This window comes from Larus michahellis, chromosome 8 (assembly GCF_964199755.1).
Source record: "Larus michahellis chromosome 8, bLarMic1.1, whole genome shotgun sequence".
Classification (NCBI taxonomy): domain Eukaryota; kingdom Metazoa; phylum Chordata; class Aves; order Charadriiformes; family Laridae; genus Larus; species Larus michahellis.
The window spans coordinates 47,533,213-47,602,364 of record NC_133903.1 but is presented as its reverse complement, the minus strand read 5'-3'; the positions used below and the strand labels follow the sequence as shown (position 1 = coordinate 47,602,364).

The window sequence follows — 69,152 nt, the reverse complement described above, 5'->3', positions numbered from 1 at the left end:
GGGCATGGCCAAAATAACCTTGTGCCACGGAGACCAAGGAGGATGCCAGGAAGGAGCTGCTGAGGCAGAGCAGTTCCCAGGGGAGCTGGCATGGGAAATAGAGAAAGGCTTCCTGAGACTCCCACGGTTGCTTCCTTGGGTTGTTTTTGGACACTTACCAAACCTCCTGACATGTCACTCTAGTAAAACCTGTCTTTTTGCACTTACTGTTTCTTTTCTCTCCCGCTTCAATGCAGAAAGAAATGACAGAGCGAATTTGCCACTGAAGCATTTTGGCAGGCGAACTCAACTGGCTCATTCGGAGCCCGACAGGCCAAGACACCCTGTGGTGGGAGACCTCTTTCCAAGGACTTGCTCTGGGCATTTCAACTCAATGAACTATGAAGACTGCAGAAGAGCCTCTTCAGGCCAGGGCTGAATCCTAAGCTTGCCAAACATCTCTGGACAGATTTTTTTTTCAATAGATCCCAGTCTCTGTTGTGTGGCTTCTGTCTTAGAAAGCCACTGACTTACTGGAGAATGAGACAAGTTTGGTTGACTTTTGCACACTCTGGCTTCTAAGACTCCACCCCATGTCTGATAACATCCCTTCAGCTACCTTTCCTCTTGTTTTGTCCTCAGCTACACCCATCTCCAAATGTTTTATTAGTGATTCCAGCCCTGTGAGCAGGTGTGACCCTGCCTACCAAGTAATGCCTGTTACCTTTCCCACACACAGTGGGTTTGTGATAACGTCTGAGATCAACTCTGCAAAGCTGGTGACATTTGATCCCAACTGTCTCCAGGTGGTTAGTTGCCCATGTACCACTTTTAACCATGGCCTATGAATGTCTCTCCTTCTGCCCTAATTCATGCTTTACCAAAGAGACCATTTTTCCCCGCAAGGGATTTTTTTATGCTTGGCAGAGGGGACTTCATGATGTTCTAAGATGCATCCAGCATTGCTTGGACTAATGGCAAGGTGGCCTCATGAGAGAGAAGGAGAACTAGGCCACCATTTAGTGTGATCAGCACTGTCTACCTGAGAAAAAATCAGAAAGCGGTGGAAAGAAACTGTGGCCAGAAAACAACTTTTTCAACATTTCAGCATTTCCTGACATGTTGTCTTGGCTCAAGATCAGCAGATGCTGGCTGTAGAAATTGTTTTTCCATTATCCAACCCTACAGCATAGTAAATCAGGTAGAGAAGGACTTTAAGAAGCATGTAATCTACCTGTTCTTCCAAAAAGGCAAGATCAGTTCTTAAATCTTCTTGACTTTTTGAAAGCATACCATTGCTACCTGGTCTGTGCCATTATTCCCCTGAAAGGTATTACATCTCAAAATTTCTTCCCCTCCTGCTTGCAATGCCTCGTAACTAGTGTTGTGTGCCCTGTGCCATTTTTCTTTTGACAAGAGTTGACGTCTTTTTTTTTTTGACTCTTTTTGGGGAGTTAAAATCAAATCGTCTGAGCCACAGCAGTGTTAGGTTTGTGTTTCCTGCCCTTTTTCTGGGAAAGTTTTGTATACCAGACACAGCTGATATTTATAATCTGGGGTTTGCCCATTTTTGCGGTAGGGAGGGGATGTGGCCAGAAAATGTAAATATTTAGGCCAACACTGAAGTGCACAAGTGAATTTTTAGTGCTTGAAGCACTTGTTTTGTTGTGAAAATCTATTTTTTTTAATCTTGTGTACCAGATGTATATTTTTACATGGAAATAAAACAGAGCAAAATGGACGCAAAACCACCTGATACATCATTCCAATATTTTCTGTGTAAATAATAGGTAGAAGTCCAAACATTTTTGTTCTGTTCCTAATTAAAGAAACGTTAATAAGCCTGGTGTACTTCATTCTTCCCTGATTCATTTGTAGTAAGACAGGCATCACGGAAAAGCACCCAGGATAACTTGAAGAGTGGATTTCCCCTGAGAGTTGTAGCACTGATGGATCTCAATGCCATGCTGAGACCTCAGCTTGCATCTTGGAAACCAGGTCTGCATCCTCCCTTTGCAGACTCTTCACCAGCATCCCACCCGAAGGTATTTGTCCAGCGATACGTGGTGGTGAATTTTACTCACTACTTTTTGCAGACTGTGTGTGGTTCCTGGGTCTTGGGATCCATGTTCCAGCCTTTTCATAGAAACCAGAACCGCAGGCACAAATTGCTGTGTGGTGCAGAGGCAGGAGATGACGACAGCTCTATTGGGAAGCTTCTGCCTTCCTGAGGAGTGAGGCTTGCTTGGACTCAATACACGGGACCCTCTGGAAGCTGGTAAGGCTGGGACTTAGGGAGAAGCTGTCTCAACAGTGGGGTCTAAGGGATGAACTGATAGCAGCCTACAGCTACTTCAAGGTGAGGTACAAAGACAACAGAGTAAAACTCTTCCCAACAGTGGAAGACAGTGAGATAGTGACCAACAGCCACAATTTGCAGCTTGGGAGGTTTAAACTAGACAACAAAAAAAAACAGTCCAAGAGGGTGGTATGACCAGTGAACAGATACCCAGAGAAGCAGCACTAGCCATCCTCAGTTTAACAAGACTTGGTGTAAATAATCCCCATGCACAGAAGCCTACTTCTATTTTTGTCTTCCACGTTGTCCTGCGGCAATGAGTTCCACCAGGTAATTATGCACTATGCATTACAAAAGGGGAGTGTACTTTGTTTATTTTTTAACCCATCCCTGAGGATTTCAGACCTCCTGCTTTGGGAGTGTTTCCTGTTTACCTCCTCCACACCATGGAGCTCCTATAGATTGCTGTGGAACAGAAAGCACTATTTCCGAAAGACCAAGCCACAGGCTCATCTCAAGCAGCAATTTAAAAAAGCATTTCAAAGGTCTTCTTTTTTTTTCTTCTTTTCTTTTCCCCCCTTTTCTTTTCAATCTGGTTTACCCAAGGAAACAAAGCTCATGGTAGTGCTGCAACAACTGCATCTTAAGTAACTCTGGAAGCAGTATAGGAAGGGGAGACGGGGAGGTCATTCACTGCCAGAAAGGTCTTTCTGTCTCTCTCCAAGACATGGAGCTATTCCCCTGGTCATCTTCCAGCTGAGCGCCTCCCAGCCTGAAGTGTTTAATGCCGGAGCACAGCAGAGATGTTTATGAAACAGAAAGCACTAAGTATCTACGGCAACCTTCTCCTCCCTTCAGGAGGCTGAAGTGCGCCTATGAAGCTCCAACATCCCCACAGCTTCAACAAAAATCCCTGCGCAATTTGAAAGCAGGCAGGAACCCTGAGATGCATTAAATACGCACAGAGCTCTTGTTAGCCCCGGCCCCCCAAATGACTCATCTGCTGGGCTGGCTGCCAGGTGCCTGGGACTCATTCGTCTCTTTGCAAAATCCCTGGGTTCTCCCGATGAAGGGGAGATGTGCTACTGCTGGCATTTTATTTTCTTTCTCTGCAGCCAGAAGAGAATTAAGAAATAGCCTTGGATGGGGAAAAAAAAGGAGCTTTGTGAAGCATAATGGCTCCTATCGCAGTGCTACAGGGATGGGATGTGGAAAGGGTTTGGGCTTTCTGTCTTCAGCCACGCATAGGCAGGGGTCAAGGCTGACCTACCCTGGCAGCAGCCCCACTGGGGGTTTGCTGGTCTGAGTGGTGGCTCCTGCGTTTAAGCCTGCCCATGATAAGGCTGGATGGTCCTGGATAAATGGTCACAATAACCATGACATGATCTGGTCTGAGATATTCCTCCTCTCTTGGTGAAAGCTCGTAAGATGTAAGAGAAGACTTGGAAAAAGAGAAAAAGAAGCCAAGGAGAATCTGTTGTTCCCAAGGGTTAAAAATCTGTCCGCACTGGGAAAGGATCATGAAGCCACTCTGGATCAGAAAGGGATGAGATGGGTTAATAACACTAGATCCATTCCTTGATAGCTTATTTGGAGGTGGGGTAAGATGCTGATTCTAGCAGAGTTTCACAACCAGAGGCAAGTGTGTCTCTTGAATGTGTGCAGCTTTTACTTTCTGGAGGCTGATGGCTTTGCTAGTGCAGCCCGGTCCACCAGATTCCCTCATGCAGGTCAGGGAAGGACAAATGACTCATAAATGTCAAGAAAACCTCGAAGCAAGAGTGTGGCATTCAGGTCCCTGCTGAAAAGAGACCCTGAGTCAGACAGAGCTGAAATGCCAGCGGTGCGTGGGGGAATGCTGCATGTCTGCACAGATGCAGAACGGAGCAACAGCAAACGAGGTCTCTTACACGAGAGAGACTCTTTCTGTAGAGGTGGCTGTGGGGGAAACAAAATTTCTGCTTGCAAATTTCTTGAAGATCTCGGTGGAACACAAGCCATTCAGCTCTGATGAGGCACCTTACTTTGAGGTATCAGGTGATGGCATCTGCTACTGACATCCACAGGGCAGGACTCACTGCCTGTGCAGTCACGCAATGCTGGCCAAACTTTGACTGCCTCAGGGTCTCCAGTCTCTTCCAATGTCTGAGCTCACCCAACCTCATCCAAGCTGCCTCACCGCTGGGGCCAGCCAGAGGTTCCTCAGCAGCAACAAGGATAACTGGGATAGATCAGATGATACCTATTGGCTCCTGAGTCCAGCAGCTCCATCACTACTGCTTCTTAAAAGTATCTGGCACTTGTTCTCCCAGATCATGTGTTTTGGTGCAAAACTTGCAGGAAGTTTGGGACTTTGCAGGAACCCTGGATTGTAAGGGTTCTCTTGCAGAACAGTTGGGTTCAGGTGCTGGCTGCTGGGATACAAGGTTGCTTCATACTCAGAAAGCGGTGGTATGCATTTAACAGCCTCCTGCTGGGAACAATAATCATGAGGGAGAGGAAGAGGATCCATATTTTCAGGATTCTTCAATTTGCATGACTCTTTAGCCTGTGTCAGAAGGAGAAGCTTCACCGACCGCCATTTGGGTAATCCTCCAGCAGCTATTTTATTATTAACTTTAATGAAGCACTACCACCTGGGAGTTGCCATACTGGGACAGACTTCTCCTTTGTCATTTAATATTTTATATCCACTGGGCCAGTTACCAATCGCTTTGGGCTATGCCCTAATGACGGACTGAGGTAAGCATTTTGCCATCCGCTCATGTGGCTGTCAGGTGAGCATATGTAAGAGCTGGCAGTCTCGGGCCAACTTGCTGTAGGCATCCTGGGCTGGAGGCCAGGACCAGCCTGCACTCACGGTCTTCTTCCCTTGGGTCTTCCCCATCTTCCAGTTTTCCAGTAGTGCCAGGATTCTCCACCCTTATGTGCACTGGAGGCAATAAGAGCTGCGATGTACACAAGGTCTCAGTCACAGCCTAAACTAGCAGGGTGGATGTGCTGGTTTTGGTAGCTACATATAGGTGGAGACAATGTTATGGAAGGCCTTGATTGTGGCAAAATGTTCTGCTGTTTTGGTGACTGTGCTCATTTTCTGAGGATTTGTTTTCTTTCAGTCCTTGGATTGCTTCTGTAACCCCTAACTGGCCGTGTTAGGAACTCAGCTAACATCTTTGTGCCGGAAGCAGAAACTCCAGCATCTTGTCTAAGTCCTTCTTGCTTGACTTTGCAATCTGTTCAATATTACTGCTCTTTCATGCAAAAATAAATACCAAAGTAGAAGAGGACTGCGGTGAAATGAAACTGGGATGCTACATTTGAAAATGTCACCACTCAGAAGGAAGATCGTCTTTTCACTTCTGTTCCTAGCAGTTACAACAATTTCCTCCCCGAGATACCCTTTTTGTGCTATGACTTCCAAATTCATTAAAACTCACAGACATTCTTATATTACACTATCTTGTAATAAGCCGATAGCAACAGTAGGATTAAAAAAGCCCCTTCTCCTGCACAAGCACGTAACAGAAGACTCTGAGAGCTCCCTTCTTTGGTGCAGATCACTCACACAACCGCTCCTTTCATGTCTGAGGAACCGGTTGTGTAGGATGAGGATATCAACCCTTGCTTGTCAAATGGACTTCCTGAGAGCTTTGCTCATGCCTGGCCCCAAGACTTTTGTTTTACCCATGTACAAATACTGCCTAAACCTCTAGACAGTGCAGATGGATGTAGCATGCAGTGTCACAGGATGAAACTGGGGCGTCCAGAATTTTGGCCAAAGGGGCTGTTACTCATCTGGGTAATATCCTGAGCAACACAAGGGCATGAGACAGCTTAGCGCTGTTCATTTTAATGAGAATATACTATCAAAACACCATGTGTAATATCACCCCTCTTGTCCATATTGTGTCGACAATGATGGCATAGGCATCACCTAAATAATCAATACCAAGTTCTAACACTTCAGTCAGATTACTTGGACACAGCCCCATGTGTCTCCAGGGGCTGTCCAGGGCCTTCGAATTCAGGATAGCACATGGTCTGCGTTTCGTCTTGCTCTCCTAAGCAGGACACCGTAGCAAATGGACTGGAAGGAATTGTAACGGGTCCTGCTGAGTCCAGCAGAAAAGTGAGGAGCTGTTGAGGATGAAAAGCAATCTGGACTGACTCCGCCAGGCTGGGCGGAGAATGGATTGAGAACAGCCCTGAGGAGAAGGACTTGGGGGTGTTGGTGTGTGAGAAGCTCAACGTGAGCTGACAATGTGCTCTCGCAGCCCAGAAAGCCAACCACATTCTGGGCTGCATCAAAAGAAGCGTGGCCAGCAGGTCGAGTAAGGTGATTCTGCCCCTCTGCTCCGCTCTGGTGAGACCCCAGCTGGAGTACTGCATCCAGCTGTGGAGCCCCCAACATAAGAAGGACATGGACCTGATGAAGTGGGGCCAGAGGAGGGCCACAAAGATGATCAGAGGGCTGAAGGACCTCTGCTGTGAAAACAGGCTGAGAGAGTTGGGGTTGTTCAGCCTGGAGAAGAGAAGGCTCCAGGGAGATCTTATAGCCCCTTCCAGTCCCTGAAGGGGGCTACAGGAAAGCTGGGGAGGGACTCTTTATCAGGGAGTGCAGTGATAGGACGAGGGGTAATGGTTTTAAACTGAAAGAGATTTAGATTAGATATTAGGAAGAAATTCTTTACTGTGAGGGTGGTGAGACACTGGAACAGGTTGCCCAGAGAAGCTGTGGATGCCCCATCCCTGGAAGTGTCCAAGGCCAGGCTGGATGGGGCTTTGAGCAGCCTGGTCTAGTGGGAGGTGTCCCTGCCCATGGCAAGGGTGGTTGGAACTGGATGATCTTTAAGGTCCCTTCTGACTCTAACCATTCTATGATTCTATGATTCTATGAAGTCACTGTGCTGCTGCTGAACAGCTGTTTGGGGTAGATGGGTGGTTCAGGGGTATGCAGTAACAGCCTCTAATGATCAGCTTGTACAGCAGACATAAGCACTCTTCTGCTTGTTTCCAGCAGGTTTGGTTTGCTGGCCTCCAGCAGAGCACAGGTTTTCCAGGTCCCACGTTACTTGGGCTTTCCATTGAATAGAGTCAGTTCAGGCTCTTCGTCCCAACAGGCAGTGGGGTGTCACTGTGGGATGACGTGAGTGCTCCTCAAGGGTCTGGCTATAGGAACAGCAGGTTTCAGCCTGGCATTCACATCCATACGGGCACTTTTAAGGTCCATTTTGAGAACTTTTCCTTGTCCCCTGCTGTGAACAGCTTTGCCAGATGGGACACTGAAACATGGTCTCTAGGGGTAGAGATATCTCACGCCACCCATAACGCTACACATGAATCATAAGGTTTCCTGAAAGAAACAGCACTTTCTCTTTTTTTTTTTTTTTTTTTTTTTTTTGTGGGGGGGAGGAGGTTGTGGTGGAAAAGGGACAGTCATGACAAAAGAATGACACAGAAGCTTGATCCTGGCAAATGTGATTGCATAAGCCTGTCTCTGGGTTTAATCGCCTAAATGAGAAGTATAATTTTCAGAGAAACTGAGCCTGTACAAATTCCCTGAACAGCAGAGGGAACGGTACATGCTCTGTGTCCTGAAAATCAGACTAGACTAGATTGCAGGTGCTTAAATATAGATTTAGGTGCTTGGCTGCGGGCAGATAAGGGAGGAATAATTCTAGTCAAGGCTTGAAATAATTTTAGTAGTAAAACATAGGCCAAAGTACTGTGATCCAATTGTAACACTGCTAAATCAAAACTAGCTTTGATAATTACTTCTTATTTGCCTAACGGCCAGCATAGATGGCTCCTTATCTTCTCTGCTGTGTGCTGCACTGGTAAAAAGCAGATATGTACTTGAAAAGCTATTGAAAAATAAAAGTAATGTGAAAGAACTACTTATTTTACTGTAGTTAATAAACCAATTACACTGTTTGAGGAGGTGCTTTCTTCTTCACTTTTCACGGGACTTAGCCCTGAAATATTAGCATAGCAATTTCCTAGAAATACCATGCCTATTCTATTAAAAACAACAAAATGAAAATAAAAATACTTTCCCACGCCCCCCCCCCCCCTTTTTCCCCCCCTCCTGCTTTATAACAGACTAGATTGAAACTTAAGATTCGCCCTCTGGTTAGGTGTGTTGTGCAGCCACGCTATCTTGCAAGTAAGAAATGGGGACAGAAAACCAAAAAGGCTTCAAGTATATTCATCTTGCTTTGAGAATGGACGCCTACTTTCACAGGCAGAAGATGCTGTGTTGTGTAACAGCCTTCATTACACAGCGAAGAAAGGTGTGACAAGAAGAAACGGATGCAAACTAAAAACTGTGATGAATTCAATTTGAAAACATGCTACAAAAGTTTGAGAAAAAGTTCATCTCCCCTGAACTGATACAGTCCTAGATGTTGAGAATCTGAATGTGCTTGCATGGATTTGCGCTGCTCTCGCAGACTACCCTTTACTTCTGTTCAACTGGAGGTATACATGGGAAGACGTTCAGACATAAGTCCTGAGCCCTTCAAGGATAAGAGGTTTCACTGTGTTGTGGAAATAGGTGGGCAGCCTGTGGAGAGCAAAGACTCCTAACGCCCTCCCCGAGGGGAGAGGGAAAGAAGAGTGTCCTCAACCTGGATGGGCCACCAGGGATTCACATGGGGAAGAGCTGCTGGGAGTGGCTTTGCTGTGGAGAAATCTTCACCTGGGCTTGCACCTTGTTAGACATCAGAGCACTGCACCAACATACACACACGAGCGCGTCCCTAGAAAACCAGGCTTCAACGCTTCTGCTGTTTATAGGAGATGCTCTTCCATGCCAGCTTGGTGGAAAGAACAAAGCATGCTTTCATCCTGGGAGAGGATACCACAAAGATACCATTGATGTTCAGTAACCCTATCCTGCCCCAGGACCTGAGACAGGATTCAGCTGTCTCAGGCACTGCTCTGCTTCTGGGCTGTTTCCTTTGAACCCAGGTGAGGAATTGGCAGCTCTCTCCAACTGTTGTGCATCTTCCTGGCCCCTTCACAGAGCCACTCATCCATGTGGCTGCCAACACTAGCAGAATTGAATAGCTTTGGGTGAAAAATACTGTTGTCAACAACAAGCTATTGACCCCATACGTCTCAGCAGAGTTGAAAGTTTTGGGCCAGTATAACTAAAAGAGGTTGCTCTCCCTCCACGGCAACTCGGAGATGGTTTCTGGTGCTCTGGGGCTGGGAAGGACTATGTCTCTTTGCCATCCACAGTCCTACAGGCTCTTTGCCATGAGGCAGTTACCATCTTCCAGTTGAAATGTGGCAACGAACTGTGTGCAAATTCCCAGATCTTGGCAAATGCAAAATAAAATGAGTTAGTACATCTGTATGGTGACTGTTAAAGTCCTGCTAACTTGATAACTTGCAATTTGCTTTGGTTTTTCCAGGCATATTCATAGTCCGCTTCAAAGGTTCCCATTGTCTCTCTGATATCTGTAGCCACACAGTGTAACAAAGCTTGCAGTCTCTAATCTCTCCCACTTCCCAGCAAAGCTAGCATCTCCACTGCCGTTTGAAATCCTTAATGGAGAAGATACTACATCACAAATGAGGTAGGGAGTAGTATCTCACAGGGGTTCTTGTTGGACTTGATTTCAATCTCCTCTTTTTTTTTTTTTAATACAGACTCTAAATTTACCAAGTTTACATCTTTCTATTTAGTTGACTCCAGTGAGTGGCGGGCTGAAATGTCACCCAAACTGAGAATGACCTTATAAAATGTCAATCCGAGTTGATATGGAAAAGAGCTATTTTTTTTTTTGCCAGGGATACTTCTCTGCAAATGAACCCACCTCCCTGCTCAGCCTTACGGTAGGAAATAGCACTGATAACTGTCTCTTCCCCAGCCTTTTTAGCAGGTGAGAAGTAGATCAGAGCTGTTCTTTGTACAACTAAAAGAAGGGATTCACATGCAAACTCCAAAGCAAGATTTCTGCTATTAGTGAGCCTTTTTTCCTCTTGGAGCTCACGTGCAGGCCTGGCACTTCCTGAATAGAGAGGCCTCTAGAAAGTTACCCTTATCACCACTCCTGTGCCCTAACCATTTTTTGAGAGATGGTAATCGTGCAGGCAGATGTGAAAGTCCTGTTGGCTTTTTTAACTCGCTAGGGTCTTTTCTGCAAAGGTATCACCTGAACAACACGCGCTGAATTTTGTTAATTACTGCGGTTTTTCCACAGGCGCTTCATGCCAACCCTGCAGAGATGGGGGGGGCCGCAATACAAGATGGCGGCTGCCTGGCTCTGGGCCTCAGGCTACCACAGAGGGTCCCCGCAGGGCCCACCCTCCCTAAGGGGCCCTGCACCCTCCTGCTGTGAAAGGGGACACAGCCAGGTGCAGACCCCCCTTCTGGGAAGGAGAAGATTCCCATTTGCCAGCCTGGCTTGGAGACCAATGCTCCCATAACCTCTGGAGCCCCCAGCACAAGGAGAACATGGACCTGTTGGAGTGGGTCCAGTGGAGGGCCATGAAGATGCTCAGAGGGCTGGAGCCCCTCTGCTGTGAGGACAGGCTGAGAGAGTTGGGGTTGTTCAGCCTGGAGAAGAGAAGGCTCCAGGGAGACCTTATAGCCCCTTCCAGTCCCTGAAGGGGGCCTACAGGAAAGCTGGGGAGCAGCTGTTTGCAAGTGCATGTAGTGACAGGACGAGGGGCAATGGTTTTAAACCAGAGCAGGGCAGGTTTAGATTAGACATTAGGAAGAAGTTCTTTACAATGAGGGTGGTGAGACACTGGAACAGGGTGCCCAGAGGTGGTGGAGGCCCCATCCCTGGAGACATTCAAGGCCAGGCTCGATGAGGCTCTGAGCAATCTGGCCTAGTTGAAGATGTCCCTGCTTACTGCAGGGGGGTTGGACCAGATGACCTTTAAAGGTCCCTTCCAACCCAACCCATTCTATGATGGTATGATAATGCCCCCTTCCCTGTCCCCTTAGAAGAGAGCTGTGACAGTGCGCTCCCGCCCCGCGCATGCGCGCCCGCTGCCCACGGGGGCGGTGCTGTGCGCGTGCGCGCTCCCCCCTCGCCACGACCCGCGGGCGGGAGGGCGGGCGGCCCGGCGCCGCCCCCGCCGAGGGACGCCGGCGGCCGCCATGGAGGTGAGGGCGGCGGGGCTGAGGCGCTTCCTCAGGGCTGTGGGGTGGCGGTGGTGAGGGGGGGACGCGGCTCGCCGCTCTCCCCGCCTGGGTCAGCTGAGGGGAGCCCTGAGGGGGGAGCGGTTTGCGCCTGCGAGAACCGCTGCGAGCGCGGGTTCCCTCAGCGGGGCTTGCCTGGGCTCCTCCGGGGCGTGTGGAGGGATAAACGCTTGAAGGCCGGGAGCGGTGGCTGCCCTGTTTTGTGGGGGTGGTGCCGGGGGCTAGGGACAGCTGGAAGGCCGTACTATGCCTCCAGCCCGCCGGCCGGCAGCTTCGGGTGTCGGGGCCCTCTCCGAAGGACGTGGGAGTTGCCTGTTGCTTGGAGCTGGTTATTCCCCGAAGGCTTAAACAGCTGTCTTTCATACATAGTGCGTTCTTTAATAAAGAGTGGTAAGTCAATAAACTCGTACGACAGCTGCTTTCTGTTAAGAATATTGCTGGAGTGGAAGAAGAGTGGGCAAAGGCATATGTTCCTAGATTAGATCACAAGTAATCTTTTAGTTCTTCTTGTATTTTTCTTCTGTCGTGAAACAATGAGACCTCTGAACCCCTGGGAACACTGAAAATCTATCTAGATTTAATCCGTGCTTCACCTCTGCGGTATCTGTTGGCCTGACCAGGGTGACCTTCTGAGGCAGTTCAGAGGGAGGAGCAGCAGACACATGGGCTTCATCAGTATGTGTGATGGCCAAACATTAGTCCATTCCCCTGACACCATTGGCACTTGTTTGTAGTGTCAGATTTGTTTAGTAATAAACCACTCTTTAGATTTTTTTTTTCCCCTTTTATGAGCTTACTGCTTATAACAGTCTTTTTATCTTACAAATGTATGCCCCACAATTAGCTTGACATATATTCTGATGACTTTGAAGAACTGTGGTTTGGACTATGGTTTGGCTTTTTTTTTTTTTTTTTTCCAAAACAGTGCTCCTCTTCCTTCTTTCCATGCGCTGGATGGAAGCAAGGCAAAATACACTTGCAGAGCTGAACCTCTTCCACTGCAGTTTTAGAGGTAATTGGTTTCGATACTGGCAGCCTTCCAGGTAAAGTGGGTTTGGGTGCCTTGGACACTTGAAAGTTTCTTGACATTGAGTGTTGTCCATCGTGATATTATTTCATGGTATGAATGCTGTATCAGTACTCCCTAATGCTTTCGAAAAAGCTATTTACTGCAATGAGGAATTTCCTCTCACCTTCCAGTGTCCTCTTGGTAACAAATGTCAGAACACTGGTACAAATTTTATGTGACATCAAATGTGAAAATGCAATGGAGTTTGATGACTATTAATTTTAGAGTTGAAACTACAGAGGAGGGAAAAAGGAAGAAAAAATCCATCTTGCTTCAGACTTTCAAAACACGTTTAGTCAGATTAACCTTTCCAAACATGGCCGCTTGCTAATATGGGAGTATGTTGTGTAGCTTTTTTTCCAGTGACAAATGTTATTATCTGATCATTTGTGGGGTGTGGAGTAGGAGCAGGAAATGCTTATCTTGTATCTGTTTGAAATGAAATGTTGCCTTCTAAGAAGTTTTTTTCTTTGGTTAGACTTGAAAACTAGCAAGGGAGTTGAGTGGGGTTAGAGGAGCTAATTGGCGATGCAGAGACAGTCTTCTGAGAGTTGTTGATGCTATCAAACATAGAAGAGAGTAAGCAGCTTACTGTTTAGTAAGTGACCCCCAGAACTTACTTGCCTTGTATATCTCCTTAATTTAAAAGTGCTCTAGGGGTTAGAAGCTTTGAGTGGTTGAGTCAAAGTACTACTGCAAGGACTTTTCTTATTTAGAATGCGAGTGATCTGGAGTTTAAAATAATTTTGCAGCTAAGTTCCTACTGCACTGTGATGGAAGCTCTTAAATATGAATTGTCTGCCAGTGGTCAGTAGCATTAAATATCTTGTTTGGCTGTACTACTGTATGTGGAAGGAGGGAAGATAGTTTTTAGTGCGATAACCAGTGTGTATGCCATGCTGTTCCCAACAAGGCTTACTATTCACATTTATTTGTTAGCCCCGTGAAATGCACCGTATTATGTCCACTCATCCATGTGGCTGCCTCAGAGGCGTGTTGTCTTACAACAAGAAATTAAAAAGATTACTGTGTGTTTTTACGCCACCTTCAGTCTCATTTGTTATCCTTAGTTATTAACTCATAGCAGGGTCAGCACACTTGTCTTGTTTGCCTTCGTCTTTCCAGTGGGGACGATAACAGTTCTTTTGCTGTCATTCTGAGTGATAACTAATGCTTTTAAAGAAATGCATGTGCATCTATATAAATGTAGGCAGACCTCAGCAGAAGATCCCATGTCTACAGCATTTGTGCTAAAATATGCTATTTTCTCCCAACAGGAGAGGGACATGAATGCTGTGTGCTCTCCTCTCCATTAAGGTTCTCCCTGATTCCCCAGTAGTAATCACTGTGAAGTAATAAATCAGGGTGGGAGGAATCTATTTGAAATAACTTTATGTGCTGCCTGGCAAAGTGAGATACACCCATTGCTGGAGGGTTTGACTCAGAATGTCAGAAACCCTGTGCTTAGTTTGCAAGGGAAGTGGCTAGCTCAGAGTACAAAAAGTTAGACTCTGCAACTTTTGTACAAAGAAGATAAGGTGACTCTGATCTTCTAAAAGTGTGACAGAAGGGAATCACAGAGAGAAGTATAGAGGTAAAGAAAAAGGTTGCTGTAACCTTTTCTACAGAGTGAAGGATTTTAGAAGGATGGTATCAGCTGTTATGCTGTATAGGTGTTACGCAAATGCCTGCGACAAGGCAGAATTGATAATTTTTCTCAGACTTGCTCTTTCATGAAATCAGATCACTTAGGCTTCCTGTGGACTTTGGGGTGTTCATTTTAAAATGTTAATGCTCCTGTATCTTAATGGGAAGATGCTGGAACGTTTTCAAGTTCCTCTTCCTTTGTGGATAATTCAGATGAATGAATTAAATGATACTAAAAGTCTTCTTGTAGGTGGGATGAGAAGGTAACTCTGACAGCTAAGAATTAATTATGGCAAATTACTGTGAAGATGAATGACCTGTAAGAGTACTCAATTAAAATTTTAAATTAATATTCTTAAGGCAATACAGAGAGAATATTAAAATAATCTGCCTCTGGATTTGACACAGGGTTGGCCTAAAGAATTGGACATCCTTCCTCTTCAAATTATGTTTCTCTTTATCTGTAACATTACAAGCACAATTAATCACTATGTAGTTGCTTTATAAATGTAGCTTTGATTATTCTGAGCTTTTTGCAACTAGCAGGTTTTGGCAGAATTGGCACCTGATGAGTGAGTCCTGTTTCATTATGAGCCAACTCTACAGGAATCAAAGTGTTTCTGGAGACGGAGGGGTCCAAGAATGATGTGAGCAACTGAGTTGGGAGGAAAATGAGACAGGAATTTGTTTCCATTTTGGTTTTTTGTCCAAAACTCTGGATATCTGAAATGTTAAAGTGGTTTAACTTTTTTTTTTGAGTTTTGAGCACACACTTTTACATTTGAAGTCTTGAGAGTCACAGGTATGTCATGCTTGTGGAATCAAGGGACTTACTCATGCCTAACTATTTTATTGAATCTGTCGGTAGCTGTTAGAACAAGTAAACAATGGGTTTGAAAATAAGCATGAATCAATGGAGAAGTCGGATGCTGTTCAGAAGGTGCAGACTGGTCTGCCTGTTGTTTTTCAGTTAGTCAAAATATTATTTTTAAATCTCAGTTGGAGAAGCCTCTTCAGAGGTTTTAGTGGGCTTTTATTCGGTCTGACTAAAAAGCCTTTGCTTTTGCAATATCTATGGAACAGTAATATTTTTGTGATTGCAGCTGTTTTGGTACCACCTCAGTGATCTGAAAACATCCTTTGCCAGCACATCAGCTTTGGGTTGCCTTCATCTATTGAATTCCAGGTTGCGGCTATCCTCTGTGAAACCACAGAAGGCTTTATTTGAGGCACCTAGTTCTTCTTTTCTTCAGATGGTGTTATCAGTATGTGTTCTAAGAAGATGTTCAGGTGTGGAAAATGCTTTGTCATGCTCCTGGTCTGTTGGAGTCTGTTTGGCTGCCTTCAAGATAGGCTTTAACTTGATGCTGTTATGGCTGTAGTTGTAGTGCTCCATCTTGGCAGAGTGTTAATCTAAGTTAGGAGTATGATAATTCTTGTTTGTTAAGAGTAATATTCTGTATTTTATATTTAAACTTGTTATTGTTCTCCAATGGTATAACAGCAAGAACTAATGAACACCATAAATCCCTCCATTGTTTTTGCAAGACTGTAATGAAGGGGTCTTCTCTCCAGTTGAAATGACTGTAAATAATGCTGTCTTTTGCGTTCCGTACTTAAGAGTTATAAAGTCTTTAATGCAGGGGTGTGCTCTTGCTGTGTGGTCACATCAAGCCTGGCACAACAGATTCTTGCAATCTTTTGAGACTCTGGGCACTACCTGAATATATGTAACGATGTTTATGTGATTTCTGAATGTAAATGTGATTGTGTTCCTTTTCAGCTGCAGAGTAACCTGGCTCATGCAAGACCCAGTTTTGAAGCAGGTGGTAGTACCCAGGCTGTCTGCTTAAACTGCTTTCTTCCATTGATTTCAAACGCACAAACCAGGTATGTTCTTTTTAATAGAAAAAAGCATCTGTGCTGTGTTCTCCAAGTTCTTCCTGTACATGTGTAGGCTTGTTTTCTAAATATACCTTTCCTTCTTTTGGGAAGCAGATTAGAATGAGAGGGGAGGTATGTCTGGATATTGGATTTTGGCATGTTTGCATATGGAATGTTAGGAAACAAGATGAACGGTGATTTAAGGTCTGGATTAAGTGAAACTTGTGGTAATTGTGCCTTTTCTTCACTTGGCATTGTTTGCAAGTCTTCTTTATGATAAGTGCTTTTGTTCATCCTTTTGAAGATAGTTGTAGAGTCCACAATAGCAAAAGGGAAAGGCTGTCACTGTACCCTCCTACACAGGCTCTGAATAATACATATGTTAAATATTGCCTCAGCACTGAGTTACGATGATAATAAAATACAGGACTTCACCAAGACTGAAGCTAGGACAGAAACTTGCACTCTCTTTGCTTGCAGTATGAATTTTGCTTGGTTACCTTATCTGTGAGCAATAATCCTAACCTGACTGGAAGAGAAGTACAGATCTGAGTATGAATTGTTCCCTATTTCTTCAGCTTTTGTTGGACTGCTAGTCAGACAGTAGTCTCTCAGAGAACAGTCTGACTCCCTTATGGTCAAGGGGGATGCAAGAAGTGCTCTTTATCAAAGGTTGGGCTAGTCTGCTCTGAACGCCAGGTAGTGTTCTACTCCCACCTCCCTGCACTCAGCCAGAATAGATTATAAAATGGGTGGACAAGTTGGTTTGGTGGAAGCAGGGGTTCAGCGTTTCAGGCCATGTTAAAATGACAACAGTTAAACATTCATCTTGCACCTGACGTGTCTGTAGGCTGATACCCTCCAGAGCAGTTCATCCAGTCTCTGACCTTTCTGTCGGGGAGGGTGAGCTTCCTCAGAGCCCACAGCGTCCTTGTCACCAGAGGTAGTCCTGCAGTATGCAAAACACCTTAGCATTGCTTGGATGGTTTAGGCACACTGTCTTTCAGTGTCATCAGAAACTTCGGCATATGGTCACAGAAACACAAGCATTTCTTTGAAAGCTTGAAAAACCTCTAAAGCATTTGGCTGGGGTAAAGGCATTTTCTTGTCATACCAGCTGTTACTTAAGTACTGGTTCATTATAACAAAGTGAATAATGAGAATGAAGCTGTGATACCTCTAAAAGAAAAGCTGCGTTGACAGAAGTAAACTACACAATGTGAAATAGCAGACCCAGAAGGGTAGTAAGAACCTAATTTAGCAAACATTTCATGCCTGTCATAGCAAATTTGGTCAAGACTATAGGTTGAAAACACCACCTTTTCAGTAATTTGATTTCTGTATACATGACTAGTGAACTTCCTGGTTTCAAGGAAGCAGTCCTCTGTAATTTAGGAATTGAGTCAGACTAAAGGGAATTGAAATAATGTAGTGAGTTATTAAACACCAGAGTAAATATTATACCCAACTGGTAGAGTGCAGGAGATGGCTGTGAAGAAATATGTCAGCTGTTCTAAGATGCAGGATTCATCTACTGTTGTTTTTCTTATTTTTGGTCTGGTACAAGCTCTGAAACCATGTAATTCTTGAAATGGAATAGAACCTGTCTAGGTATGACTTGCTGACTTGCAGAAGGCCAGGTCATTAAAACGACTTGTTTGACACCTTCTGGAAATCAAGCACCTCCTTCACACAGATCAGCTCTATCTCTGAGCAGCTTCATATGTGTCATTTTGATCCCAATTCTGAATAACTTGTAATGCAGGCTGAACTAAAATAGGGGAGAGCTGGAACTTGCTGTCAAAGGCTAGCCTTCTCTTAATGTTAAAATTTGAAACTGTATGTGTGTCAGTTTGAGTTAAAAGCAAGCTGTTGCTTCAGAAGTTGGTAAAATGTATGTTTTTATATTTCTTATTGTATTTAAGAACTTGTGTATGTCATCCATTGTGATGATTTCTTAACACTTGTTTAAAATTTGAAAATGAGGAATTACTATTGTCTTGAGGCTTTGAGTGATACATTTTTAAGTGTTTCAGCAAGTTGTTAAAGAGAAAGGGCTTTCAAAATAGCACACCTTAAATTTTCAGACAACGTATGAGTTCTAAGTGACACTCATAATAGCTCTTACTGACAGATATTGAACAAGAAAAATACAATGAAGCAAAGAAAAAGTATTTCATGTATCGGTAGATTGTTGTGTAATATTTTCTGCTTTGGAGCGTCTCCTGTGTTTTAAGAGTACTTTAGAAACAGTGATAGGCAGAAAAACAGCTATTCACAAAGGATCTCTGTTAAAGGAGAATTGACAGAATATTTTTGTCATCCTTGTTTTTAGGGCTTGCTCTTCTTTCATTACCAGCGTCTGCATAATTACGCTATTTCTAGTGATTTAGTTTTTTCTGTAGTACAAGATCTTTAATTGTGAATTTACTTAGAAATCCTCCTCGCTGTAAAATGTCTTAGCAGTACTTTGCTATTGCCTTAAAGACTTTGAGGCATGATTTTTTAACTGTTAGGGCCAACTTGTCAGGATGTGACTGATGTTGTGCTTGTGTGAGTATAGTGTGGAATCATTTAACCTTTTTGGAGATAGGTCAGCTGTATGAAGCACCCTCTGGCAGAGGAAGTGTATCGCAATGTTTTTATTTAGGCCTTCCATAAGAATATGGAGGAGTTTTTTCTTTTTCTGCCATATTATCTTGCATCAGTGAATTGTTATCTCTGACTAAGCTCTTGTAATATCTGTAGCTAGTAATGCGGGAAAAAATACCTAAGTGCCATAAACACTGCTTGTTTTGGAGCATAAGTTATCCACGGATCTGTTGTTTAGAAAGGCACATCATGGTTCTGTGAAAAATGTTTTTACTAGCCTTTTGGCAGCATAAATGGACCTAGATTGCTCCTTTGACCTGTTAACTCCTGTGGTTGCTTTGTTTCACTGGGTTGTTTGAAATTTCCACACACTTTTCTCCTGTTTTGGAAGCTCATGTTCTTAAGATGACTTGGAAAAAAAAAATCTACTTATAAAACAGTAGAATGTCTCAAAGAATAATTCCCTTTGTGAGGGGTGTAAATCCTGCCTTGCATCAGGGTATGTGTTATGTTGTGGGTAGCTCATGGTGGTTGTTGGCAATATTAGTCCCGTGCTTTGCCTTATTGCGCTGTGAGAGGAGGATTCAGTTTTTTACATTTGTCTATCAAACCTCCCCAGAGCTGTTAATTAGCACCCAAATTGTCTTTTTAGGTTTCCTCTGGTATTTGGGGGAGAGATGGCTGACTACGGAGAGACGGCAGCCTGTGATGAAGAGAAGAGGAGAAACAAGAGCATGTTCATTTTCTCCTAAAGTAAAGTAATTGGTTGTGTGTTAAAGGCACCTTTATGTTCTGCCACACAGAAATGGTCAGCAGTCAACCTCTCCCCATAGCAGACAGTGGGAAAAGGAAAAAGAAAAAAAGAACCAGAGCCACAGATCATGTCCCTGGCAAGTTTGAAGGTTGGTGGCAACTTCTAAGCTTTTAATTGTAATAGTCTGTTTTCCCTCTGCTGTTCTCAGTTCTCTTAGCTAAAAATAGCTTTTTGGCAAAGGTTTTAAGTTAACATTTCTGTTTATCACCCATGTTTCAGTCTTCAGTCTCTTTTTCTTCTCTTAATGTTGAAATCTGAATCCTATTCATAATTTAATGGCGTGTTTTGGTTTGGTGGGGGTTTTTTTGTTTGTTCTGTTTCCTTGTAAAAACAGTGCTGATGTCAAAATGTTTTGATTGAATAGATGTAAGCACAAATACTGTGAAGCTTTGTAGGTAAAATACAGTTCAGTGTGACAAAGCTGACCAGTATAGAACTTATTAGTGGGCGAGTAGCATTGTAAGGTGCATTGCAAATCAAGATGGCAGCAGTCTTCTAGGTTTAAACCTTGAAGTCTTCTAGGTTTAAGCACTCAAATTTCAATTATACTTAAACCACTGTCTGTGCAAGTAGATTTTTGTATAGTAGGCATTTTCTGATCAAAAAGTGAAATGTTTTCCATCTGAAAAAATTGGTTCTGAGTTTTACATGAGGGCAGGGAAGGTGGATGATGTCCTGGCAATTGCTGAGATATAAAATGTTCCTTGTATGAACAAACTTGTAATTTTGATGCTGGAATGAAGTCTACTTTAAATTTTCCTGGAACTTAAAGGGGGGAAGTGAAAAATGAGGCATAATTACGGCTGGCACATCTACTTTGGTACTGCATAAATCTATTTGCTGTCTTCATTACCAAGGGAATTTTTTTAGTTGCTGTCATATGAGGCCTGCTCATCAGATAAATAGCTTGTCTTGATATTATTCACTGAAATGCTTTGGCTAATGTGTCCTTTCTGTTGGATTTCTTTGGCAGACTTGTACAAGCTGACTGCTGAGCTGCTTGGTGAGGGAGCATATGCCAAAGTTCAGGGTGCCGTCAGCCTCCAAACTGGGAAAGAATATGCAGTAAAAGTAAGTATAGAATACAAGCAGCATCTCTTCTGTCTGTAACATGTGTTCTCCCTCCTAGTATCTCAGCGAAACCTGTAATAAAGTGGGCAACAGCAAAAGCTTTTAGAAAACTTTTGGTGCTTGAAATGAGCCTGCTTTATAATGGTTGAGATATCTGTCATCTTAAGTATTATGCATCTGGAGTGAACTGGTATATTGGCAGCAGATAGAATTCACAAACAGTAAATGACTGTGTGATGGTTAAATCTCAGGGCAGGCTCTTGTCTTACGGCCCGATTTTGTTGTAGTCCTACCGGTTTTTATCTCGTCTTATGAAAGAAGAGGCTGAGTCATGATCTATCATGGTGTACCAAATATACAAGCTTTTGAGAATGCTGTTCAGAGTTCAGAAAGCATCAGTTACTGCCATTAGTTCATGTAAAGCTGTCTCTTTTTTTTTTTTTTTTTTTTTTGGTAGAGGTGAATCTTCTGTAATACCATTATATTGAGTGTTAGGGCCCATTTACAGATTTGTGGTTGTCTGGAGTCCCCCATTTAATTACAAACACAAATAATAGTAATAGGAAAGCTTTATGCTTGAATCTTTTGCAAAAACCATAGGCATAAAATTTTAAACCCCCTTAAAAATCTAGTCCTATAGATGCTGTAATTGTGTGCGTACTTTTTAGAATTGTTGAAGCTGAAAGCCTGGAATAAACAAACCGCTACATTATGAAGATGAAATTTAGGCGTCATCAGATACCAAGTTCCATGTAGTAGTGATGAATGGTTGCCCATTGTACTGGAGAACTCTGGCTGTAAAAATGAGAAACAGATACTGGATATAGATGGAGGTAGTAGTTGCGGTAATGTCATGAGCTTTCAGTTCACGTAGCAATCATTCAGTGTCTGTGGAAAGCCCTTGTCCTCTTAGAGTCTGAAGAGTGTGTGAAGGAAGGTAACTTCTGGTGGCAGTACAAAAGGGCTCTGAGATTGAATGTATGTTTTCTTTAATGTGTTAGGTCCTATTATTGGGTCTCCATGAAATTCGCACTATGAACCAAACTCTCATTTTGTGGTGAATTTAGTACTTTTTACTTGAATGCCTATAATGACAAATCTGTGCTTTTTTGGCTGTTCAGTGTGTGATATGACTCAAATCTATTTTTGTTAGCACTCGAAAGGATATCCTTTTCTGCATATTGCAGAGTTAAAATGATGCAAGAAGCAGCTTGTGGTAACTGGTCAGTGACTGTGTAACATGTGGATTTAGTTCCTTTCTTCTCTTCCTGTCCTCATTTCTTTTGTCCTTTGAATGCCTTCCAGAGCTCTGCTGACTGTAAATAAATGACAAAACAAACTAAACAAACAAACAAACAAAAGTGGAGTGTTTCTCTCTGGTGGGCATGCCTGAGATTCAAGCTTTAGATCAGTGGTCTAATTCCAGAGCCAAATGCACAGCTCTTGCAGTAATTTTTCAAATATGAGCTCTAACTCTTTCCACAGATCATTGAAAAAAATGCTGGGCATAGTCGGAGTCGGGTTTTTCGTGAAATAGAAACGCTGTACCAGTGTCAGGGTAACAAGTAAGTATGGAATCTTATGTGTATGTGTTTGTTTATTTATAGTATCTTGAATATTTTTCTCAAGTTTTTAAGCCTCTTATGTGTGACTGTGTTAGGAGCTTTGCAGTAGTCTCCTTAAAACCAGTTGAAATTTTGACTTGACCTATTCAAAATAAGAATTTCCCCTTCTTTTAGCTGTGAAATTTAGGGAAATGTTTACAAATTAAAAATCCCATAACTGAATTAGCAACCAGATCAGTGTAGCCTGAATGTGCTTTAGTGATGCATGGATTTTGTCCAAATGAGGAATTAACATTTTAACACTCTCGCCTGTGATTTCACCATCAGCAAAAGCTGACCTGATACCAGCTGCTGTTGAACAGAGCAGTCTTGCCATTCCTTTCCTTCATGTGGATTCGTCCTCCTCTTTGTGTCAGCCTTCCTGCTTTTGCGCTGGAACTCTTAGATCAACCAAAAGCTAATTTAGTTTTCATTTGGATGTGTGCTGACTTCACATAGCCACAGGATGAAGCAACTTTAAAGCTGCTACTGATGTTTGAAAAGGAAGGAAGTGCTCCGCAGACAGTGGCAGCACGCTCTGTGATGAGTTTAAGCCAATTCTGAAACTACTCCTTTAGATATCTGTTAATCTGGAATGTATACAACAGCTGTTAGCTATACTACAGTTGTGCAACTTATATCAAGCCTTTTTTACAAATTTCTAGTACAAGACTTAAAGATAATTTAAAAACAAACTTGTTTCCCAAACTCATGCGCTTAAGTTGTGCTATGGAGGAGCAGATTATATCTTTGTTCTGTGTGTGGTTAAGAGCATGCAGTCATCCAGTACATAACTGATGAAAAACTCAAGCTCTCATGATCACATGCAGGATGTGAATTTTATGTGCACTAGAAATATAGAAAAATCTGAACTTGTGCATTTGATGTTCTCAAGGCATCATGGGGTGTTTATGCTGCAAAGACTGTACACTAGAAGTGAGTTAGCCTAAAAATGGTAACTAAGGCGCTGGATTTATTGTCATGGTGACAGATGCCTGTCTCCTTCGAGCCCTGTGTGTTCTGCCTTGTGATTTCCAGAAAGAAAGAATGCCAATTTAACTTTTTTTTGTTGTTGTTCTTGCCTTCAGCACAAATGCAATGTTCTAAATTATTAAATGCAACCTATTACCAGTTATCTTCCTGTCAGTTGAGCAGTAGCAGAACTCTTCCACGATCCTGTCTTATTTTGGTGTTTGGCCTGTTTCCCCTGCTTAAATTTCAGTGTGAGATGGAAATGTGGTTTTAATGCCATAGGCAACCAAAGCAACTTGTTTAATTAGAACTTTTGTTTTCGGTTTCTTCTGGCACTTCTTAATTGTCTGTGCTGAAGCTCTTCATAGCTCTGTGTATACTCTGTGTCTGTTTTTTCTATGTCACTTTTTTCTTTTTTTTTTCTTTTTTTTAAAGGAACATTTTGGAGTTAATAGAATTTTTTGAAGATGACACAAGATACTACCTTGTCTTTGAGAAGCTGCGAGGAGGTACTGTGCAGTAGCTGTGCCTTTCTTCATTGAATCATTTTGGTCCTGTTTGTTTCAGTGTTTTAAAGTAGAAAATAAAGAGCTTGTTTTTTTAAATGCTTGAAAATTTTAAGACAAAGAAGTAAATACTGTACAAAGCTTGAAGTATGGTTATTCTTGGATATTGATGGGTTTGGTCATACATTTGCAATCCTTTTCTTGTAGTTAAGCGATGGAAATGTCAGCTCTATTAAAACGGAAGCTTTGGAATATAGTTAGTAGGTCACAGTACCTTCAGGCAAGAAGAGACACACAGTATGTCAGGTGTTATTCATGATCTTAGTACAGCATCTATGTACTCTGGTAGCATTTTCCTTTGATGGAGGATTGACTTTTTTCCTGACATTCACGATGTACTGTTGAGAAAAACATCTTGCTTCTCCCAGGTTGCTGTAATTGTGAAGCAGTCTGCTTGTGGCTGTGTGAGGGCCATTCAAGTGAGCCTGTGTGGTCACTGGTCTCCAGCATTTAACACTCACCTGGGGAATGAGAAGGCTACATGAAGCACTTGGTGGACCTTCTCATGTTTGCCCGCATTGAGCGTAATTACAGTATCCATTAATTGTATGGCTGTGCAAAACCAGGAGTTAAAAGTATGTCCCACCCTTCAAAGAAAAACCAGGTTTCTGAAGGAGTATGCTTCTGTCCATAGAACATCATCTGTTGTCACTGGTCAAGAAAGTTTTCAGTAGCAAACCACATGTGCAAGAAATGCAAATTCTTTCAGTATAGATGCAGAACTTTTTAAAAAGAGGAGGACGTGTTGGTTGTGTTTTTGTTTTTTGTTTTTTTTTTTTTGTCTTGAGCGAAAGCTTTTGTTTACCTTCCCTTAAAATTACTGCATCATTTCATTCTGATTTCCTTTAACACTGTTCCTGTTAATGCACAGACTACTTTGACAGATTAGCTATAATAGGGCTCAATTGGGATGAATCTGCATTTGTCTATTTTCCCATCTCCACATTCTTCCATTAGTTAACCCTCCTCTTTGGCTGTGAGACTATGGTTGTCAGTCTACCTGCACAGCTGCTGAGAGGCTGAGGCTAGGTTTTTCCTTGAAGAATTTCAGCATTTTTAGTGGGTTTGAAGGAAGAAATAATGGGAATTAGGGGTCAGACCAGCTTCTGATGCATTACAGATTCTGATGTAAGCAGTACTTTAGTAACTCCAGTCTGAGACTGATGTTACTTACAATGCTGGGTCTTCCCATTTTCTGCTTTGCCTTCCTGTAGCTGTGGTAACTGAAGGAGCTCTGCTCCCATTTTAGCTGTGTTCAGTTCACCATGATATGCAGAAGATGTTTAATATCATTGCCTGACAGCATTTTGTAATTGAAAGCATTAAAATCCAGTTTATTATACTGAACTTGCGTGATTTAAGAGTCCTTTCCTCCTTTTTTTATTTCTCCACCTCCCCGCCCCCCGAAATGCATTTTGGGAGGTGCTATTTGATCCCTTCTCCCTGATGAATACTGAAGAGATGCAGGCAACTGTGGCAGGAATGTCCTGCTAGTCTCTCTGTTTGTGGGATTCCTCTACGTGGGCTGAATATAAAGCCTGTAGAGTATGTTTTTGTTGATATTGATATAATTCTTATCTGGGAGAGTTTGGAACATCAGCTCTGTTCGGAAGGGTAATCTGAAATAAACCTGCTGAGTGAAATGAGCACCCCAAGTGGCTCTGTATTGTTTCCTGCAAAGTCTGGGGTCTTTTCCATAGGGATGGAAACATTCAAGAACTCTTATTACTTTCTAAAGCTTTAAAGAACAGCTGTACCAGGGAAACCCCTTGAACTCTGTGCCTTTAAGAAATCTGTGGCAAACTAGAGAGTTGTTTTCAGCAAGGGAAACCTTCTGTATTTGAAATCTGATTACCTGTTCCAAGGTGGCCTTCCTCCACCCATTTGACACAGCATATCTGGAGTCTCTTATCATATCAAAGCATACCCAAAGAGTCTTTTGTCCACCTTTCTTCTTTTTGACTGACTTTCCTGTTTCCTTTCTGAATCCTCGTTGTGGAGGAGTAGCAGCAGCATTGATGGTATAACAATAAGAGCTACTGCAGTAGAGAATGGGAGGTTTCTTTCTACATCTAGAACTGAAGAATAAAAATGAAATCACCTGAGGTATAAAATGTTTACTGTATTGGGGGTTAATAACCAATGGCAGTTACTTCTCAAATTTCTCTGCCTGATTGCTTTTGTAAATATACGTCTCTGAGTAAGAAAATGAAAGACAGTACTAAGGCTATTTGGTGGGCTTGGATCGCTGTGAACTACATTTCATTATTTTTTTTAAAGACGCTTTTAATCTTTTGAGAAGATTGATGGAATTCACTTAAAGAAGATAAGGAATTAGACTTTCCTTTATCCTTTGTTAAAGGGATACTGGTGGAGCTCTGCCTGTAAGCTACCAGTCTTTCAGTATGTTCATATTTGGGAGGTCATTTGTCAGATTTCATGTCCCTTGGCAAATGTATGAGCCTTACTTTGATGTCAGTGGGAATTTTAATGTGTATTTAAAGGTAGAATTTTTTTTTTATTTTGCTGGTGTTGAGGCAAAAATGCATATGCTTGACTTTCAGTGTAGGGTTTCAATTGTCATATTACACAAAATAAGGAAGAGTTGGTTCAAGCATGGCCACCTGTGACCTGGGGAAATGTGGTTTTTGTTGAAGTGCCATGTACATCCTTAGCTGACGTTTGAGTTTTACTAGTACTATTAGCAAGTCTTTACTGTTCACAGTGTGGAAAACAGACCAGTCCTGCTGGGGCAGCGAAAAGTGATTGCCTCTCATGCTGTGCTTAAACTGGGCTGCGGTGTTTGAAAATTATGTTCTAGCATGCTTAAGTGTTGAAGCTGCTCAGTTGTATCTTTTTCTTAGTCAGTCCTCTGTTAAGTCCACAGAAGTTGCCTGCTGTGAAATGCTGTTATAAAATATGAGAAATGAGGTTATAGATTCATGATACTTGGTACTAGTTCAAAATTATTTTCTAAGGCTATTTTCATATAAAAACGTGGGATTGTGACACTTCTGTTTCTGCCATGTAAACATATTAGGACAGAGTGGTAGTTGCAAATAACTTCTCTAAGCTACTTCTGGCCCTCTTTACACTGAGTTCTCCCTTTATGGCAGACTAGTTGTGGCTATTGTTTTATCCTTGTATTGACAAAGCCATTTCTCAGCCCAGGCTGCATTCATACTAAGGCTTTCCCTTTCACCTGTTACTCTGACAGGTTCAATCCTAGCCCATATACAAAAGCGGAAGCACTTCAACGAACGAGAAGCTAGCAAAGTGGTGAGAGATATTGCCTCTGCTCTGGACTTTCTTCATACAAAAGGTAAGAGAAGAAGGCTGTCTCCATCTTTACTAGTTGCTACTGTATACTTACACTATGGAGCACATTTTATCTGTAAGTAGTCAGCCTTTCCTAGCATTTCTATTTACAGCAATGCCAGATGACTTACGCTGTTTTCCTCTATAATCTTATTTTCATAATGTGGTAGTTTAAGTAATCAGCTGTGTTAAGATGGTACAGCCTTTTGAAGAAGAAAAGTTAAATTGGCATCCAGGGAGAATTAACATTAGGGTTGAATCTCTTTGGTTGTTCTTGTTGCCTAAGGCACCATGTAAAGGTTATTCAAAAGGGAGCTAATATTCTTTTTAATTTTCTCCTCTTTCGGGTCTGCAGAGATGCTCTTCTGCATTTATCCAGAATTTCTGCTGGTTACAAGACCTTTTTGTTTGTAGTAGCTTTTGATCTCCACATTTAGGCCCCCACTGTTGGGTTGAGAGACCTAAAAGTGAACTATAGTCCTTGTTTGAAAGTGTCCTTATTTCAGTACATGTTTGCTCAGATTTAAAGGCAGCTCTGTTTGTAGAGAGTTCTTTTATGTTAAAATGTTTTCCTGCTGCTTTTTCTACTTGGGAGTGCTTTTCTTTCATTTTGAAATACCTGTGTGTATTATGGTCATCTGAGAGTACGTGTTCGTGTTCAATATGATACGAAAGATTTTAAAGCTGTGTCATGATTATGTGGTCTTGCATAGATTAAACAGCTTCAGTTAATGCTTGCTTTCATTTGATTACAGTGACTACCTCTGAATAGAATGGCATGTAATCGGAGGCTATGTTTATTGGTTATTTGTTCTGATAAACTTTTCACTCCATTTGTTTTGCCGTTATGATTAGCCAGGTTTTACAGATGCTCAGCAGATCTACATTTGCTGTGTAAGTTGTTTATTACTGTCCCAAGTTCAATAAATGTTTAATTACTTTAAGTCACAGGATGGTTTGTGTGCTTGAGTTGGAATCACAACATTGCTACCTCAACAGGTTGAACCCATTTAAAGAGAGAAGTGTGGCAATGCATAAGGAATGAAGTCAGTGCTAAACTTGAGGAATATGGATCTTGTCACGTGTTGTGACTATGTGTTGTGTGAAAAGGGGCAAAGTGGTTTTGGCAGAAAATAACCCGCCTTGCTTTCTAACACTCCTCACCGAGGTGGGAGGCTAGGTGCGGCTAGGTTTAAATTCTGAGTGATGCCCAATTCACCACTGTCAGTCCAGTTGCGTTTAATATGTATTAAACTATTACGATTTGGGTGCACTAATAGTGGACTGCACCTTCAGTCTAGTCATACTCATGAACTAGCATGGCCACTCTTGAGTCTTTGGTCATGTTCAGTGAGAAACTGAAATGACTAGCTACTTAAATAGTGCAGTTTATTTTAACAACAGATATATAGGTTCTTATGATTGCCGGTGATAAATACACTGTCTGCAAAGCACGTGCAAATAAAGATATTGTTAAATATACAAAGTGCCCAACAAAGTTATAAACAATACAGCCTGGCTATAAATGTAGGAGAAAGATTCTCTAGAGAGGTTTCTAAGTTCCCCGAGGAAACACTTGGTAAGTCTTACCCAAAGGCATCCCTATGGGGGGGAAGAAAGCCTCAGCCCATTGACTGGTCCCACAAGTCAGTGATGGAGTTCTCGACTTGTTCGCGATGGTGTCTTCCCTGATATCCCCTCTCTCTTGGGCTATTTTTATACTATTTTTTATCTTCAGAGTGGAGTTTGAGTGACTTTAGTCATAAATACTTCTATTATGAGTGGTCGCACCTTGGAGGTGGGTAGCCTCCGGGATGGAGGTGTGTTTTAGTACATTATGATGAGCAAAGTTTGCACAAAGGACAGCATTTCATCAAAATTTGACGAAATGTTGGCTCAGGGTAGCAAGTAGGCAGCTTATCGGTTCCATAGTACCATCTCATTCCCATATCTGCTATTTGTCACAAGGCAAGGCCACGGAATGATAACATTTCGTTCCATCCCTCGTGTAACTTCGCAAGCAACCTTGTACAGGGAACCGCAAATGTTGCATCCTTCGCATGCCAGCTCCGGCTGTTTTCTGCCTCCGAAGCCTCTTGATTTTATACTTTTCCTTAATGTGTGAACAATGCTGTACTTTTGTATTCTTGGCCAAGTTAGTAATTATTCCACACTATGTTATCAGGAGTTAATTTGAATGTGAAAAAAACAAACTTAGTTTGACTTAAGATTCTTGGTGATCTTCATAGCCTGTCTATGCGATAACTCTAAACCTGCAGAGATTTTGAAGACTTTGAGATATGGGGCAAATAAAGAACAGGAAACTTAGGCTGAACACGTGGAGAAATACGTATTTGATGTATTCGGGCTATAGTAGGTTGCTTAACAGCTGAAGTGTTCAAGGAAGTTTAACATCGACTCAGCTAATACCTTTCTGTAGTTCTCTCTCAGCTTTTAGTTTTAATTCCCCTTTCCCCAAACAAGATGGGAGTGATTCATTAAAATGGCTTTAGAGCAGCAATTCACTTTCTTGTTGTTTGCTGTGAATTGATACAGTGGGGACCTGGCTTGCGGAATCGGCTACAACACCATCCCCTTTCATTTTATTGTTCTCTTTATGATTCTTCCGTGTGACGTTAAAATAATTAGTAAGTAGCATACAGAACATTAAAGTAAACAGGAAATGAAAGCAGTTTTATTGCACAGCTTAACAGTGAAGTGCTATAGCTAGATGCTCTAAAAAAATTTGAATGAGGACAACTAATTTTTTTGCCAGGAGTAGTTTAAAACTCAGCTGGATCATAATACCGCCTTACACCCACTTGGGATATGTGTGCTTTATTGCTAATAATCCACTGGAGGAGTGTTTAAAGGCAGTTGTTTTCTTTTCTCAGCGCTGTGTGCAACTGCAAAATAAAACGTTATATAATCAGACAGTTGAATTCAAACTGTAATCCAAAAAAGTGCTGTTGGGTTTCACGTTGCAAGCCAAGCCAACTGTTGGGAGGTTTGTTAGCCTTGCTGTAAATGTCAGCATGGGCCATCTTCATTTGTCATGTTTTCTATCTTCCATGCATAAGCAATGTGAACTTGCATCATTATGAAAGCTCCGATTCCTTTAGATAGGTGCTATGCTAGGCTATTAATGTTATGTTTTAAGTCATGTCTTGTGGAGTGTGCTGAAGAAAAGACATTAGAAACTCCCTTACCTAGAATTTGGTGGCATTTTTTTTTTCCTGATACTCTGAAGTAGTATCAGAAGTGCTTGGAGTGTAATTTTTTTAAGCAAAGCTAAAGTGCAATCAAATTGCAGCCAACCTGCTCATTTTGGTTCTCATTTTCTGCCTTCCCATTAAGTTTGATCATATTAAATGGAGAGCTTCCAGAAATTGTGTGTTTAGGCATTTGAAAAACTGCTTTGACAGCACAGAAGCACCTTTGCGTGTAAATTCGACAGGTAGATAACTTTGTGTTTCCCTGTTGGGTTTGCCTGTTCCGATAGCAGTTGAATGAATGTAGAAGCCCTTTGGTTGTTCTCCTTAGGCCTTTTCTTCTACATCTCCAACCATACCCTTTAATTTTTATTTTACTTCAGGAGTAAGTATGTACCTCACTGTTAAAGGGATGGTATTTTCTGGGGAGAGTGTCTCAAGTATTGTTTGGGCTGGTGGGAGTTCAGCAAACCACCAATTGATCCCTCCGGAAAGAAGAATCTTACTGTAGAAGGCACAAAAATCTTTTGACTAAACTGTTTACACAAGTAAACTTTCCTACAGGTCAGTCATTTTAATAAGCTGGTTTTAATTAACGTAATTAATTTGGGCTAAGCCAAAACGTTCCAGTGTCAGCAGGTTCTTATTTGCTTGACTGACTGTCTTGTATGTTTAAGGATGATAAAGGCATAGCAGGATGCAACAGTGACTTTTAACAAATACACTTTGAAATCAGTTATTTGCAGTATCATTAAGCGGGGGGAGTGTGTACCAAACTCAGTCCTACACTATATTCCAGGCCACCTTCTAATAAAGAGAGGTAATGAGAAATAAAACAGGAGAGCATCTTCTCTAATAAACGTTTGTACTCTTACTTAGGTATTGCTCACAGGGACCTGAAGCCTGAAAACATCCTGTGCGAATCTCCAGACAAGGTGCTACTGTGGTCTCTTAACCTTCTGAAATGTATTTTTTAACTTGGTTTCCAAAGACATCCCTCATGTTGAATTCATTAGTAATCTTCAACGAAATTTACTAGAACTGAAGCCCAAAAGAGACTGAATTCTTCTATGAGCTGTAAAAATGTGTGCATCTGGCTGGGAGATAAAAAGCCAGCTGTTCTTAGAGAGGGCATGGCAATTACAACTTAGCATCTCATCTGTTCTGAGGCAGTACCCAGATGGACAAGCAACATTTACAGGCTGGCGGGTCATCTTACGGATAGTTCCCAAACTGCCCCAATGTGTACTGGCACTTGCCTAGCCAAATAAAAACTTAATGTAATAGGGCCAGATGCTGGGGATGCGGGAGTAATTGGAACGGAGGAGGCAAATGCCAGGACTGGAATATACCTGTAAGAGACCTTGTCCTGGGGTTTTCCATGTGGCACTGTATTCATGCATATTGCATTAGCCCTAGCCTTATGGACCTCTTACTGGTTTGTCCTTGTTTTTAGGTATCACCAGTAAAAATATGTGACTTTGATCTCGGTAGTGGGGTGAAGCTGAACAGTGCATGTACTCCAATAACTACTCCCGAATTAACAACACCGGTAAGAAACCTACTGTGGCTTTGTGCTTTTTCTCTTCTACCATAGAACAATTTTTCTTGTCTTCAGTGGAGAACTGCCAAAGGGCTTACTGCAACTACACCCAGTGGTGGATAATTCATTTAAAATGGGTGTATGTGTGGTAAATACTGTCTTGGTTTCCCAGGCATAGAACAAATACACAAAAGCACAGGAGCTCATTGTGTTAATTCTCTTGTTGGTCAGAAAGTAACACCTCGATCCTGTTTGTCTCTTACCCCATCAAATGAGGAAACTTTTTGTGGAGGTGTTTTGTGTGCTTATGGACTAAGTTTGAACCTTAGCTTTGTGTTCATTTCCCCATATTTGGGTTCTGTAGCTAAGACCCATGAGCTAAGTGCAGTGCAAGCTCTGTAATCAGTGTGTGTCTTTATGATACGCATTAGTTTGAAAAACTACTGTGTTAAGCTTTTTGCATTACTGTGAAAGAAAAATCTGACGGTTTTGTGAGAGTCTATTATAGAAATCGCCTCCCGTGACATACTTGTTTACTTTCTGAAAAGCCTGATAACTAATTGATAAGATTTAAAAACCTGAAATACGTAAATTAATGTTTTGACCCTCTATAAAGGATCATAGATTCACATGGAACAGCTTATGATTCTGCTAAAGAACATTATGAACTCTTTTGCCTTCTATTAAGTCTCTGTAGTGCTTATAACTGAAACATGTTAATTTTTTCCTGTGCAGTATGCTTACAAAATGTTTCAAAGCTCTTGGCAATTCCGTTTAACCTTTGAGGGATGCAGCAGTGTGATTTGACTTAACAAAATGAGACCTGCAGTGAAAGCCAGCAGTAGACTTCAGTAGTTCCTGATGCCTAATACTGCTTTTAGACCAAGCTGGCTACAATAAAGAGAATGATAAACCTGGGTCTTGTTTTGATTTGACCTTCCCTTTGAAACTTGCTTTTCTTGGTTTCCTAGTGTGGTTCTGCAGAATACATGGCACCTGAAGTGGTTGAAGTCTTCACAGAGGAGGCCACGTTTTATGATAAGCGGTGTGATCTTTGGAGCCTGGGAGTGATTCTGTACATCATGCTCAGTGGTTACCCCCCTTTTGTGGGCAACTGTGGCACGGACTGTGGCTGGGACAGAGGAGAAGTCTGCAGAGTTTGCCAGGTGAATGCTCATGGTCTGGGCATATGTGCAAGAGTGTAGTTTGCCCCATGAGCGTAAGACTTGCCATAATGCCAGCCCTGAAGAGCTGTGTCTGTAACCCAGACAGTTATCTGGGAGGATAAGCTGTCACTGAGAAGTGAGGATGTTAATATAAAAGTTGAGTGATGCTATCTCTTTCTAAAATAAGGTTTGCAACGGCCTCTTTCTCCTCCTGATGTGAGATCTCAGAGCTTCTCTTTGTCCTCTTCCCCCACCGCACAATCCTCCTGTATTCTGTAATTCTTGATCTAGTTTGTGGTGTTCACCACAATTCCTCAGGTGGAAGATGAGCTCCAGGAGAGTCTCCACGCAGGGCCTGAATTTATTCTTTCTAAAAGCTGAGTACATTGGGTGCACTGTTTACGGGGCAGGGCGGGGGGGTGGGGAAGGTGTTTTCAGCACACAATTTATTATGTGCATCTTAGGATGTGCTGAATCACTCTGTAGAGGTGCCTGTCACTCTCCATGGACTCCATAAGGAGACTGGATGGTTTCAGTTGTCACCCACCCCATTAGGTGGATAAAATTGAGTGAGAGGAATCCCACCTGAGAAATCTTCTGGTAGCACTCTAGTTGCTATTTAAATTAAATAAATTTTTCCTTTACTAGAACAAACTTTTTGAGAGCATTCAGGAAGGCAAGTATGAATTTCCTGACAAGGACTGGTCGCATATATCCTCTGAGGCCAAAGATCTCATCTCAAAGTTGCTGGTTCGTGATGCCAAAGAACGACTTAGTGCTGCTCAAGTTTTGCAACATTCATGGGTTCAAGGAGTATGTATCTCTCTTTCTGTTTTTTAAAAGGGTTATTCTTCCACCATCACAAACAAGCTGTTCCCTATCTCTGAATATTTGATAGTCACTGTGTGTTTTAGTGCTCTTATCTTGATTAATTAAACGATAAACAGTGGCTTTATTCTTTCTAGAGCTCTATGTGGGAAATATTTGTATGAATCTGTCAAGCTTTAAGTTTGTTTGTTTTTTTTTTTTTAATTATTGCTTTATGTATTTTAAATGGCTTTCTCGTGAATACCAAGCACTGCAATACAACAATTACTGTGTTACTCTTTAATATGGTAATACAGAATGCTGGTAGATACAGATTTAAAATAACAGCAGTATCCTGTTTTGCTTTAGTTTCCCAGTGCAGGAAAGAAGGGAATAGACCCTCCAGAGAGCTTCTAAAGCTTTAGTCTTATACGTGCAAACTGTGGCATCTTCTTGTGAAGAGAGATGGATTTTGAAACGTGATTTGTAAACCCACAGTGAATGGATATGCGGTATCCATTAGTTATAAAGATTTGTGGGAGTTGCCTGTTTTTTATCACTCTGTCTTGGGGAAGCTGCTACTATGTAACTAACTTTTCTTAACTGCTTCTTCTAGCAGGCTCCTGAAAGAGGATTACCTACCCCTCAAGTTCTTCAAAGGTAATATTTTTTTTAAACGTCTGTAAACTTGGCCAAGAATTATTACTGAAAGAATGGGGAGAGATAGGGTGTGACAAATCACGGGGTAAGATCTCTGTTTGAGAGTGTAACTTCATAAATGCACAGCACTAATTTTGTTAAGAACGTCAGAAATATGAAAGCTCTGATTTTTTTCTTCATGATCTAAGCTTGCTTGTTTGTGGGAAAGGCATTGGAGAGGATTCCTGCCGTGCACTGCTAATCTTAGACAGGAAATAATGATGGTTTTGGCAGTCTGCTGCCCAGGAGGGGGAAAAAAGACATAAATGCATGTGTTATCCAAAGAGACTACATTCTGATGGGTGAATAATCATCATATACACAGACTCGAATCTGACTTCCATTGTAGTTGCTGGTAATCACAGTATCAATTTAACTGTGAGCAGGGCAAGCCTCATCTAAAGTGATTTGATGGCAGGTTCTATATGCCAGAGAGCCTGAGTCACACATCTCTGTTTCTATTTCCATATCTACCACTGGCGATTCCAGGTGGTTCTTTCCATCAGAAGTGCGTTTCCTTAAGCCAGAAGTGCAAATATAGTGGGATTGCAATTTTTTGATGAAAGACAAGAGTATTGCCCCATATGCCCATCCTTTTTAACGTGGAGAAATTAAGCATGGCATCTCAAGTGGTTTCCTGGGTTTACATGAGGAGCCCTTGGCAGAATGAGGACTAGAACTGCAGCTGTTTCCAAAATCCCAGAGGTTTTTTGTTACGTATTGCTGGTCCTCACAATGAGGAGAGGTGCAAATATTAACCTGTCATTTTCCCTGCTGTGTCAATATTTTGACAGGAGAAATAAAACTGTCTGGAAGTAGATATTCTGCTGTGAGGGTAACCAGGTGAAGTGACTCTTTGCATGTGTTGTAACCGCTTTCTCCTTTTCCCTTGAAAGGAACAGTAGCACAAAAGACCTGACGCTTTTTGCTGCTGAGGCTATAGCCCTTAACCGCCAGTTGTCTCAGCACGAGAATGAACTCAGCGCAGAGCAGGAGAACGTTGCCCATGCTGTTTGCTCCATGAAGCTTTCTCCTCCGTCCAAGTCCCGCCTTGCCAAGCGCAGAGCGATGACGCATGCCACCAAAAACAGTGACTTTCAGCCAGTTCCCCATAAAGCCTTTTAAACTTCTTTCCTGCTATGGATTGGCAAGATCAGCCTGTGTTCTTATTTGGATTTTCAGCGCTGATAAAAGCTTCTCTGCTTCTGACTCTTTGATTAGAAGCTTGCCCTTGTGATGTGACTTGTAACTTTAAGGGGACAGCTTTTTATGGGAATGTTTTTTGCCTGTCAGATTTTGTGCATTAAGATAATTTAACTGATCTTTTTAAACTAGAGAAGATGGGTTTGCTGCTGTAGTATCTGAGGTGATAAATCACTAAGCTTTCCTTATTTTCTTCTTGCTTTAAAATGTGAACTTGCAAACATCAGGAAAAAAACCCCACTTTCTTTCTTTGCCTGGCAGAGCATCAGCTCTCTCCCTACCTATGGCTGCTCTCCTTGATCTGGCAAGGTGATGCTGCTAGTGTCAGCGGCGGGGACTGTGTTCAGCCAGCAATGCCCTTTTCTCTTTCTGTGGACTCAGGAAACGAAGACGATGTCTGGGTGGATCTCTGTCTCCATTGCCTTCGTTGGGCCTAAATTGTATGAGGATGATACTTTAGAGGTGCAAGAATTGCTCAGGCTTGTGGAGATGAAGAGGACTGAGTTGTTTTTTTTATTCTGTTGATAGTTTGTGTGTCAGCACGTGGGATGAAAGCTGGGGGTGTGTTATTTCGTTATCTGACATCTTTTTGTTCTTAACTAAAATGTACTCTGTATCTTTTTTTTTTTTTGGGTGTGTGTCCAGTGTGGCAGTTAAAATTTTAAGTCTGATAACAACAGTATAACAGACTATTTAGGTAACAGTTTATCCTTAGTATCTGTTGGTTTTTTTTTTTTTTTAATATATTAATGCTTTCCTCAGTTATACCTTCTTTTCTGCAAACTCATATTTCTCCAAGTCCTTTTGTATGTGCTGCCTGGAGCTATTAATGTGAGTGGACAGGCTTCGGTGAATTTTGATGTGTGAATAATTTAGGATTATCAAATGCAGAGGTACATCTGTGCAAAAACGGTGCTGCAGCTGTTGCATTCTGCCTCCTGCAGTGATCTCAGGCTGAGTGTCTAGATTTTTTGCTTCCAGTTTTAGTACTGTGGTGCACCAGGGGTCAGGAGTAATTTGGAAGGGTGCTGGCTGAAAAGCTGAAGATTCTGAGTGACCAAGGTTGAGGTGTCCATGGAAAAGGACACGGATGTCGAGCACTTTTCTCAGAAGTAAGCTGTGAAAATTGGGCCGTGAAGATGCCCGACCTGATGCACCTTAAACTTGTCAGCCATTTCTGAAACCCTTTGCCAGGGCATTGTGTGCAGGGTGGGGAGGGGGAGGAGGAGGCCCCCAAGTGCCACCACAAAACCCTCCCAAGCAGAAGGAATAACACAGCAGATCCAGCAAGTGCTTGGGAATTGAAAGGTCAAAGCTGAATGTCTTTGCATGGCCTATTCAGAGCGGTTTTACATGATCTTTTAGCAGTGTGCATACAGCTATTTTTATACAACGTGCTGTATTTTGTGACTAATATTAAAGTTGTTATTTAAAAGTTTTTATACATTGTGCCAGTGGACAGATTATGAAATGTATTTTGCTTTGTTTTTATTAACATGTTTTAAGTTATGGATTTAACACATTTGGCAGTTCTGTGTGGGTTTTTTCCTCCTTGATTTTTGGTGACATAGGAAAATAGAGAATTACTTACTTCCTTACTTCTGTGTGACGTTGGATTTAAGACAACTTAAGTCTCTGAAAACTAAGCATACCTACCTCTTCTACGGCTGTGTTGCTTGATCAATCTCTGGAGTCTCCTGTAATCTTGGCTTTCTTGAGGTAAAATGAAGATATGACTGCATGGAGAGGGCTGGAAGGGATCCTGTGATCCTTTTGACCTTCATAAGAGATCAGATAATGGGCTCAGTGAGTTCGGGATCTTAGCTGCGCTGTTACATTTCATGTTCTTCCCTTTGATTTTTTTTGTGTGAAGCAAAAAACCTGAATTTTGGCCAGGAGTGGTGGTGTGATGTGTCCTCTTGGGTGGAGCCCTGAAGCTTTTCAGAGTCCAGAAGTCCAAGCAACCGCATTAGCATGGAAGTGTGAAAAGGAGACATTAATGGTGCTGGTTGCCCAGAGAACGTGGACCACGGCATCTGGTAGGTGTGTTCAGGCACAGTGTTCAGTTCATTGGTAAGTGGTCCTTTGCAGGCTGGTCCAGAGGTCCTCTGCACCTGCTGCAGTTCACCAGTGGTAGAGGTAGCCCCAGAAGGGCAAGTTAGTGGAGCAAAGACTGGAGCTGCTCTCCCTGTGTTCTTGGGTGACCTATTGATCATAGAATCTTCATGGTTGGAAAGGACCTTTGAGATCATCGAGTCCAACCATACACACACAAAAAAACCCCCCTACAATCTCTGTCACTAGAGCGTGCCCTGAAGTGCCAAATCTACACGTTTCTTAAATACCTCTAGGGATGGTGACTCCACCACCTCCCTGGGCAGGCTGTTCCGGTGCCTGACCACTCTTTCACTGGTGACTGGCCACCACCTCTCTCCAACCTCCTTTCAGGTAGTTGTAGAGGGCAATGAGGTCTCCCCGCAGCCTCCTCTTCTCCAAGCTAAACATGCCCAGCTCCCTCAGCCTCTCCTCATATGACCTGGTCTCCAGACCCCTCACCAGCCTGGTAGCTCTCCTCTGGTCACGCTCCAGCACCTCAATGTCCCTCTTGTACAGAGGGGCCCAGAACTGAACACAGTACTTGAGGTGAGGTCTCACCAGTGCCGAGTACAGAGGCACGATCGCTTCCCTACTCCTGCTGGCCACGCTGTTCCTGATACAAGCCAGAATGCTGTTGGCCTTCTTGGCCATCTGGGCACACTGCTGGCTCATGTCAAGCTGACCATCCACCAGCACACCCAGGTCCTTTTCTGCTGGGCAGCTTTCCAGCCACTCTTCCCCAAGCCTGTAGCATTGCTTGGGGGTGTGACTGAAATGCAGGACCTGGTACTTGGCCTTCTTAAACCTCATACAATTGGCCTTGGCCCATCGATCCAGCCTGTCCAGGTCCCTCTGTAGAGCCTTCCTTTCCTCAAGCAGATCAACACTCCCACCTAGTTTGGTGTCATCAGCAAACTTACTGAGGGTGCACTCAATCCCCTCATCCAGATCATCGATAAAGATATTAAACAAAACTGGCCCCAAAACTGAGCCCTGAGGGACACCACCGGTGACTGGCCACCAAGAGGATTTCACCCCACTAATCACAACTCTCTGGGCATGGCCATCTAGCCAGTTTTTTACCCAGTGAAGAGTGCACTTGTCTATGCCATGATTCGCCAGCTTCTCCGGGAGAATGCCGTGGGGGACGATGTCAAAGGCCTTACCAAAGTTCAGATAGACAAAGTCCACAGCCTTCCCCACATCCAGAAGGTGGATCACATGGTCATAGAAAGAGATCAGGTTGGTTAAGCAGGACCTCTCTTTCCTAAACCCATGCTGGCTGGCCCTGATCCCTTGGCTGCCCTGCACTTGCCTTGAGAGCTCACTTAAGATGATCCTCTCCATGATCTTTCCTGGTACTGAGGTCAGGCTGACAGGCCTGTAGTTCCCCGGATCCTCCTTCCGACCCTTCTTGTAGATGGGCGTCACATTAGCCACCCTCCAGTCATCTGGTACCTCCCCTGTTGACCAAGATTGTTGATAAATGATGGAGAGAGGCTTGGTGAGCTCTCCCGCCAGCTCCCTGCGTACTCTTGGGTGAATTCCATCTGGCCCCATAGACTTATGTGTGTCTAGGTGCAGAAGCAGATCATTGACTACTTCCTGGACAGTCTGCTTCCTGACTACTTCCTGATCTGGACAGTGAGCCCTTGTCTGTCTGTCTCTCTCCAAAACCCAGCATGGAAAGTGAATCCAATGCATGTGTCTTCTGCACAGCGAGGAACAAGCTGGCTTCCTCGCCGGGTTTGCTTTCGCTTTACAAAAGACAGCTTGGGAGGAGAGAGTGAAACATCCAAAGAAAACCTTAGTTCAGGGATGTTCCTGCCATTGCCTTTGGCTAGTCAAATTGCCATCTAGGTGAGCAAGTACTCCTCTGGGCTTGAAGGCTCCTCCTGTGTGAGGAGAACACTTCAGCTGTTGGATGTGTGCAGTGTGAAGGATTTTAAGCGCTGGTGTGTGAAACATCGGAAGTGCCCAGCAGGACTTGCATTAAATGGTTAAACTTTGCCTGATGGTTGTGACAAGCCCTTCAGTGGATGGCTCAAGGCCCCATCTGGCTCTTGTGGTGCTCTCAGCTGCCTTGCTGATGCTGCCAGCAGCCGCCTCCACCTGTGACCTGTGTTAGAGCATCCTTGCTCCCCGCTGGTACATACTTGCAAACTCATCTGTTCAGGATTTGAAGCTACGAAGCTTCAAGTTTTTCACTGAAGAGCTAAAATCTGGACATGCTTTTCCTTCTTTCTGCAAGGCAATGACCTCTGGCAGAAGAAGACAAGCAGCAGGTAGCAGTAGATGCCAGAGCTGCCAGAACTGAGAAAACCTCCACAAACAGGGAGGAGGCGTTGCTTTAAGCCAATTGTTCTGCTCTCTGGCGTAGTCTAGTTTTGACTGCCTCCTGTGGAGTAATTTTTAAGTTTCTTTGGAGGACTGTGGCTAAGAGTTTATATGGAGTTTGGGTGGGGATGGTTGTTTTGCCGGAGAAGTGGGATGCAGCAATCCCCGGTGCCCTGGGAGGCTCACGCCTGGCATCATCACGTCGGTCCATCTGTGACAAACAGAGGTTTTAGCTCCTTTTCCAGGGAAGTCTGAATGGAGCAAGGATCCCAAACCCTGCGCTGGCAGGCCCTTTGTACTCACCTTTCTTCCAAAGGAAATCTGCCATATTCACACCAAATGCTTTTGTTTGAACTGTGCTTTAAAACCATCTGCTTCTTATTCCCTCTTCCTCCTGGGTAGGAGGTAGCAGAGAGCAGAGGAGACCTTGTAGTGTTGGTACAAGAGCGATGTTTCAGTGATCCAGGTCTTAGATCTTTCTTTGCTTCAAAACGAGGAGTCAGATTCAGCCCACGGTCCGACTGTCTCTCATCACTGGTGCCTCTTTCCCCTTCTATGGGAGTTCAGCTTTCTTTAGGTGTTTTATCCCCAGAAGGCCTAATTTGGTAGGCCTTCATGATGCTTTTTTTCATGTCAGTGGGGGAGAGGCCCCTGTTCCTAGGTGGAAGTGACAGATCTGGAGGTTCAGTGAGTAGTGAAGTAGCGCTGGGTTGTCACCTCAGTGTCTCGTGTTCGGGCAGCCTGTGGGACATGACTCCTTTTCATCGCTGAATCCCACCATCTCCCCTTTGGAAAGGGCTGAATCTCTTGCCGCGCTTTTGCAGTTACTGGTGATAAAATAGAGCAGATACCTTATGGGGGCTCCCTGGCTTCTGAAAAATGAAAGAGGCTGGAGAAAATGTCTTGTCTTTTTTTTTTTTTTTTTTTTGGTGGGGTGGGTAAGGAAAAAGGTGACTTTCAGGAATTCAAAACTATGTTCTGACCAGCAAGGAGAGCAGCAAAGCACTTAAGCTGATCTTTACTGTTGACTAAGGCAAATTTTCCCCCAGGAAAACTCTCCTTCCTCTCCCCAAGCTTTTCCTGGGAGGTGGGCGAGCAAACCAAGGGAGAGGCATCAGCGTGATTAAGGGGACGGGGTGGGGGGGGGGGGATAATTTCGAACAAATGTCAACCAAACGGCACTAGTCTCAAAGTGCTGCGCCCCTTCTGTCCCCTCAGGAGCTGATGGCACAGGTTGCTCTGTAGGATTTTGCTGACCTTTATGTGCAATGTTTCGTAAAGCGTATTCAGCCTTGTGCTTACCAGTGCGGTTTCTGCATTGTTGGCTGCATAAAAGGAAGCTCCTGTTTTTCATTGTGCGGTATTTTCTTCTGCTCTCTTTTCCTTCCCCACGTGTTTATTGAATCCTTTATCAGGGATGGAAAGATGCTGCTGTTTGGGTTTGGTTTTTTTTTGGTTTTTTTTTGAGGGCTGTGGGTGGGCTGGCTTTCAAGGTAGATAGCGGCTTGGTTAATTTTCAAAACTAATAATTTTCTTTGGGCCACTCCAGTGGCAGCACAGGCCTCAAATTTGGCTTCCATGGAAACATACTGCCATGGTAACTGAAAGGCCTGACAATCCTGAAGAAATATTTGCTTGTACGCGTCCTTCCCTCCCTCGTTCTGTTTCCCGTGCAATGTGTGCGCTTGGTTCAGATTCGATCAGTGCACTTAAGCTCCAAGCACAGAAATGCACTTACTCTGGGAAGAAAGCAAAAGTTATGAAAGGGGATGGTGGCATTTCACTGGCATTATTTGCAAAAAAGCTGTTGCAGGTCTGGAGGGAGATGTCACTGAACCACAAACTCCCTTCCCATGGGGAAAAAAAAAATGACAAGAAATGCCTCGTCCTTAGATTATTTTGTGGGGACTGGCTGGCATGGGCTGGCTCAGGGAATCAGACCCTGCACCCAGTCCAACATCTGTAATATTGAGGATGGTGAGAATTGACTCATCCAGTGGTTACGACCCAGTTTTGCTGGGTCCCTTCCAGCTGATTAATTTGATGCTGGGTGTTTTGTCGCTGCCTGTCACAGCCGCTTTCGCACCAAGATGGGTTAGCGGAGTTTGGCAGGCTGACAAGCGGCCCCAGTTCAGCAACTTTGCTCTGATTCAGGCTGGAGTGGGAGGGAAGGGGGAATGGAGCCTCCCGAGATGTTTTGCTAAGCGAGAAGCAGGGCAAGGACTCTGCGTGGCAGAGCGTGCAGAGGAGCTCAGAGTCTGATGCTTTCTGTTTGACCCAGAGCAAAGCTCCTGCCCTAACCTGGCACTACATCACATCAACATCCTCTGTGTGTGTGTGTGGGGGGGGTGGGGTGGTGGTGGGGGATCTTGTGGTCCTGTCTCCCCCACTGTTCCCTTACCCTAAATCATCACTCTCTGGACTTCAAAGACTTTTTCTGGTTAGCTGTGAGAATCATACAGCCTGCACCCACCTCCAGGCTGCTCACGGGGAAAGCAGAGTTGCCTTATTTATTTCTTGCTCCTTTTTTTAATTCCCCAGTTTCACCCTGTTCTTCATCCAGGTGTTGCCCTTGCAGCAGCTTTAGACCCGCGTGCTTAGCCAGAGGGTGCTCCTGTGGACTGACGGGGCCTCTGCAGACTGTTGTGGAAGGAAATGGAGAAACAGCTCCTGGAGCTGCACGTAGGAGGAGAGTAGACACTGGCTGTGAGGCAGGTTGGTGAGTTGGGAACACGGGAAGGGTCAAGTCCGGTTCTCTTCTGTTGGAGAGCTGCGTTATAGGAACAATCCCAATATAAACTGTTCCAGCTTTAAAAGAGTTACTGGGGGCAATTAAAGGTGGACCTATGTCACTCTGTAGTGATGTTTAGCATGCCTTAATTGCAGCTGACTTGACCAGTACACTGAGATGTTTTATGGCTGCCGTGCCTGCCATTTTCTATTAGAAATTAGAATTGCTTTTGGGAATACTACCTGCAGCTTTGGGGACACAAAAGCTGCAATGTCCCTATTGTTATGAGCAGAAATAGCTGTTTGCTGGAGACCCGTGGAGGTCTTGCTCGTCACCGAGCTTTTCTAGGGGCTTTTGTTGGTGACACCAACAACCTGGTTGCTTCTGGTGATGGTGGATGAAGCAGGTTGGCTTTTCTCCTCTAGCAGAGGGAAGCTGAACGAAAGCGAGACGTTGCGTTGCGCTGAGACAACAAGTGATGCTGGAGAGGGATGGGCAGCAAACCGATGCGGTCAGCGCTGTCAGGCTGTGAGGAGGCCCCAGGGCATGATCCAGGGATTGGGCTCCTGTTGATAAGTCGCAAGTGAGTATTGCATGGCCAGCAGGTGGAGGGAGGTGATTCTGCCCCTCTACGCAGTTCTGGTGACACCCCACCTGCAGCGCGTACAGTCCCAGCTCTCCCTGCCGGGAGCAGAAAGCAGCCCACATTGCCTCTCCCTCGCCCTAGAAACTCAGGCATATTCCTGGGACTGACTGTCTCTGAATTGCAGGGCTGGCAATTGCTATGGCATTGTAAAATTAATTATTCATTAATACAACAGCCTGCAACTTTGGGGAAAAATGAATGGCGTAACTAAGAGTGGGGAAAAAGAGAGGAAAAGGAATATGAAGTTGTTTGCAAGCATCCCATATCCAGAAGGGGAGAGATGTCACTGAAATTCCCCCTTTTTTTTTTTTTCTTTTTTTTTTCTCTCCTTGGGTTTTCCCCCCCCGCCCCTCTGTTTTTAAATGACTGACATTTTCCTCTTGCTGCCTTCGGCAGGTTTAATTTCTTTAGTGTTTCCCTCCTCTCCTGCGCTGTTTTTCTTTCTCGACTTGTGGAACCGAGTGTTTGGGGGAGGGATTGAAGGACTTTGCCGAGTGCTTTGTTTTATAACCAGCTTTGCTTCTGTCCTGCTCTGCCCCAGACACCTGTGAGTCTTTCAGAACTGCGAACCTTTCTGGCATATAAATAAGGTCTGTCGCAGTCGTGGGCTGCGATTATGAATTTATAAGGGAAGTGATCAGATTAATTGAGCAGCGGTGGGAGTGTTCAGTTACACCGGCTTCTGATGAATTACCCTTTGTCAGACCGTGTCGGCACACTTCCCGATGCCAAAAGCATTGCCTGAGCTCTGTGGAGCAGCAAGGCCGTTGCTTTAACCGGTGGCAAAGCCAATCGCGCCCCAAAGCTAATAGTTTCTCCCCTGCCTTCTTAATTTCATGGGGAAATTTGCCAAAGTCTCAACCAAGAATTTGAAGCCATTTTGGCCAATTTGCCGTTGATTCTAAAAAACTGGGGTGATCAGAGGGATTTTTAGGAAATCAGATGGCAGATGGACTTGTCCTCTCGACGTGGATATACCAGCTGTCCTCAGTGTAGCATCGCAAACATACACCAAACACTGTCATCTGAAAGTGATCCTGTTGGTATTTTAGTTTTGTGTTTTCCCTCCACACACATTATCCCAGATGATGAATCTCGGGGGTCTCTGGGGAAGACACTAAGCTGGCGCTGGAGCTGCTCCAAGAAGAGTTGCTCCATCTGTTCAGCCTGTGTCTCATGGCTTCCCTGGGGCTCTTGGTGGGGCTGGAGTTGATGTAAGCCCTCTAGCTCAATTTGCCTGCTGGGAGTCAGGGCTACTTGCCTTTCCCACCTTCAGAGCCATGTACAGATGCCATGAGAGGTCCGGGCTGTTGTGAAGGCTGATGGAGAGCCTGAAGGGACCATCTGAACACATCTGTAGCCACTCTGTACCCCTTACTTCATGCAGTAACCTCATCTTCCAAGGTAAATATCTCTACTTTTCTGAACATTATTCCTTGTACTTGCATTCCTTCTCAGGAATTCCTTCTGACTGAGCCCTTTGGGTGGGAAAAGCCCCCTGTGCTGACCCCATCTGTGTGCACTAAAGCATGTCACTGTCTTACACGCTAGCACTGATGCTTCCCTGCTCCCCAGAAATCTCTCACCTGATTATATTAAGATTTCTCTGGTGTCTTGGTATTTGCAGCCACTAACTTGCTTCTTCTGCATACCCAGTCCTTTCCTCTCCTCTGGGAACAATAGACCGGAGGTTGAGTCTTCGCTCTTACAGCAAAAATTCTAATTGCTCCCTAATGGCTTTGCTGTCTGCTGTTGAATTTCAGCCCCGTTACATTACTGAGGTGCTCAGCATCGTGCTTGTGATATTCTGGTCCTCTTCTAAGTGATGGCTCAGTGTCATCAGCAGATCTCACTGTGCCTGACTTCTCTTTCTGTCTGGGTCATCAACTAAAATGATTTAATTGCTTGATGAATTCCACTGTTGCTGCTTTCTCCTCATTTGTTAGATCCTCTCCTGTCAGCACAACTGTGGCATAAAAAAATCTGGCTTCTGTGCAGATTCCTGTCGGGGGCTAACATCACCGAAGTTACTTTTTTAGACATGCGATGTAGGTATAACCAATCTCTTCACAAAATTATACCAAATCTACTTGTACAGTGTTTCTGGGTGAAAGAGAGAACCTGTCTGGGAACGTGTGAGTGGGTGGTAGCCTGCTGCATAAGCCCTGCAGTAGCTAGAGGATGTGCTTCCCAGATCTCCAGGTTCAGGTTTTATCAGCCTTAATGCCACACGACAATTAAAATAAGCAAATCCCTATAGCTTATGAAGTTTCAGAAAACCCAGGAAATATACAGCTGTAAGAAAAAGTAGAGATCTCATGTGTGGGTTTTTTCCTGTTTTCTTCCCCATTTTTGAGTCCGAGTCTGACAAGTCACAATTTCTTCTGCTTTTGATTACCGGTTGTTATCAGAATCACACAGTCCCTGTTTCTGAACCCTTCAGATAACACCCTTCTCCTCCCCTGCCATGGATTACGTCTGGATTACGGACTGTTGTCCATGCTCTCCTCCGCAGTCCAGTCTGCATACTGACTTCTCCACTGGAGGGCTTCGCTCCGTTATCTTGAGGCATCTCCAAGATATCCAAGATACCTGTTATACCTCTCAGGTGTATGAAATATCTCACCGGAGGCTGTGTCCTAGTCACCTCCGTTGGGAGTTAAGATTGAGATCCTGGTTTTGCCCACTCACATGCAGTTCCCCAGCAATAAGAGGATCCTCAAGGTCTTGACCGCCCTGCTTAATTTTGTGTCTGAATCACTGTGCACTTTCCCTTTTCAGGTTACAGGAAAATGGAAGCGAGACAATCCTGACTTTCCCATCAGAATTTTTGGTTCAGTTCCTAGTTGTAAGGGCACAGGCTGCCACGTGTCAACTCCTCTTGCCATTGTCACATGCGAGGCAACACACTCCTCTCTCCTGGGTGGTTAAGCTCTTCTGAATTACACAGTATTTATTACACAATAAGAACACACGCAAAGTATTACTGTGGATCCTCATGGTGAGTTGTTTCAATGCTTAAGCCTGTGGCTGGGTATGGAAGTTCTCCAACACCACCAGTTACTCACAAACTTACGTTATGGTTTTGGAAATATTGCCCCCTTGGGCTTCTTCATTATCGGTTCAGGACAGCACCAACACAGTCTAGTATCAGAGTGATGAATGCCAGCTTCCGTCTGCTTCCGTGCAGCCATTCAGCCTCGCCTGAGTTCCTTAGATTGGTGTAATCCCACAACTGAGCTTCGAGGAATGCTGCCAGACTTTTCCAACAGCACCTAAGTCAAAAGCTTCCCTTCCCTCCCCGCTCTCGTTGTAGCTTTTTTTTTATATATATATATATATATATATATATTTTTTATTTGTCATGTATTTTTTCTTCTGTTGAATAATTCAGCTAATAGGCTGGCACTCGAGCGCTTGAGAGCTGTGTTCCCTAATGAGGGAAGCAGCTTGCCAACTTTTTATCTTTCCAGTCTTTGACTGCAAACCCAACATCGTTAACAAATCACCATGGAATAGTCGTGGAAATACAGAACAAAATGTTGTTGGATTAACTTAAGCGGGCAAGGAAGAAAAAAATAAACAGAACGAGAGAAACCCAAGCCCTGCGTGGGAAAACAAAGTGCGAAAATGGAGTGTGCACAGAAGGAAATGAAGATAATAGAAATCTCTTTGCAACTTCATTTTGTCTCAATATCTGCAAGCAGGAAAGCTGTATGGGAGAAAGGACGTTAACTTGCCGAAGAGACGTAGTTGCACTAATTCATGGGTGTAGGTGTGTCTGTTGGCAGCTCTGCTTCTTTCCATGTTTACATGAATAAGGGTTTATATAGAGAGCAGATTTTTTTTTCTTTACCAACTGTGTTATTTTTTTAAAATCTGAATGTGTTACGGTCTATGTGACGCAGATGGGATTTAAAAAAATAAATATATTCACGTGATACCTTTTTGCACATTGCTTAGTCACCTTTAAAACAGCATTTTAGATCTTACGGCTTGAGTTTGTTCAGATCAAGATTCATACTGACATATTTCAGATGAATGTTTAGTCCTTGGCCTTCCTTGCATTTGTTCTTTCCTGGATCCCCACCTCTGCTTACCAGAGCAGGGCTCAGCAGCTCTGGCTGCTTGAAGAGTCCCACTTGACCTCCAAGCGGGTGAGGACATTTGCAAGGTCCCTCATCTTCTTTGCAACACAATAACTGCCATAACTTGGGAATCAGGCAGAAATAAGCTTGATGAGAAGCAGGAACCTGGATAAAGTAATGTGTCCCTGCGTACGCAAGGTGAGGATGGTCAGCTCATGTTCTGGGCCCACTTCACATTAGCCTAAATGATGCTCTGGGAGCAGGTCCCTAAACTCGGTATGAATCTCATTTTGGTGGTAGGTGCTAAATATGTAGCCAAAGAATAGTACCTGAACATCACGTCAGTAGCAAATGCTCTTTGGTTTTGTGTTAGAGTGATGCTGAAAGCTTTTATCACCCTAGGCAGAAGTGGAAGCGTTAGCGTTGTGTCCTGTTGCAATAGAACAAGGGAGCTGGCAAAGCACGAACAGAAACAGGGGCTTGGAAATAGGCTGTGATCTCCCACCAAAGACACACATCCACCAAGATGCTGGGCAGGATGTCCGACAGGAAAATCCCCTAAGGATTTGATGGTGAATCCCTTTGAGAAGTGGCTGGATATCTAATAATGGTCTTGTTCTCAATGTATGTGCTTAAGGAATAGCTATTTCCTTGCTAAGTCACAGTTCAGTGGCAGGGAAGGGGCAAATAATGTCAACGCTAGTTTTTGAAGCAAAAATTTGTGTTCATGAAGGCAGGGCCAAGAGACGAGAAAATGTAATAAATAAAGCTTTTCATCCAGAGATATCAATGTCATTCACTTTTCAGGGATGAGGAAACAGAGACTCGAGAACCTGATGTGGCTCAGATGATCCTCCCGCAAGCCAGCAGCTTGCCCGAGACCAGAACTCTCATCTTGAATCCCTGCCCAGTGAAATTCTGCAGATGAACTAAAATTATACCAAGTGCTGCATCGAGTTCAACGTTGTTATCTTAACTGTGCGATGATGTTTTCTGCAACGCAGGGAAGATAGATACTCATCTTAGGTCTCGGGGCTAAATTCTCAGCAGTGGGTGTGGGATGATATGCTTAATGCGATAGAGACTCTTATCTCAAATATTGACTTAAAAAATGTATATCTAAAAAACTCACATATGGCAAAGGTCCCTGTTATGCCAGGTATTGTACAAACATGGCTCCAAGAGATTGTCCTGATCCCAGGAAGTGTGTTTTCTAATTTCTTTTCTGGTGTGTTGCCAGCATTTACACAAAATGCAGAACACTGAGCTGAATGGCAGAGCTGGGCAAAATTTGGCACTTCTGAATTGAGCTAAGCTGGCTAAATTGGAAATTAAAATCCCACTCATCTGTCCTGTAATTGCTCTTAAAGGGTCCTTTGAAGACACAAGGCTGAATTAAATCAACCTTGCTATATGGACACCCAGGGAACTGCACCAAATTAGAGCAGTTAAAGATCTGACTTATGTTTGTTTGCACCCAAAGGCTGGAGAAGGGAAATTGAGATGAACAAAAACGATGATAGTAGAAAAACAAAGGAAAACAGACAAAATGAATGACAGAGATCTCATGGAGCTGTGCTCAAAATGGGTCCTCAGGGAATGCAAACTCACAATTGTTGCTTCTGGAAAGTGGCTCCCTTTTCTCTTGCATGGATATATCGCTGAGCACCCTCCTCTCTGCCTCTTCCTTCTTTATAGTCTATCTTCTCTTTTGTTTCAGTCTTGCTTGTTTCTTAGTGCGTCCTTCAGCTATTGGTGGCAGGAGATAAAATACCCTTTTGCTTTGCATAGCAGGGATGTACGTGGTATGAAGCCAGATGGCTGCCAAGATGAGCAATTGAGAGTGTCTGCACGTTATTAATTGCAGCTGCTGTTTTTGCAGTCGGAGGTGATGGGAGGGTTCCCAGTAACAGCCAGACCAAGAGGGATATGTTTTGGTGGTGAGTGATTAAAATCCACTGGAATGGGGTGTGCTCAGCCCCGCTCTGTCAGAGAGCGGGATCATAGGAGTGGATTTATTCTAACCTGCCCGTAAAGGTGATGGCCAGGAGCTTACTTTGAAGCACAGGTGTGATTCTGTTGTATTTGGTTGAAGCCGAACTGATTTTTGTTGTTTCTTGCTCTTCCTTCTTTGTTTTCCTCTTACTGCTGCATTACATTACTAAAAATACCTAAAACCATATCATTTACTGAGCTGCTTCCTCTGCTTGTTCTTGTTCCAGGCACAAACATCCATCTCTCTCTAAACGCCTATCTCATCTGCCCAAATTAAGTCACTGCTTCAAAGCAGAGCTTCACCTTTATTCTGTAATCTTGGCTTGTCTCCTCCGGCGCTAACGAGAGATCCAGCACTCAAGGTAGGGGTCTAGTTTGGTAATACCTGAAGGGAAGGTCTTATAATCCCATCATCCTCTAAATTGGAGCTTGGAACATCTTGGCTTCTTGCTGAGAGTTAGAAGGGCTGCTTTTGGGTCAAGCTAAATCCTGTCTAACTCTGCATGCCGTTTCTGTCAGTGGCCAGGAGGAGATGCTGAAGGAAGATGTGTAATTAGAATAACCCCCAGCCTTTGGCAATCAGCAGCGTGAGGACTTCATGAACTGGAAGCATGCTGTGCAGTCAGCAAAAGGCAGAGACGTTTGTCATCTTTCTGAAGCTTAAAGACTTGCTATTCCGTGTTTCCTTCCTGTCTGATTCACGCGTGACACAACACTCCTACAGCCTCCTGGCTCAGCAGACAGGCTGAATTTTAGCTGAAGTTATTCTTCTTGATTCAGGATGTTTCAGGGTGGGTCCTGTAGGTGATGAGTTTTGCTGTGTGCTGGCTCCGTAAGCTGTAAGTTTGCAAGCTGTCTTCTGGATTTGCATTGACAGCAGCAGTGTCAGAGGCTGGTGTCCTGGCTACGACCTCTTCACGGAAATGCTGCTCTTCAGGTAAAAGAAAACAAGAAAAACCCCAACCCCAAAAAAGAGTCCTTGGTGACAGGACCCTTTGAAGAAACAAAGTTGACATGTTCCAGTTTGGCTTTGATGATGTCATGAGAACTATCCCATTTCAGAGCAGGAGAAGATCTGTCTTGTCATATTTGGAAGACTCTGATGGTGACTGGTGACCACCCAGCTACCTGAATCCCTGGGACCGTGCTTAAGGTTTTTCTTCTGTCTGTTGGCATTAAGGAATGTCTGACACACCGGCTCTATCTGTGAGGGATTTTGTGCCTCAGGCACTGCACACTTCCCTGCTCGGAGCTTCAAGCATTTTGACACTTAGAATTTGAGGGTTTTCAAACTTGGAGTTCCTGATTTTGGCCTGTTTGCATTTTCTGTCTGGGTCCCTGCCCTGAGGATGGGCAGCAATGGTTGCCAGCCATGTGGTGAGTCAAGAAGGGAAGATCTTGAGCATTTCCCTTCCTGAGATGCGTGACTTCGGGATGGCAATGTTACTGTGTTGAGGGCATGTTGTTGCCTGGTTGTTGGTTTTGGGATGATATCAGGGCTTTTGTTCTGGGACATGGCGGAGCGGTCCCTATGTTTCTTTTCCAGAAGAAGCCTTCGTGGGAGGGAGAATGAGCTGACAGGCAGTTTGGATGGGATAAGGTACTTCTCCAAATGCAAGGCATAGAAGTTGTACACTGTCCTTTCCTGTAGGACGGTGATAGGCTCAGTTACACTCAACACGGTGGCTGTGCATAGAGCTACCTCTGTTCCGTGTGTCTCTGAGATCGAGTCCAATTTGGTTCTACTTCCTTAAAAGCGTATTCCCCATATAAAAACATTTTTTTTTACATTTAGTTACAGCCGCGTATGCAATTACGTGTGTTTTCTGTGCATGTGTTCTCACATACAATTGCTCTAATTCTGAGCATGGTTATTTCCTATCTGTTGTGATCTGACTACAACAAAAATTAAAATAAAGATTAGATTAGTTGCCGCGGTAACAGCTACCCCTGCTTCATATGACGCACAGATTCTGTGAAGCGAAGGAGCACATATCAATTTACACTCTTAATTTTTGGGGCACTCAGGGTTCGGCTCTTCCCAGGAGGTCCTCTGATGACAGCAAGTGATATCTCCCCGTTTCCACTCAGCAGGCTTATCCTCTTCGACTTTTTGCAATTCATAAGAGCTTCAGAGGTGCTGCCACCATCTCTCGGTAGCAACAATCTCATCTTCATTGCAGTTTCTTCCTTAAGACAACAAAAAGAGCGGGAGGATGATGAAAGAAGTTTGGTCTGGGGGATAGTGAGGCTGAGAGAGGTGCATTTGCTCCCTTGGGAAAGGAGAGAGCCAGGGTCTCACAGGGCATCAGTGCAGAGGCCGTGGGTGGACCGGAGTTATATGGCTAATCAGTAATTGCTAACGAGGGGGAGAATTGTCACAGAACATCGGCAGTCGTGAGCAAGCAAAGAAGTGCGCAGAAGAGGGTAACTGTCAGATTTGCTAGGCTCTCGGTTCATTTGTTCTCATGCCTGTACGTCAAGGTTTTAGATGTTTCTGCTTTGTATGGGAGAAAAATAAACTGCCTTGAGTAGATGTAGTCAGACTAATGATGTCTTGTGGTGTGAGATGTCACTTGTTACATCGCCCAGCTCTCGGATCTTTTAAGGTGTAGGATGAGACGAATTACCGGGTCCACAGGAGAAGAGCCCATGAAAAGATAATATACTTGACTGCAGTTAATGATCGCTGCTGTACGTCTGGGTACTTTACAGGGATAATAGGTCTTTTTGATTCTTGCCCATCGGGCGCATATCCACGTTGTCTTTCAGTCTGCATCCTTGGTCCCTTCTCAGAATGTGTGCCAGAGCTATCACCAGTCCCAAAGTTACATCTTGCAGTGCAAGGGGCACAGTTGTGAGCCCACTGTTAACGAAGGGATGAGAAAGGAAGATCCTGGGGAATGCCTCTCCCGCTGCTATTCCCACGTCATTTCTTATCCATTGTTCCCTGCCACTTTTTGTCTCCATCTCCCAAACAAATGGAAACAGTGTGGGGCGTCTCAGCAGCATGGTCAGGGCTGGATCTAACTAAACCGTTTCTGAAGTTGGGATGGGGAACCATAGGCTCTTGTGAAACATCAAATCATCCGTCGTTCTGAGTTTCTCATGGAAAACCCATTAGGAAGAACTTTCTTTGTGGCAGTGGCTTAATGTGCTGAAAGAGGACAGAATGTCCCAGCAACACTGGAGAGGCAAACAGTATAGTTCGAGGCATCTGTGTTGTCACAGCTGTAAGAACAGAAATATATTATGAGTGCTAATTATATTAATTAAAATTGTGCTGCTGTTTGTGTGAACATTTCCAGAGAGGAATACAGATTTTTTTTCCATTGTTTTATTTCCGGACAGAAGCTGAAGGCCTGACAGGGGGCAAGCCTGCGCAGCGCAAGAACATACGTGCTGTGATTCCTGCAATAACATATATCATCACTACCCATTGTATTTTAACAGTGCAGTCACTGAAAGCAATATTCCTCTTCTTCAGACTGATTCCCTAGAGATATTGATGGATGAAACACGTGTTCCCTTTCTCTAGCATCCCTGACTTGAGCCATGCACACAGACACCTACCCTGGGAACTGCCTCCGTTTACCTACAGCTTCAAGAAAGAAAATGGGATAATTAATTTTCCTCTGTCTCCTTGTCTTATGTGGGACATCCAGTCTTTGGGACATCCAGTCTTCAGGACCTCAGCCTGTGTCCTCACATAGCCTAATGCTACGGCACTGTCGCTTTTTCACTCTGATTGTAAAAAAGCGATGTGAGTACTAAAGTTGTGCTCCTCTATATGGTCTGGGAGGAGTCTTGGATTGTGGAGAACCCCTCTGCCTTCAGGGATGAGCTGGGCTGTTTATTGAGCCACCTGTTTCTCCTCCCTGCAGGCCCGGCTGCTCAGCTCAAACCCCGGATGCAATTCCTGGGGAGCATTGCCGTAGGTTTCCTGGTGCTTTGCTTTCTGGTCCCTTCATAAAGCTCTCGCTGCTGCTTTGTTCTCTTTTCCTCCCTTCCAGTCGCCGGGGCCTCACCACTAAAAGCTAAAATAAGGCACCATCTCTGAAGGGGCAAGGTTCTTTATTCCGCAGTGCTCTTGCTGTGGCTGGGAGAGGGCAGCTGCTGGCAGCGTAAGTGGGAGGAATGGGCTATCTCTTAACACAAGTGCGCTATTTTTATGGGCTGTTAAGGACGCCGGCCATAATGCAGAGTTCCGGATGTCTCCTCCTTATGAGGGCTGCGGAAAGCATTGTCTCTTCTGCTTACGGCTTGTTACCAAAGCAAGCTATCGTGGGGCCGAGACTGTAGGAAAGGCGGGGGTACCTGGGCAAGCTTGTGTCTTGATGCAATTGCCTCGGCTACCTTAGCACTGAGCATTTGCAGCGCAGCTTCAGTCTGCCCTGGCCCAGACCTTCTCATTTTCTAGCTAGATTCACTTGACAGTAGCTAAGTGTTGCCCTTCCTTCAGCAAGAGCATTTCTCCCTCAGCAGCCTGCTTTCTTAAAAACTTGTGAAAACTTCCCAATTTGGCGGGGAGGCTTATAAGCCCTTACAGAACTGCATCCCCTTCTGCGCTGAGCGTCGTCAAACTTAATGCAAAAAGGGTGGAACAAGTGAAGGGACCAGTTCTAACAAAATACGAAATAAAATCTCTCTTTAGTAAAATGTCATTTGTAAAACCAGCGAAAGTTGGTGCAGGAAGGAAGGTATGTGTGCTGCGTGCAGGTCAGCAGTGCTCCTGTTCGCCTGCTGTCTCCAACGTCTGACCTTGGTATCGCTGCTGCGTCTTTGTCTCGCTGGATTAAGAAAACCTGTCCACCTGCATCCCAGCTTGCGCCTTAAGGAAGAAGAGGGGAAATCATAGTTTTGGGAACTGGAGAGGGCTTTGAAAATACTGTCCTGCTGCCCCAAGGTGGGCTTGCTACATTAATAGGATCAGTACCTATATTTCTGTGCATTGTTAGATGCAATAACCGCTGTGTATCTTTGCAAGCTGCAGATTCAGATAGATCTGTGCTCAGTGGATTACGATTTATTACAGAGAGAGAAAATGAAGACGAAGGCTTTATCGGCATGATATGGCTGAGGGAGAGCGGTTGGAAAAAGAGCAGCTTTAGTCCTCAGCCCTACCAAAACCTTGTGGTGTGATCCAGCGCACACCACTTCATCTCAACATGTTTAAGACCCCTTCTGCAAAAAAAAAAAAAAAGGCCCAGAAGGATTTCCTTTGTTGGTCCATCTGAGTTGCCTGTCAGTATCTCTCGTATGGGCTCGATCCTGTCCCGAAGAGCTGGTGCAGCTGCAGTGACCGGAGCGGGACCCCCGTTGTGCCCACCCCAGTGGGCTTGCAAGACCTGAATGTAGGACGCAGATGCTGGCTTTGTTCATCAGAAGCAAGGGAGCAAGGTACCAAGATATTTTTATTACCCTACATGTTATCCAACGCCGCTGCAGCCCCTTGCTTCCCCCCTCGCAGGAGCACCGTTTCAGCAGTGTCTCTCTTGGTGCAGCCACACTGCCTGTCTCTCTGCCTGATCTTCCCCATTTTGAATGACATTCAGCTTTCTCTTTGTTTTGCTGCTGTTCAGTGGCCCAAAGATTTGAGTCTTTCCATCTTTCAGCCTGATACTTTTCCGAGCGAATGTAATCTAATGCTTACAGAGGGCTTTCTCGGGCACAGTGTGTTGTGCTTCCCAGTACAAGCTGTTTCTGTTGGCTCTAATCTGCAATAACAACTATCTTTAATCATCTTTCTTGTTTGGCTTGTAATAGGCAGCTTAACCACAGAAGATGAACTTGAGAATTTTCCTAGCCCACATCTGGTATGATCCCAGGCTGGTTTCTATTTTCTACCCCTTTGTAATAATGAGTTGGTGGTGAAACCTGAGTGGAAGTTGTCTGGCCTCAGAGAGCTGATGTCCGCTTCCTCTGGCGGATGGAAACAGGAGAAGAGTGGGTGAAAAACACTGGGTCATGCTGCTCTCACAAGACCTACCGAGAGAAACAGCAGCTCATCTTCGTCCTGAAATAATCTCTTGCAAAGTCAGAGCTTTCTGGGTGGGATGTGTCAGCTGTGATCTTGGGAAGAGTTCCTGCTTTCTGAATCAGTGACCAAACGGTCCAGCACAGCAGGTGATGAATATCCATTTCCATCTTCTGCTTTCTAGTGCCAGATCTTCACCAAAACCAAGACACAAAGTCTTCCTCGCCCTAATGGCGTGTTTCCCCAGGCAGCCTTGCTCTGCTCTTGCAGCCCCAGAGGCCCAGGATGGTGGTGACTACACGTGAAGGGGAGGAAGGAGACCTGGGCTGGGTTAAATGAGGCTGTAAGGTGGGGAAGTGAGGAAGAAATCACGTTAGGATAAAAGGGTGATGAGCCTCTGAGAGCACTCAGGTCTGGCGGGATGGGAAGGGATGGGATGCTGTTCCAGGGTGAATGGTCTTGTTTAATGCCAGAACTGCCTGTGCCCACCCACCCTGCCCATACCTGCAATCCAAGGGGTTGCTCTGTCTGGAGCTGATAGAAACTGCTGGTCACAGAATTGTCCTGCTTCGTTGAAAATCAGGGAGAAGATGTAGACAAACAGTGTTTCTCACACATCCATAGGGTGCCAGGCTCCGGGGAATGCACCTGGCAGTAGCTGGGCTATGGGGGACATTACAGGAGCCTGGACTGGGTAAAGGGCTTGCAGATGGACCACACGTTGCCTTTACTCCTATGTTGTCTGTGGGTTCACCCGTGGGTGAACTGAACAGTGTGTTGTTTGACAGAAATTGCTTCTGACGTACTAGAATCCGTATTTGTCCTCGGCTGGACCTAGAAGACCTGTGTAAGTGCCTCATGCAGTAGGACCGGGGACATTAACCAGGTGGGGGGTTGGAGCCTGCAGTGCTGGAGCTGCGGGGCTCCACTCCAAAAAGTGTCAAAAGTAGCTAGGGAGACTGTTTTGAGAGGGGTCTAAAATACAGCTTGCCTGGCAGTGGTGCTGCCTGCCCAAGGGGATTTTACAGAAAGCAAAAGACCACAGGGCAAAGTGGGAGATTGGGATCTTTTTGCCAACTGGCCTGAAGTCAGTCTGTGTCATCCACTCCCGAGGGAATTGCTCTCAGGCACTGGGTATTGAACCCGTAACCTTTGCTGGGTGTCCACGGGCACCCAGCGGCGCAAATAAGGCTTTAGCAGGTGTCAGAAGCCGATACCTTACTGTGGATTCCTTTTCCAGATGAACTGAAGGCTGTTCTGGTCTAAGCCATGCCACTTTCCTCCTGCCACAAGACATCTAAGAAGCCAGATAGCTTTCATTATTTATGATTGGGGTATTTTAGTTGTCCTTGAGTGTGAGCAGGCTGAAAAATAATTTTTTTCTGCAGAATAGAAGACTTTGGTTTAGAGTAATGTTTTTGTGTGAGCCAGTTGCTCTCAGGCCCGGTGACTGCTTGGGGATGTTGGTGGGTTTTGCACCGACTCCAGTTTCCTTTTAGTAACTGCAGGAGGCTTTGGGGATCGGTGGCTCTGGCCCAGCACACTGCCATGGGCCCCAGGCTCTGTGGGATCTCTGTAGCCACCTCAAGGCTCCAAGGTCTCTGCTGCAAAGCTGGGAGCTCAGCCCTGCTTAATCCATGTGTTGACAGGCTGTGGGACCTGGTGCCAGTCCCTGGTCAGTCTGGGAGGAAAGCAGGCATCCAGACTTTGAGAGAAAATCAGCTTAGTTTCATGGAACCTGAGATGTTTTGGGTGAAACCTTGGGTGAAACCAAGATGTTTTCTTGGTGAAACAAGGGTTTGGAAGACGTCTGACCAGCTCTGCCTAGTTCTGCTACTCACATCTCCGCTCAAGGAACCATGTATCCGGTGCTGCACTGCAAACACAGCAGAGAGACTGCTCCCTGCCTCAAAAAATTAGCGCTCTCTGATGTGAGTTGGTCCTTCCGTATTCCTAAGTGGATCCCCTGTGTGATCTATGTCCCCGCATTATTCCTGCGGTGTTTCATCTTTGGTCTGTGTAATGTCCTGATTGCATTGTGATTTTTAATGCCGCTGTCGCAAGGAGCTCAAAGTGTTGCAGGACAGAAGCAGGACACGATTTATGCTTAGTATTTTCTCAGTGAAATCAGCAGCTTCCCTGGCTTGATGTTGACAGGTTTCTCTCTGCTCCAGGCTAAAAGCAGCACCTGCATAATAGTCAATTCTGAGATGATACCTACTGTGCAGCCTGTTTAACAAATTGAGCAAATGAAAAGCAAACGGAAAAGGAATGGTAACAAGTGGAAGAGGTGTTCGCTGGCATTTTCTTGGAGAGATCAGTGTATTTTAATTCTTGGCTGGCTCTGTAAGAGGCTGCTATTTTTCTCCATCCCTTACACTGCCTGCCTTCCCTTCCTTCCCTTCCCTCCACCTTGCTGCAGAGCGATCTCCGCCGGGTGCCTGGCAGGGCTGGATGCAGCTGGGCTGCGGGCAGGCACCTGCGTGACCACTGCTCGCCCCGCAGCGAGGAGGAGGCTTGGGAGCATCGCCTCTCCCGCTCCTCATCCCCAGCACAGTAAAGCTGACCCTGCCTTCATTGTTTTTTTGGCCAGGTTTCCTTCAGAAGCCAGGCTGACACGGTGCTGCTCATGTGTGCGTCTCCCTGCTTTGCTCCTGTTTCTCTATCTGTTCATCTCCTACCTGTGCTGAGATGTGTCCTGCTCTTGCCCTTCCTCCCTCCTGCTCTCGCAAGGACTGAGGGTACAGCTGGGACGGCTAAAAGCAAATTTCTGTTTGGCTTCTGCTCTGGCAAATGAATCAAAACCTGAAATCGGTGGCCACGGAGTCTCTGCATCAACATGTGGGGCAATTCCCTCTGCCTTGGAGGGACCAGCAGCCAATTCAGATACTCTGATGCCTTACTGGCATAACGCTAAGTCCCACAGAGAGTCCTCCCACCCCAAAAGATGCTTCTTTCCCCCCAGTTTTCTCCTCCTGCCTCTTTTGGAGAGCAGGGAGAGCTTCCAGCCCACCCCAGAGTCTCTCTTCTGGAACTGAGCCTCAGTACTGGGGGCATAAAACTTTGCAGCAAGCCCATGAATCCCTGTGTAATGTTTCCTATGAATCCTCCTGGATTATACTGCAGGTTTCATTAATGCTTTCTAACAAACATGTCACTTGTGATGTAACTAGCCAGTCAAGTGCTGTCTGGGGAAATTTTATTGCATTAAATTATTTTTATTTCTCCTGCAGTCAAGTCTCCTACTCCCTTCCTACACGGACACTTCTGCCACTCAAGAGTATTATAGTCAGCTCTATGTTGTCTATAAAACCAGGTCATTGTCAACTCAGCCCCTCTGCTGCTATTTCTATCTCTCTGGGCATTCAGATGGCCAGAGACATGGAGCACGGTGCAGAGCAGGAGAGCTTATGGCTAAACAGATGAGCCAGGGAGAGTGAGATGTACAATAGTTAACCGTGTTTTGCAGAAGGGGTGGACAAGGCGCAGAGAGGCTGTATCATACCGTGGATCATCACACGTGGGAGTCGGGGCAGAGGTAAGAAGAAAAGGGCACACCTCCTCATTTCCAAAGTCACAACAACCTTTTGTCAGCGCCTGTCTGGTGCAGGAATCCCTGTCCTGTGTCGTGGGTGGTTTGGTAATCACCAAGAGCTGAGCCAAAATCTCCTGGTCAGGGAAAAACAACCAAAACACTGTTGCGTGGTGAACGCAGGGAGGGCTCGAGTTTGCAAACTGCCTGTTGTCCTCTGGGCTGCTCCAGGAGCCTCTCGCCTGTTTGCCTGTAGGGAAATATGGACCTCGGGGACGCTGGTCCTTGGCTTCCTGTTGTGAGAGGGATAAGGCTGTACAGGAGCAGCTACAGAGGAACGACAGGGCTAAGTTTGATGAGAAAATCATCTCTCCAAATACTGTACTTGTGCATCCCCAGACCTGCTGGATGATCCCTGGAGGGAACAAACGAGTAAACTGGACACAAAATGCCAGAAAACGGCACTCTGGCTGAGCCGAGGGGTGAACGGTTTCCTTAGCGGCGAGGATGTTGCTGTGTTACAGGGGATAAATAGTTACACCTGAAATAATACACATAGATTTCCAGGCATTGATCCAGTGCAGCTTGCAGGTCTCAGACCTGGGAAATATGCTTGAATGGTTAAAGGGTATAAATTACTTTAAATTAATCATTGATTTAATCCATCTCTCCAGAAGCTGGGATCACCGTGTTATTGAATCAGGAAGAAGCTGCAGTTGCACACAGCGTATGAGTATATGAGAAACACACATACTCAGTACTTCGGCTTCTTGCTCTTTCTGCGAAGCATACACCATTTCCCACTGAGATGAGTAGGTGTTGTACGGGCCCCAGCAGCGAGCAGAAAATCTCACAGGGAAGTACAAACGCACTTTCAATCTGCCCAGCGTCAAATTGTGCCCATTCGAACACGCGGAGGAGCCGACAGAAGATTTCTCCCGGGTGAGATAGGGATGGGTGGAGCGGTTCCTTCCAGTTTTATAAAATGGGGTTAAACGTGACAAGCACCCAGCTGAGCCTGTGATCCTTCCGTGCCTGGGGACGCCGTGAGCAGTGCGTGGCGTAGGCAAGGGATCAGCTTCCTGGCGGGCGAGTTGGTGGTAAAAGCCTGGAGACAGAGAAGATGTGGTGCCCTTGGTAAGGTGGAGCTCGTCAGGAGGATGGAGGCCCTGGAGAAGGTGCTGGAGACAGGCCGATGAGTTGCTTCCCTGCTAAAGCGGGCACTTACGAGAAGTACCCCCAATAATTTAATTGGAGGAAAGATGACAGCAAGGTGATGGCTAGAAAACTCGCTAAGGGAGCAGCAAGTAGCAATAAGGGTCACGCTTAATTATTTAGAGACCATCAGATATGGCAAGTCATTGAGTTACTGCACTTAATGAATTGGCGGTTTTAAGCGGGCTCCTTTCGGCGGTCAATGTGGGTGCTCCAGGCCCATCTTGAGTGCAAAGGCAAACACGTCAGCTGAAAGCTCTCCCCGAGGTACTTAATGAGGTGCTCCTTGTTAGCTGAGTCTCTAGAGCTGTCTCTGTGCACGCTCCCAGCCTGCTCCGGTCGCACGGTAAAATTACTCTCTGGTGCTGCTAACACAGTTTGGTTCATAATTAGAAGGGGATGGGGGTGTGTATAGTCAGCAGCTGCAGACGAGCTGATGGCTGGTGAGAGGTTACGCCATGGGCTCGTCATTTGTGAGCGTCTTTCCCAGATCCTGAGAAGAGCTGAGAAAACCAAATCCGCAGGGAATCCAGCGACAGTCTCTAAGGAGTGGGTTTCTCTGATGGAGTTAAACTCTGCGCTGGCTGGGCAGGGGCTGCACGGCCGGGGAGTGTAATTAGCAGCGGGTCAGATAAGCAGAAGCTCTGGTCCCCGTCCCTTTCTCTGAGGAGGTAGGGAAAGTTCAGTCCTCGTCTGACCATAAAGCTGGGGGAATGCCTCCGTACCCTCTGGTAACTGCCTCGCCTGTTTTAGAGAAATTAATGATCAATTAAAGAGCACGGGTGGAAGATGAGGAGGAACCTTGTGTTCAAAGACGACCATTTTACTCCTTTTAAACAGTCACAGAAACACTCATCCAAGATCCTCCCATTTTTGGGGGCTTTACTTATTTTTCTGTCTCTTCCCTTAATCATGTTTGCAGCATGCCCGGCTTTTCAGAAAACAGCTGGTGAACTCATCCTGTATCCAAACACATTGCGCAGTATTTTTGGGGCAGTCTCTCACTTGCTGGGCATGAGAAAATGGTTGCAAATCAGCCCTGGCTTCGTTAGGTCCTGCAGCTCTTTCCCCAGCAGTTTGCCGTCGCGCTAACCACCTCCCCCAGTCAAACCAGCGCCGTTCGGGCTTTCTCTCCCCGACTCTATTCCTTACCCTCAGCCTGAGCTGCTGCTGTGTTTATTGCACAGTTTGATCTTCAGGACGTTGGATACACAAACTGTTTTTTTTTCCTATTTGCTTAAAATAGTGGTGAATAATTCGAAGCGTCGCTTCTATCGCCTAAGGAATAGGCAAACGGTGACTCCTCACACGGGCAGGTTTCGTGTCCTTACTCTGTTTTTACAAATGATTCAGTGAGGAAAAAACCAGTGAAACCCTTATTTTCTGCAGACCCTAGAGAGACTGAGCGCTCAGCTGATGGCTGCCGGTCCCCTGGGCAGCGGGGTGGGATGTTCACAGCATCTTTGCAGTTGTGCGTTGGCTCTGGGGGATGCACAAACCCTGGGAAGCCTCTCCCCATCGTCTCCCACGCTGGTCTGGACCGTGGTCTTGAGATGGGCCTTACCTTGACGTAGTCTCTGTGCCTCAGTTTCCCACTCTGCCAAATCATAGAATCATAGAACGTTATGTGTTACCATTCCCCCGTCCTCTTTTAGACAGAAATCCCTTACATCCACGTGTTTATGTGGCACCTGGCACCTTTGGTCCCTGATGGTCTCTGTGGAAGGGGTGAAATGTGAGTGAGTCTTACAAAAAAGCATATTGAAAGGTGCTGAGGGAAGGGGCGTCCAGCTTTGACCACATCTGTGGTACTGGAAAAGAGCTCCTGTAAACCAACATCTGCTTCTAATGACACTGTATGATTCCTCAGCTCTGCGAGCCTTGCTAAAGAGGATGTGAGGTTCATTCGGAATGTCACATCATCCTGGTAGCGATGATAGCTGAGAGCCCCGTGCTTAATTCTCGCCTGGTCTTAATCAGTCTGCTGGGTGGAGGAGTTAGCAGGGTCTCACCGATGGTGGAGGCAGCTTTTCCCTGTACCTGCGCTGTCTGCCTGTGGGATGGGGGAAGGGAAATGGTGCAATTTCAGTGACTTCTAAAATTAAGTATCGCTAAAACCTGCCTACAGAAAGGTGCCTCTCTGTAGCTCCGTCCTGCCCCATCAGTTGAACGCCCAGCTGTAGGAGGTGAGTAACGCTTTCTCCTACCTGCTGGCAGAGTTACAGGCTGGTGGTGCTCCTCTAGACCCTACTGCTCTCAACTCACCCACCCCAACACCTGCTGGCCTGTTTCCAAAATGGTGTGTGCTGCAGAGGAGAGGCACGTTTCCTAATTTACTGGTTTATGGATCCCATCGGTCTGTGAATGGTGTGGTGAAATAGCAAGCTCTGTTCTGTGCCAGTTGCCTAAAAGAAAAGATTGGGTTGTCTTGAGGGCAAACACTGGTGACTGCTCTTGGCAGGAGGTGAAACTTGTTTGACTTGGGGTTCTTCTCCTCTATCTTCAACTACTGTAAATAAAACCCTGCAAAGGTTATATGACCACGCTACTGCTTCCTTCTGAAGATCTTATTCCAAAGCCTGCTGAATTAATTGTGTATGAGCTGCCATAGTTCTCATGGCACATAATTACCATGGGATTTTTTTTTTTTCCCTCCTCCGGATCCTGCTATTGAAGGCAAAAAGATGTCTGTCACATGCAGCTGTTCTCAAACTTGTGCGAAGCAGTAGCTCCTGCAACCATGGGTGCTCCTGAGTAGCACCCATACGGACCAGCGAGTAGTTACAGGGTCTGGTGTGGGGTACGTGCGTGTCTGTGTCCGCTATAGGTGAGCGCAGCACCTCTGGTCTATGCTGCCTGAGAGCTGAATTCATCTGGACAGCAGGTACTTTGAGGGAAGGTAGAACCTGTTCCCTTCATTTGGTGATGACACTGGGAGGGTGGTATAGGAACTGAGCGGCAGAAAGATTAAGTGTATTGGGAGAGAGGCTTTGCAGCAGAGCTAATGAGTTGGAGTCAAGTGTTTCAACCAGATGCTTCCCCAGGCTCTATGTAAAATAAAACTTGTGCAGGCACAACGATGCTAGGCAATGTTTGACGTGATGACCTTATAATCACTTCATTTAAGGATGTGATTAATGATCTGCGCTTTCCCATGTTATAACTTGATATCCCACGTGGAGGCCGCAGACATCTGCTCTCTACCAGAGGGTAAATATTCACAAGGCAGCATCCTACAGACCTTGTTCACAGCTCATTGAAGTCGCTGCAACAACTTTTATGAAGTTATGTGGGATCTGGCTAAACCACAGAAGGATCCAAATAGTCTGTTTTTTGTGCACCCTGCAGTTGAAAATATAGGATACCCATTGAAAACATTTCCAGACCTTCACGTAAGGACAAATAAGGACTCCCAGTTCTGATCTTTAATTTTCACTTAAGTCTTGCTTATTTTGCTGATCTGAAGAGTTAAGGGCTCACCTCGTGAAGTGTTCTACTGTTGTACTGCAGATTGAGCCACAAGGGGCCCAAGAGTTTTTGCAAGTCACAAAAACTGTCAAGAGATCTCACCTGTGTCCAAGGTGTTAGATATTTTGAAGGGATGTGAACTATATCCCCCTGACATTGTTTTTCAGCACTGCCTGTATTTCCAGGTCTTAATCATCCTTGTAGACTGTGTGTTGCCATGTAAAGCCTCAGACCTTGGGTGAAGACTGTTGGGTGAGAAACAAGAGCGTCAGCGCCCTAAGCAGTGACGGGCTGATCAAGGACATGTCTCCTCTTCAGACAGAAACACCATCTGTTGATGATGTTGAGTCTGACATGCCTCAAAGCTAGATTTTCCAGGAATCCAAAGTGGCTAATGTGATTTATGCTGATGGTAATTAGTATCTCTTGTGGTCTGGCATGCTACCGGTTGACCATCAGGTGGATACAACAGGCACAAATTAAGTCTCTTCTTGCTGGCTCACAAAGTAACTTCGGATTTGTTCCAAAGGGGTTTTGGTCTCCATGTCCAGGGACAGGCTGAATGTGGACACCATTGAAAAAGGTGAAATTATCAAGATGTGGAAAGATATAATCCAACGTTTTACCCATAAGTAACTAGCCTAGCCTGCCTCCACTGGGAAATAGATTTTGATGGTCTAAATCACCATGTGGGTGCTTTTCCCCATGAGGATGAGTGAACATATTTGCACCTGAGGCACCCGAGAGCATGCTTGCAATCAGCCTCTGATATTGCCCATGGCTCAACTGGGAGGCAGTACCTTGCTCAAGGAGATACTTGGGTGGCTGGATGGACAGGAAGAAATTGTGGGCAGGCCAACGGACCACTTGGTGGATTTAGTTCCCAAGGCTGAACTGATGTGGTAGGTTACGCATTATCAAAAGATGGCATGGACGGCTGTCCTCTTTCTTGTGCTTTGGGCTCAGCTACCAGAGCTGGGTTTACACAGGACATGACATTTCGTTATTGTTTCCTTTCAGATTCCATCATTTCTAGTTTTCTTCATGATCAAAATCCCAGTTCACCACTGCTGGTTTGTGACGCCACCTAAATCCCATTCTCAGAACCGTCCTTAAATTCACCTAAGACGTACTCCCAACAGAAGTGCATAAATGCTCTTGGAAGGGCAGTTCCTTGTTCACGTGATGTTTCATGTATGAGGCCTGACTCTGTTCCCACGCACATCATTCATTGGTTTTTGTGGTGTTACCTCTGCTTTACCTGGTGAAGGTACTGACCATAGAAGGCACGTACTTACCTTCAGGCTTGTGAGTAGTCCCACGGAAGTCAATAGGCCAATACCTAGAAATAGCTCATATTCCAGTGCTCTGCTGGATCAGGACTTCACTATCATGACTGCTGCCCCATCAAGGCTGTTAATTACCTTGGCAGCTCAGAAGTATTTGTGTATTCTTCCTGGAGAAGAAGGGGAAGATAAGAAAAAATATTATAATATGTAACATACAATGTATGAAGTATAATATATAATACGCACTCTGATTTCAGCTTATGAGGAGCCAACAGCCCTTTAACTAAAATCTCTACCAGCACTTCTTTTAAAGAAGATGTAACACTGAGATCTCTGATAAACTGCATTTGAAATCATGAGGTAGAGCTGCTGATGGGCACACTATGTGTTTTTTGTCTCTTTCAGATCTACCATCCTTTGGTCTGATCTGGCCAGCAGAGAGGACCACAACGTGACAGAGGAGAATGGACTGGGTATTTGCCTCCTGGCTGAACAAAGCCACATAACTTCAGGCCTGCTTTTCCAGCGAAGCTGCTTGCTAATTAGTTTGCCGGTGGGGACCTTTGAGAATTAAACACCGGACACATAATCCTCCCTGCAAGGTAATTAAAAATATTTGCCCCTTGCTGATAACTGACCTGCTGATTTCCTCCTGTTTGAGAAAGCTTCATAAAAAATTACTGTACTGTTTGTGTAACAAGACAGCCACTTGCACAGATGTTTCCTGTCTGCTAACTTTCTTCATCTCAGTATTTTCTGAGGGTGTCACAGGAAGGAGAAACTTGTTTGAAAAGCTGGAAGCCCTTTTTTGTTGTTTGCGTGAAAAAATGATCTCTAGATTATTTAAAAAACCCCAACAAACCACAAAGGTTGTATGGAAGTAGATCATCTGATCAGAGGGTAGAGGCAAAGATTCAATGATGCTGGATGTCAGGCAGATGGTACCCCGTTGACTGCGTAGCTGAGATCCCCGTTCTGTCCAGGGCCCAAATCCCAAGCAGTGTGGCATGAAGACAACTCATTATACCTTTCTCTAGTCTATCTCCCAGCAGTGTCCTGTTCTGATTTCAGCTTCCTCAAGACTGTGTGCGGGAGCCTCCGCATAAGCGGATCATGCAGGAGAGGTTGGGTCCGTGTCAGGTCACAGCTCTTTGAATGGAGGGGCTCGGTGGGTTCAGCTGGGCTGAGTGCTCTACAGGCCTATGGTGAGAAGCTGCCAGCACCCTGAGGAGATGCAACCTGGTGAGGAAATACAGCTATTCTGCCTACAGTCTTCAGCTAAAAATGGTTAATTGGGCGTTAATTGACCCCTGCTCTGAAGGGGTTTTTTGTATGGCACAAGCAGGCATGGGGATGGGAGCATCTGCTAATGAATCTGGGAACAGCTGGCCCAGATGCTTTAGGTCATGAAGACGGTGCTGTGCATGATGAGAAAGCTCCCGGGAAGAGCAGAGCAAAAGCAGGAGCTATCCTGGCTGAGATGCAGTGAGTACATTGGATATCGCAGTTGTCCTGAGGGAGACGGGGCATGAAGTGTGGCTGCCAAGTCCCTCTGATCAGAAAAGCTAGCTTTGGTCTACGTTCAGAAACAACAAAAACTTCATCCCTGGACATGAGAATGGTCATCTGGGACCAGGTAAAAAAAACCTACCTTACCTATTGTTCTGCCTCAACAGCTGTCGTTAGCAGACGCTTAGATTGTGAGGACCGTGGCAAAGCTAGAGCCAACTTTACCCCTCAGGCCGTTCCCAGTGACCAGAAACGCGGGGACATTGTGAGCCAGAAGGTGCAGCTGATCTGTTGTGTTTGACAGGTCCAGTTGCGTCCATGTTCTGGGACCGAGCACATTACTACTGTTGTTCTCCGCGGCAGAGTCCTGTGATTTTAATTACACACTGTACAAGGAGGTGTCTCCTTTGTGGGTTTAAATCTCCGGCACAGTAATTTCACAGCTGCCTCTAGGAATGACAAATACTAATTTCTTTTTTACCTCCTTCTTTCTGTACTTGGTGTTACAGACAGGTAAACATTGCTGCAGAAATGGGCTTTGCCCTCTTCCGAATTGCCAGAACCAGCACAGAGCCGTGAGACAGAGCCGGATCCTGCTCTAGTGCAAACTTTCGGGCAGATGTAGTGGCATTTAGAATTGGTTTGGAGCAAGAGCAGATTCAGTCTGGCGTTTCCTTCCCTTAAGAGGCAATTAAAATGTAAATGCACCGAGAGCTGCCAGTTCTGGAGACCTCGTGGAAATCTGCAAGGGGACATTTCTGCAGTGACCTTTGTCTAATGATCTTATTGGACCATAAACTTCCAGGCGTTCTCCGTCTCCCACATGCTCCTTGTGTGATGGGTACGGTTCAGTGGGCAGCATCACGGGCTGCTGCTTTTTGGTCTTGTCGTGCTGAGGAGTTGGGCTGTTGCCATGCTGCTCTTCTCCTAAACATGGACGCTGCTCACGCTCCTTCACTCCAGTGTTAGTCGTAACCAAAATCCTTTGAAACCTCTATAAAAGCATGGATCATCCATACCCTTCCCACCTTTTTTCAATTATTCTTGCAGAAATAAACCCCACCAAACCAGCGTGATATCTAAGGGCTTCCTATGTGGTAGTCACCATCCTGACCTGCTTCATACTGGGACATGGTGACATGGAAGCCTAGTCTTTGCGGGTGCAAAAGTGCATGAGCTAGATTTCCTAGTAATATCTAAGCCAGAGTTGGGAACTCACCATAGCAAAAGGCAGGCAGGCAATTTTGCCTCTCATTCAGAAATTTCTGACTTGAGATAATTTCTGAATTCAGCAGAAGCTGGGAACAAACAACTTCTCCCAGAGGAATATCAGCTCTAGGCAGCTGAGGGTTGGGATTTGCCTCTAAAGAAGGCAGGGCTTCCCGGTTCCTGGCAAGTTTGAAATTAGGAGCCATCAGTTTGGCAAAACCCCCTTGGCACATCATAGAATCATAGAATCATAGAATTGTTGAGGTTGGAAGGGACCTTTAAGATCATCGAGTCCAACCTTTAGCCTACCCTGACAAAAGCCACTTCTAAACCATGTCCCTAAGTGCCCCATCTACTCTTTTTTTAAACATCTCCAGGGATGGTGAATCCACCACCTCCCTGGGCAGCCTATTCCAATGTTTAATAACCCTTTCAGTGAAAAAGTGTTTCCTAATATCCAATCTAAACCTCCCCTGACACAACTTGAACCCGTTTCCCCTCGTCCTATCACTTGTCACCAGGGAGAAGAGGTCAGCCCCCATCTCTCTACAACCTCCTTTCAGGTAGTTGTAGAGGGTGATAAGGTCTCCCCTCAGCCTCCTCTTCTCCAGGCTAAACAACCCCAGAATGCTCATGAGCTATCAAAGTTCTGCAAGGCAATAACTCTGCTCTGATTTATACCAGCGGGAAATCTAGCCTTTAGTTTTAGTTCTTGAATTCGCAGTTGTTTTAATCACATGAATGCAATCTGCCAGGCCGTCAGGGCCACATATGCGAAAACCAGAATTGTTGCTTCAGTGGAGCCCTAAATAGGTAATGTTTCAGTAAAGCCTTTTTATTTGGTTTATGGGCCATTAAGCGGAAAGTGTGATGGAGAGTCATGCAACAACCAACCTGAAGCGGGTGCAGCTTCTTCATCACTGCCTTGTGCAATTAGGGAACAGCCCACAGGTCATTCGGTATTAATTGGGCCCCTTTGGAGCTTGAGCACCTTATGAATGCTATTATACAACATGATAGCAGGGGACTCGAATGACCTCGGTGGTCTCTTTCCCTCCGACAGCCGCTGCTCCTAAATAAACGTGGCTTATAGGGCTGTTTCCATTGAGCCACACTGAGAATGAGTTCAGCCACTCCGGTTTCTACCCAGCAACAGTCAGCAAACACTAAACACCAGTTCTGCCACATGTGGAACTGTCTCCCTCAGCTGTGCTACATGGAGATTTTCTCCAGAAAATCTTCCATCGTGAGGTTTCCCATCACTTTTCTGGTAGGGATGAGTACACTGAGTCATTTTGAACCTCATGTTACAGGGCAAGGGAATCCCTAGAGGAGACGCTGCATCCCTGGAAAGGTCTGAAATGAGATTTCCCAGTTATTTCTTTCTAGATGCCCAGGCAGTCAGCATATCTGATCGGCACTGCTTTCCTGATACCCTCCTGCCCTCTTGT

The 69,152-nt window shown here is 44.8% G+C and overlaps 2 protein-coding genes and 1 long non-coding RNA gene across 11 annotated transcripts in view; all 3 read left to right on the top strand.

Annotated features, from left to right (window-relative positions):
• The window catches only part of MOB3C (MOB kinase activator 3C), a 25,195-nt gene extending 23,369 nt beyond the window's left edge, over window positions 1–1,826 (top strand). For all 3 annotated transcript variants that reach the window (XM_074598491.1, XM_074598493.1, XM_074598490.1), the window contains one exon: window positions 237–1,826. In XM_074598491.1, the coding sequence (XP_074454592.1) occupies window positions 237–266 (30 nt within the window). In that variant the 3' untranslated portion in view covers window positions 267–1,826. The remainder of the gene's footprint in view (window positions 1–236) is intronic.
• A 10,608-nt stretch (window positions 1,827–12,434) lies between these two features.
• On the top strand, window positions 12,435–37,130 carry MKNK1 (MAPK interacting serine/threonine kinase 1). Of its 7 annotated transcripts, none has more exons than XM_074596499.1 (14): window positions 12,435–12,453; window positions 15,941–16,047; window positions 19,437–19,535; window positions 20,421–20,518; window positions 22,004–22,083; window positions 23,530–23,603; window positions 26,878–26,982; window positions 27,834–27,872; window positions 31,070–31,125; window positions 31,647–31,742; window positions 32,705–32,899; window positions 33,548–33,712; window positions 34,323–34,366; window positions 35,302–37,130. In XM_074596499.1, the coding sequence occupies exons 3-14, from the start codon at window positions 19,439–19,441 to the stop codon at window positions 35,528–35,530; spliced, it is 1,278 nt and encodes a 425-aa protein (XP_074452600.1). In that variant the 5' UTR covers window positions 12,435–12,453; window positions 15,941–16,047; window positions 19,437–19,438; the 3' UTR covers window positions 35,531–37,130. The 7 variants fall into 7 exon arrangements, with proteins under 7 accessions (XP_074452600.1, XP_074452604.1, XP_074452601.1 ...); XM_074596500.1 differs by lacking the exon at window positions 12,435–12,453 and adding an exon at window positions 12,469–12,484; XM_074596503.1 differs by lacking the exon at window positions 27,834–27,872 and having other exon boundaries at window positions 12,436–12,453.
• Window positions 37,131–42,433: 5,303 nt separating this feature from the next.
• Window positions 42,434–47,393, top strand: LOC141747024 (uncharacterized). The gene is made up of 4 exons (XR_012588572.1): window positions 42,434–42,757; window positions 43,199–43,356; window positions 44,696–44,823; window positions 46,201–47,393. It is a non-coding gene; the product is annotated as an uncharacterized LOC141747024 (long non-coding RNA).
• The last annotated feature ends 21,759 nt before the right edge of the window (window positions 47,394–69,152 follow it).

Coding starts and splice junctions, on each gene's coding strand:
- MKNK1 (XM_074596496.1), top strand. CDS start 19,421: ATGTTCTGCCACACAGAAATGGTCAGCAGTCAACCTCTCCCCATAGCA. Junction 19,536..20,420: donor TGTCCCTGGCAAGTTTGAAG/GTTGGTGGCAAC, acceptor TTTCTTTGGCAG/ACTTGTACAAGCTGACTGCT. Junction 20,519..22,003: donor GGAAAGAATATGCAGTAAAA/GTAAGTATAGAA, acceptor CTCTTTCCACAG/ATCATTGAAAAAAATGCTGG.